At 39.2% G+C, this 72089-nt stretch overlaps 1 protein-coding gene across 1 annotated transcript; it reads left to right on the top strand.

The window, feature by feature from the left end:
• Positions 1-13432: 13432 nt before the first annotated feature.
• On the top strand, positions 13433-68717 carry LOC147643866 (tyrosine-protein kinase-like otk). Its single transcript, XM_086832027.1, has 8 exons — positions 13433-14531; positions 35904-36666; positions 56831-56954; positions 57041-57164; positions 57277-57361; positions 58165-58275; positions 64642-64842; positions 68530-68717. Exons 2-8 carry the CDS (start codon positions 36573-36575, stop codon positions 68715-68717), a joined length of 927 nt encoding a protein of 308 aa, XP_086688153.1. The 5' UTR covers positions 13433-14531; positions 35904-36572.
• Positions 68718-72089: the final 3372 nt, after the last annotated feature.

Raw genomic sequence — 72089 nt, 5'->3', positions numbered from 1 at the left:
TGAATCCTGACCACGCCCCCTCACCCCCCTCCACACTCACATCTCTTGGCCAAAGCGCGGCATTTTTCTTTTGGCTTTTAGTTGTGCCTTGCGCCCATTTTTTGTAAAGCTGGCTGCTTGCTTTTATTTTCTTTGTTTAGCATTTTCATTCATTTTTTCTTCGCCCACAACTAGTATTTTTATTTTTTTAGACGTTTTCCTACTTCGTTTTTTTTCTATGAAATATGCAGTCAAAACCCGGAGAGCATAACAAGAAAAAAATGCTTTTGTACGTTGGCATCTTTTTTATACATATACATACATTCTTACATATATATATTTTGGGTTTCCTTATATTTGTGTGAGTTGTTTTTTTTCAAGGATCCTGCAGGTGCTTGTGGTGCATTTTGTCCCAAAAGTTATGCACATTTTTATTAAGAATATATAAAGTGTGTCGAATAAAAGAAGATGGAAATGTAAATAAATGATGATCAAAGCAGGGACAAAATTATGATTATTATTACTTGTGCTTGTGCTTTGTGATCTTTGAACCTAGAAAAGGATTATGGTGAGATTTAGTTTTATTTAAGATTGTCTTATTAATAATAATCCAAAAATACATTCTTAATATTTAGAATAGCTAATTTACAAGTAACTATTTTAAAGCTAAGAATCAGGACATAATAGAAACAACATTTTACATTTTAAAAACCCCCCCCACATTAGCTGCTTGAAATTATAACAATTTTTGTGGAAAATTTTGAACACGTTTGTATGTAAACATGGGCACGAACATTTTGTCGGGTCATGTCGTCGGAAAATGGCAAATAAAATCAGAAAATAAATGAAAAGCCGGACAATTTGTTGATGGTTTTTCGATGCTGGGTGGTGGCCGAGCTTAGATGAAAATTAATTTCCAATTTTTGGCTCCATCTCTGTCTGCAGTCATGTGTGTATGTGTATGTGTTACCCCGGCTGTTTGTGGGAAAATAAAATAATTTTAATTACGTTTCCGTGCATGGAAAATTGGGAAAATTTTCCCGCATTACGCTGCCGATGTGTGGAGTTGGTCATAATTATGCAATGCAAGGATTTGAAAGCGGCGTTAGCCAAAAACCCGATGCGTATTATGCTCTAAGCCCCGACATTTTAGCAAATTGTTACACGGCCGGCCAAAAAGGGGTGGATGTGAGGGGCGGGGCATGTCAAAGGCGACAAAGCATAACGGAATTAATTGTGCGCATTAAACAGGGATTGCGCAAACATTAAAAAGGGATTTCAGGAAACACACACAAAAAAAAAAAAAAGAAAGAATACATACATTCAAATGCCAGAGCCAAACCAAACCAAATGCGATAATGAGCAATTCACTTGCATAATGCCCGTTTGCGGTTTTGCAATAGCTCATAAAAAATTCAACACAACAATGCGGCTGCACTGTAATACGAGAATATCCGTTTAAATATCTAAATCAATTGAAGGGAAGTGTTATTGATTATCTTTCACTTGCATGCATGTTTGTTATGGTTTTAACATTTTGCGGGTTGCTGCGCGGCTTAAATAAATACAAACCGCTTATTGCTTTAGACAAGCCTTTAAGACTTGATAATTTTATGGGTTTGAGGGATTCGAACTATTGCTTTGCTACTTGGTTAGTAACAATATTTTATATAAATATATCAATGCAATATAATTGGACGTCATTGTTAAATTTAATAACGATTTTCTATTACATATTTTTCATTTTCAGAGTGCTTCTTATGATTTATGTGGATTAAATCAGGCAGATTATGCCTAGCAACTCTAAATCTCTGTAAGTATATAAAAAATGTATTTATTCCTAAATTTGCATGGGGTATTCAAAACCATAATAAACTCTACTAAATTCTACATTTAAAATTCTATTCATAGTTTCAAAGAAAAATTCCCAGAATTGTCCCTTATATGTTTTACTTTAGACCCAAAAAACTTGTTTTAAATTTACCAGGCCTCTTTTGGAATATCTCTCAGATACTTCTTTTCCGTTTTTAACTTTTATAGCCAAGCCCACTCTGGCTTAGACCCAGATTCCATTGCAACTTCCCTAGAGTTGACCAATGCAAACATCTGGGGTTTGACGGCTCAGGTATTTGATTAAGTGTCCATTGAAAATTGAATGATTGTAACCCTACATATATGCGGTCCATTCCGGCTGGAATGTGTTCCGAGTGGCTGGTTGCCCGACGGCTGCTGACAACGTTCGTGGCTTCGTATAATTGCATGTCAGGTCCTTGCGCCTTTGCGTATGCAACAGTTATCTTCCAGTGGCCCCCATCTTTATGCTCTTTCAAAGGGATTGTATAATACCATGAATATTTAGGAATATTATCTGGAAAATATAAATAAATTTGTAATTTAAAGAATTATATTTTCAAACAGTTTTAAGTCTTTATTAAAAGCTAAGAAGATTTCACTCATAAATGTAAAACTTTAGGGGCTCAAATCGGAAATTCCTTGTTTAGTTTTAGTGCTCATTTAATAACTTATCAAGTTCCTTAATTAAAACTTCACTTTCTGATTTGTTAAAATATTTGTTAGACAAATTTTAAGCTTAATAATTTTCTATAGGATTCATAAAATCACATTCATCAAACTTATACCTTCTCTTCCTGGTATTTTGTTATTAAGTTAAGAAGTATATGACTATTTCTGAAAGAGTATTCGCAGTCTTTCATAGTAAGAACTAACAAATGCCTTTCTGTAGTGCTTCTGTATTCTGTCCGTTCGAAGCGACAAGAGGCCAACGATGAATGCGTGGCATTTAAAACAATATAAACGTCGGTCGCGAACGAAGACGCCAGCAGTAAGAGTTGCATGCATGGATGGCAGCTTGGCAGCAGGATGGCTGGATTGCAGAACCGCCTGGATAGTTGCGCCCCGCATCCTGGGAGGGGTGGGAGGTAGGTATCCATATCCCTTCCACGGGCAGGAGCATGACCACCAATTAACGCAAGGCGATGCCTCCTTTCCGCTGGCAGCATAATGTGCGCACACACGTCTACCCCGTCACTTTACCTCTCGCTTGCTCCTCTTTCTCTGGGTCTGCGGAGGCGCATTGTGGTTGTCTCGCTCATATGTGTGCGGGTGTGTGTGGGAGTGTGTGTAGATGGCGGTGCATTGTGTGTTTTCACAGGAGAATGCAATTTAAATTGCATTAAAATTGATTGAATTCATGGAACGCAGTTGCCTGGGCCGATTTTCCCGGCCGCCGATTGCATGCCAGCAGGCCGGGCATCCTGTCAATGGATCTCGGTATCCTTACTCCTTACTCCTGGCTCCCTGCTCCTTAGTCATGCTTCCAAGTATGCTCGGTTGGTGCTTGTTTTGTGCACCGTTAAGTGGGCAGCCTGCCTTAAATGTTGTTTATACTTACCCCCAAAGGATCCAATTAAATTTATTCGAGAAAAGGATATCATTAAAGTCAATTGACTTTAGAAAGTAGATGGTTCAAAGGATTTGATAATGTTTATTTAGCTGAAGAAGACTGAGGATTACTTAAGTGAATTAATGGACATTAGACTTACTTGAAAATCAGAAAAATAATAAAGGCCCTGAGAACAAAATGCAATTGCTTTTGTGCGAAAACAATACTTTGGTATGTTATTGGACAATTGTCCATCACGTTGCCATTTGCGGTCGGTTAAAGTTATTGGCCATGATTCGCATATGTGTGACAATTACAAAATTATTACAATCTGCTCAGCAGGAAGATGGCTCCCAGGACTCGCACAACAGTGCACTTTGAAATATTTATATTCCCACGATTATTGCACCTACCGCGATGGTGTTGCTGCCACTGCTGTTGCTGATTCTTCGGCAGTGGCCTTTCTTTGTGCGGCTTTTAATAAATGCATGTCATGTGCATGGCGGCGGCAACAGTAAAGGCAACAAAAACTGGCCAACAGCAAAAGCAAAAGCAACAGCAACATAAACAGCTCGTTGACCGCAGCACTCAACAAAGGTAGCAATTTAAATGGCCAAAAAGGGGGGGGCTGTCGATCGACTGATGCACTTCGGAATAAAAACGCAATAAATATAAACGAAGTTGGCATAAATGCGCTATTTTAGTCTGATTAAACAAAGGCCGCAATTAATTTGCCTGGCATTGAGGCGATTATAGAGTGCGGCCCGAAGGAAAGGGATAGCGCTTCAGTGCCGGCCAATTAGCATATGCAATTATTTTCAATTTTCCGCGGCAGTTTCAGTTTTCAGTTTACAATTCTCTGTTTTCACGTTTTCCCGTTTTCACGTTTTCCACATTTTCAGTGGCCGCTGCAGCGTAACAATTAATGCGCATTAATGAATTATTAATTTGTGTACGCAATGCCGCGGCGTCGCCCCCGAAAGTATGCAATTAAATTCTATTTGTTAATTTATGGCCGCATCCAAATATGCATTGATTATGCAAATGGAATTGGTCTGGCCCAACGAGTCTGGACACAGGATACTGGCTGTTCTGGCCATGGAACCCACCCAGGTCCTTAATCAGCTCAGATTTCACTTTTTTTTTTGTTTTCCCGCCGCTTTACGCTGCGTTTTATCTCTGTCTCTTTTGTTTAATTCATGATCCCCTTTTTGCAGCGAAACAAATTGTTAATGTTTAATTGCATTTTTGATATTTGCCTTGGCCCCGTTTGAGTCGGCTCTTCATCCCAAAACGACGTCGCATTTAATTTATTATAATTAGAGTTAATCTTACGTTTAATTACATTTAATTGCCTTTGCAGCGAGCGCCCAGGGTGTGGGGGACGTTGGGCCGAGACCGGTGATTTAATGTAATGAATAAACAGGCGGGTCGACATCTAACTGGGCGACAATTGGACAATTTAACAGAAGGTGAAAACCCCGGGGGTGTGGACAGCCCAAAGCAGATAAGATACGAGATTGTAGATGTTATCGATTACTCGGCCGGGGGCCCATTCAAGTAGGGTAGATAAACGCAGGTGAAATCAGGTGGGAGGACTCAATTAGGACGCAAATTGATGGAATGGAATGGAAGTAAAGCGAGAAGCTAGAGCAATCTGAGAGGAAAGTTGCATAGACGGAAGAGCTATGGGACTGTGACTATTTATATGTGCTTTGATAAGACTAAATATGTATAAAATGTGTTTATTAATTATTAACAGAAAGGAGGTGGTAGTAAATTATTCTGAAATCCAATAAGAGTTATGAAATTAATTTCTTGTTCCTAAAATTTGAAATATTAGTTCATTAATAAAGACATTACAAGAATATTGAATGTATCCAAACAATAGTTAAGAGCTATAATTCTGAATTATGATTTGAAGCTACAAATTCATACGGTTATGATTCATTTGTCATAGATTTTATAAAAAGCAAAAAAGTGATTTAAAAATGAAATTATTATTACATAAAAATAGGTATATAATGAGTCAATCAAGATATAAATTATTTATCATAAATTTTAAAGATAAGAATTATTATCTCCTGGTATTATGCATTACTCGACTATTTCACCGCCAGCATCTTTCTCAGATCTTAGCTTTCAGCTTTTAACGCCATTTTTATAATCTTAGCAAGTTGCAAAGTTTTCGTGGTGCGACGTCTTCTAAGCTTGCACCCTCACAAGTGCAACATCGATAAGTTTTCGTTGTAGTTTTGCAAGGGTTTTCCTTTTCCCACCCACCCACCACCAACCACCTGGCCAGCTTCCCGAAACCCAAAGCCATAGCGCCACTGTGCCACCCACTCCACTGCCCACTTCACCACTTCCGCTGTGGCTGCTGTCACCGTAGCGAAGGGGAAGAGTGCTCCGGGAACGGAAGTGTCCATTAAACTCAGCCATTCGCTATCCAAGTTTTTTGGCCAAGTGCTGGCGGTGCTAAAACATCTGTACGATGTGCGCCGTGGCGTGTCCGATGGCCAGGTGAGTTTCCACCGCCGTAGAGATACATGTGTATCTATGCATCCGTAATTCACATGCTCACAATTTGAAATTGTAAATTTTGTGTCTTGTTAGTAGTGCTGTGTAGTAGTAGTGGGGGGTGAGGAACTGAGAGCAACGTGAAGCGAAATAAAATAACGAACAAAATCAACAAACATAAGGTAAAGTGCTGATTTGTTGTTGTTGTTTTTTCGCTCTCTTCTCCGTTCTGTTGCTCGTTGTTTTCATTGTTTGTCGAGTAAAACTGTTACTTGTTTTTTCAGGCTGCCATTTTTGCTTATGTTAGACCACACACATACAAACACATAGTCAAGCACACGTGAAAGCAAGGACTTGTGTCAAAAGCCAAGTCACCCGACCATTGAATACCCGATTCTTACTTTCTAGAAGCAATAAGAAGAAAAAGAAACCTAAAGATTCAGATAGAATTGAACACTTTAAATAACACTATATACTTATTATATTGATGTTATCCTTGACTTAATCATGAACCAATATACCCTTCAAACTCCCCAAAGTCCAGGGTAAAACAAATACAAACACAAACGCACAGAGATACATTTGTAGTGCAGGTAGGAAAAGAATAATGTGGCGAAGATAGCTCCTTGTTGAGCTCTCCCACCCAAGACGATGCTCCTTCTCCGTTTTCCAACTTCAACTTCAACCGGATGCCCGAAATTTATGCCCACTGTATTTGTTTATACAAATTTAATGAATATACACAGTACCCATTGTTGGGTACACACACCCACACCCACAACCCATTCTCGGTACAGGACTTTAGGCATCGTCTATACTTTATGTTCCTGTCCCACCCATGCGTTTTGCATACGGAGAAGGATACGGGTAGGATAATACAGCCTGCAAGGCATTCCTGTAAAATGTTGATACGATGCAGAGGAAAAGGCTGCCGGGCAGTTCCAGGGAACATTTCACAGAGGCTGGGTTTTTCCCCCGAATTTTCGCGCAGCCAACTGAATTGTTTTCCCTACTTAATAGTTTTTCCATATTAGTAGTAAGTAAGTAAGTATTTTACAGCAAAAGGAAGGTTTGTAAATATTTAGAGAAATGGTAGATAATTTTAAGATACTTAAAAAGATTTAAATTATTGATATATTAGTTGAATTTGTTTAATTTAATCATATTTGATATTAATAATGATCTTTAAATAATCATATCGATCTATTCTATGTTTTTTAAACTTTGATTTACCTTTGTTAATAGCAATCATAATTAACCATTTGATGGACTTTATTTTTTATAAATTCTTCTGAAAATATAATACTAATATAGCTTAAATTTTATTCCTGAATTTCTTAAAATGAATTTGGTGTGCTTTCCCAACTACTTTTAATTTTCTAAACACGTTTTCTTCGTGAAAAAAATCCTTTAAAAAATAAAACAAAAATGTGAGAAAACAAATAGAAAGTCGTGGACAGAAAGAGAACAAATTTGTTGTAACTAGTGTAGTTTGTTTATGTTATATGCACAACCCTCGAGTGTGTGTGTGTGTGTGTGGTTGTATCGCAACAGTGTTTGCGAGTGTGTGGGTGTGCCAAAACTTTAGCTTAGCTTAACGCGTGTCCTTGTGCGCTCGTCACAGTTTCTTCTTTTTTTTAGTTGTAGTTGTTACTTTAAACAAAGACCACAGGCCAGGGAAATGGCTAGGGTGAGAATTGTAGAAAAGGAGACTGGAAAACATGAAGCAATCGGAGAGAACGAAGAAAAGCGAATGGAGAGGCGGAGACAGCGTCCTGACTGACAGCATACTGCGAGGAGAAAACTTTGCGTTTTGCCTAAGTGACGACGTGCGACAAGCGGCGGCAGTTGGCACCAACAAAAAAAAAACACAAAGTTTTAACACTGAAAGAAAAAGTTTTGAAAAATTTAAAAATTCATCGTTAAAAGTATGAAATAAAATATAATTTTACTATATAGTTCTAACCATAACTATAGTACTTTATAACTTTATAACTATATAACTTTAGATTCAATTACATACACTTTAATGGAATTATTATGGCAACTCGGTTATCGAGTCTATTACTATATATTTTTCAATCATTATCAACAGACGAGCCTATCTAGAAAGCTCTGTCTTGCCGTCAGCCTTCTTTACAATTTTGAACTAATTTTTAAACTTCAATTAAAAGCAAAGGACTTTATGTCTATGTAAAGTAAAGCTAGATCAAAAATGCAGGTGTATCTGGTTATAACTTTATTTCTGTATTAATATTATAATAATATTTTAATATATTTTAAAAGTAATCTTGCTTATTCCGATAAATGAATTTAGCTGGGTTTCGTTTAGGTTTCCTCTATTCTCTCAGTGATTTCTCTTGCTGCACTTCTGCATCCCCTTGCTTGCAGCTGTAGTTGTCCTTCGGCTGCTTGGACTTTTAATATTTAAGGAAGCCTGGTCCTGGCCAAGAGACGTCCATCGTCTGTGTACCGCTGCTGTTTTTCTTCGCTTCACTTGCTGCTAACAGCAGTAACAACAACAACCAACACACACACACACACACACACACACACACCAAGAGCAATGTGTGTAGAAAGTTTTTGTTGTAAGGACTTGGTTACACCTCTGCGGCTGGCTCTGAATCTGGATTGCAGCAAGAAGGAGTTGCCACCGCCGCTGCTGAAGTTTCCACTGCCGATTCCTTTTTAGTTTCATTTCCCTCTTGCTTTTCCAGCTTTTTTGCAAGTTTCGGTAAACTTGCCACTTGGCCAAAAAGCAGAAGACTTGTCCCCGCCATGCTCCCGATGGAATGTATCTCAATGTGTGGTAAAATAAATTTACAGCTTGACCAAAGGGAAAGCATATCCAAGTGGGTGGAGATGAATGCAGAATCGTTGGATACAACGAATAGGATATATTCTGTTTTAGGTATTTTTTATATCAATTTACAATCGGTTTCTATAATAATTCAATTATATTTCTATCTTGTCTTTCTGACAATTAATATTTAAATATTTTGTTCTTAGGAAACTATAAAATAACTTTCACTTACTTCTAGGAATATATAAAAGGATAAATAAATAATTCTTCTCTGTGTAAATATTAATTAAACTATTACTTCATTTGATGAATAAAAGATGTTTAAATGTATGCAAAAAATTCTTTTTTAGCATAAGCTTGATTATACATATAATATTCAAGATAGTCTTTAAGTAAAAGGACTCCAGCTGATAACACAATTAACATTTTCCGATAATCAATTCAAGTGTGAGTCAGCATTGTTATGCACTTATTCGTTTGAATATCTCTCACCTGATGAATAATTAAATGATAACTTTTTGGCTTGCCAATAGGACAAAGCAATCCTTTTGAGTACCCTTTTGGTCAGTTTGATGTGCGCCACGTTCCAGGCAAGTTCACAGTTCGGTTTCTGTGGTTACCATTTGAAGTTTTGATTAATTAATGAGTAAAAACCATCTGAGGTTGGTGCGCCAGAGGTTGAAAAAGGTCTCAATGTCTGGACGCCAGGAGCCTACAATTTAATGTTGATCCTTGGTATTCATTAGCACACCATCCAGTAACCTTATCCAATTTGTGTCGGGCCCTGCGTTCGATTCGTATTTGGTTTAATTGAGTGTTTGATTTAATTATAGACCATTTAAATGCCGTTGTGCTGCCGCTGATGGTGCTGCATCATTAAGCATTGATTACGAAAGCTGATTAATTAGTTGGAGCACACACACACCTACCTATTTATGACAATGCATCAAAAGTGCGTTATAATTATGTAATTCTAGATAGCAAACCATCGAACCGCATGTAAATTGCTTACATTGTCGAGCTAATTGTGATGGCGGAACCCAGGGCTTCCGGTGGTTCTAGAGTGTGTGTGTGGGTGGAGTGGGTGGTGCGAAAAACCCTGGCTGGGCCACCGCCAAAAGCTTTCCGATGCACCAGCTCAACTTTTAATGACAAAATGTGAAGCGCTTAGCCCTAACTTTCTACCCCAGCTCATTTCAGTTCAGTTCGCTTTAACTCAGTCAGTTAGCCACTACACTGAGCGAAATTGAGCATACATTTTTAGGGTTTATTATATAGAATATGATCATCATAGGCTCCAAATAAGCATACTTCCACGATTAGTTACTTGAAAATTAAATGAATTGTAAAGAACTATATTATATATTTATCTATTAAAGTTATTTATAGATTGAAATGTCTTATATTGTTTGACTCTATATAAATCATCTTCAATTTTAATTGATATTTGTCTATTTTCTACTGTATTTGTTTTTATTCTTAACGATTTCTTATTAGTGCTTATATTTTTAACAATATAGCCTTGATTATCGATCAATCCTTCAGTGTGGCCAAAGTCCCATTGTCTGTCTTATTCCTATTTTTTTTATTATTCTTTTTAAATATAACTTGAAACTATGTAAATTAAACACCTATTACTAAATGATGATTGTGTAATGGTAAATGATAACTGCTCATTCGTTAAGGCTAATTGCCAACACTAAATATATTTTTTAATTTATAAATACCAGCTTAATTTCTTCAGTGTGAGTTCGTCAGTGAGCACTGGCCACAGCAACCGCCGTCTCATGATTTAAATTTAATGCAACTTTTGCTTTATAGCCAAACTGTCACACACACCCACATACCCCCCGCACACTCACACGCATTAATGTAAAAGCTATAAAGTCATGTGCAACACCATTGCCACTTCCTGGCGGTGGCATCAGCACCAGCAGGAGCAGGATGAACAGGAGCCAGAGCAGAAGCAGGATCGGGACTCTCTGGCAGCTATTTGGTCACTGCACTTAGTGCACTTCCTTTAGTCGCATTGCTGGGGTTTTTCCACCAGCCAGGGGGAGAGGGAGGTGAAGGTGGAGGTGGGTAGATGAAACCAAGAGCAACCGGGCAGTAGTGGGTTAAGAGTTTTTTAAACCTGCTACTCATCACTGCTGAAAGTGGCTGGGAATGCGAGGGAAGCTACTAATAAAAAAAAAACTGGGGAAAATAATTTGGTTTCAAACAAGTGTGGCAAGGAAAATCCGGGGAAACGTAGCATGAAAGCAAAGACAAATAAATCTAGTTTAATATTTGAGTTAAGTGGAAATATTTATTTATTTAATAAATAATTATAAAAATTACAAGTTTTATAAATAAAACTTATACATTTTAAGGACGTGTCTGTTCAGAACTTTTCAAATAAAATAAAAATAATAAATAAGTAATAATACAAATTTAATAAATCTAAATAATATAAAAATAATTTAAAACCAAAAAACTTCTAGTCACAGAGTACAAGTTCAATTTCAGTTAATGCAAATGAGTTTGAACCTAATGGTTCCAAATTTGGTTAAGAAAAATGTACTGAATTTAATGAATATTTTTTTAAGGTATACAATCATAGAAATCCTCAAGGATCGATCCGTTTCCAGAGATAATGCATACTGCAATTATTCTACAGGGTATTAAATGCGTTGCAATCAAAACCGCAGTGCTTAGTTTTTGGACTGGCGGCTGCTGCTCCTGTTGCTGCCTCCTGATGAAATGCCATGCTTGGCGGCTAAGCGCTGAGATTTTCCAACAGGAAAAGCTGAAGACCGAAAGTCCACACACATGTAAGCCAGAGTGTCTGTGTGATGGAATTTTGCAGTTTTAGTTAATGTTTAGCCAGAGCAATTTTGGCCCACAGAATGCCATGTTGAGGAGTCAAAATACTTTGACAACATCACTTGTAGCAACATTTACAATTTATTTATATATATATAAAAAAATGAGGATAGAGCTCAAGTATATGTGGAAAGTGGCTTGTTGATATTTTCATTTCGGCATTGGATTTTGCCATTAGAGTTTGTCCAAGCGTGTAAATGAAATTTGATAAGATTAGCCTCTGCAATTGTTGCAGTTGAACCCGTGGCCTTTTCTTGGCATCCTTTTTTTCATGTCTTTCGACCTTATACTTGATGAGCTTTCTTTGAGTGATATAAGAGTCAAATCGTGGGAAAATTTATAAAGAAGAAATTTCTAGCTTGCCAATCGAAAGTTTTTACGTTCCACACAATTTTCTCGTTTCTATGTTGCTTTCGGAGCGCATGAGCAGCGAAGGTGCGAATTCGAACTCGAATTAGAAAAGAGAGCCAGTTAAGGGAATCCTTTGGGTTCTTCCGAGCTAGAAAGGGAGAGAGATAGAGATGTGGGAGAGAGCAACTCTCGGGTCTCGTGGTTCCATGTAAAGGTTACACGCTTACACCCCATTGTAGTAGAGTTGTTTCTGAGCGGCGGCAAGTGTGTGACTTTGATGCTGCAACTCGGCCAAACCATCGAGCGAATCTTGATGCAAGAATTGGTAGTTAATATCTGTGGCATTATTAAAAATATTTACATTTCCCTATCCCTTTTTCTGTATACACTTGTATAATAATCTAATATTCATTTTATTTGAGATCCTTGACTGGTCTAACTTGAGAAGAGATGCTGCAGTAATGCTCTGGGAACCCGATTTCGGCAGCTCTCATTCATCCTATGGAGAGGCGTCAATAAAGAGACAGGTGGAAATTAGAAATGAGAAATTTAAAGAGAGAGCGTGCGAACGAAAAGGTTCCACAGAAATGCGTGGTGGAACTTGTTTGTGTGAGGGTTTGGGAGAAGGGTGTTGGGGTAGGACTCAGTAAATATGGAATCCAAATATGAAGAATACATGAGTTAGGTATTGGGAGTGTATTAACAATGTGATATTTATTTATTTATTTAATATTTATTTAGTTATTTATTATTTCAAAATGTTATCTTTTTCAAGATGCGAAGACATTATTTGTAGATAACATATGTAGAATTTTTAAGCAAAGTAAAAGAAAGTAAAAATATAGGCAGGGAATTGTTCAAAAATGTTATATACATAGATAAATTAATATCTGACATATGTATATAATTTATATGTATTATATTGTTTATAAATAACATATACCAAAAATATTAGTTTGTAAATAAAAATGAAAGGCTTAATTTAAATTAACTTAAAGTAGTGACAATAAATAAATTCGGTTTATAAAGCTTTAAAATTTGTTTATATTAAATAAAATCTTTTTTATATTTATAAGTATCATAACGATACTATGATTCTATGATATATGGATCCTACAAGAATGTATACTACTAGCTAGGTATAACTGTAATACAGTTTCTTAACAAAGTCTAATGTTAGGGATTATTATACTAATATTTTTCCAAATTAATAATATTAATCATTAATATTTTTATTTATTATTTATTATTTCTCATTCAATCTTATACATCACTTTGAGACTCTATTTATTTTTGCTGACAATTTTATTAATTCAAGTTCATGTAGCATCTGACACTTGATAGAGCTTACCCACCACACGCCTTCCACAATCCACTTCTTAACTCAGGCCTTGTGAATTTTGGTTTTTCGATTACCCAACTTCCCGAACCGAGCTCTTATAATTTCGATATCGAACCTTTGGGCCGACGCTGCTGGCCCACTTACAGGGCCGCCGTGGACTCAATGGAGTCGCTTAGAACGCTCGGGCAATTCGAAAATGCGCGAGCCGAGCGTAAAAAAGCCGAAGGTCCTCAAATCGTGGTTGAGAAGCAGAAGCCACGAATGAATGGCCTGGCGCCTTTAGTACTAAAAAGGTCGTGAATTTGTGTAGTTGTCGTGCTCCGTTGTCGCCGTTTGTCGCTATTTTTGCTAACGCTGTCGCTGTCGTGTCGTATGAGCGACGCATTCGCATCGGAATCGCATCGCAATCGCCTCGCAATCGCCTCACATCGCGTAGCCGCAGTGTTGACCGTCCGCATCCGCAAAACTGGCGAACGACAGAGGGCCAAAAGGCTAGAAAGAAGTCAAGAAACAAGTACCAGTGCGGAAAGGAGTATATATTAAGTCAATTGTTTAATGTAATTGTTGAATGCCACTATGCTACTATACTAAACGAGTGAAACGAGAGTGATGATGCACGTGCTAGGAGCAACTCAAACGCCTGCGTTAAGTTTCTCGATGTGTTGTTATGCAAATCGCGTCGCTTTTGGCTTGAGGCAACAATAATAATAAAGTGGGTTGTGTGTGTGTAAGAGTGAGTGTGAGTGAGTGTATGCCCGTGCCCCTGTGTGTGTGAGTGTGTGCGTTACGGTGTATGTGCGCTGCTTGGTGTACGCGCGCCCACAATGCATAAATCAAAATACACATTATTGAGTCATAAATAAAGTTCGCATCGGCATCGGCTGCTACTTTAAATATTTGGCCCCAAGCTACAAAAGACGAGTATAGCAGGCAAGGCCGCCGAAATCGAAATTTATGCCTCGCACCCGCCAAATACTTTGCCATATTTTTCGCTCAATTGCCTGCCGCTCCTGCCACAGCTCCTTGAGGTCCTTGAGCTAACGCTTCCTGCTCTCCTTCCCCGAATTGATATGATGTGTGCGTCTCGCTGGCTGCATAAAACTTTGCTCAATGCCAACACGCCCTCAACAAAAGCAGCGAACAGCAACTCTGAGAACAAACGCTAAACCCTGCGGGCTGCTTTTATTACAAGGGCCGTAAAAACGCCAAAACAAAAAAGCGGAGTAAACGCCAAACCAAAAGGGATACAAATACGGCGGAAAACAGGGGTAAGTGCATGTGGGAAAATAAATATATGCATATAAAAAAAAAATAAACAAACCTAAACTCTAGCCAAAATTAAATGCTCAAAAGTATGCTACGAATAACAATAGTAAGGCGTCATGTGTTCACAGAATGTTGGAATGGGAAATAGTGAATAGTATTTTGAAAAACTCAATACTACAATAAGCTCAGCTGATTAGAATGTTAATAAAATGCAAACAACACAATCTGTACTATAAAATAAAATGAATTTTTGGCTACGGAAATCCAATCAGGATTTGTCTATAAAAATAAACAGGAATTCTGATTCCTGTTGTTACCTAAAACAATGTCAGAATTCTTTTATATTTATTTGGAGTAATTCAAATTATAATATTTCCAGTTCAAACATTTAATTGTATATACATTATATATATTTAATGCTTGATGTAGTATAAATTAACTTAACTTTACTTCAATTGTTTTTAAGTTATCTAAATCCTAACAAACCTTGATGTAAATAAAGTATTTCAGCTTACAAATAGTTAAACTATTTTTCCACTAAGCCAATGCAACCAGAACATTCAATTTTTTCAAAATCCTAAACCGATTTAACAAATGCCACATAAAACTACGTTTGCATGCAATAGAAATTCCTCAAAAAAATATGCTAACCAAAAATATTTACAACTAACCGGTTTCCTACAGATTTGTGAGGGCTTTTCCGAGCATACGTTTAAGTGGAAACACGCGCAAATAAAGCCAAATAAAGTAACAAACTTATCTGAAAATCCCCTGACTCGTTTGAAAATCACAGCTGATATATATATATATATTTTAAGCCATACACTCAGTCACGGCCACAAAACTGAAGTGGGTCAGGCAACAACAAACGAGTGAGTCTCACTCACAAATTTGTCTGCTGCGACTGTGTCACTGATAATATTTCCCATTGCCTTTGATCATTCCGTTGATGCTGGGGTGTCAGTCAGTTAGTCAGTGCGTTAGTCTATCTCGGGGACAAGTAAGCGCCATGGAAATCATATTAAAATTCTGTCTGTGCATAACCTACTTTTTATTTTTTTTTTATATATATGTACATATGTACATGTATAGTATGCCATGTGGTATGCAACTCTGTGGCTCACACACCCGCTCGCATTCTCCTCCATATACTACACTCGTATATTGTTGCCATTTCACTTTTGCTGAGCACGTCTTTGCAAAAAACACACACACTCGTCCGGGGTGTGTGTGTGGTGTGTATATTTGGTGCTTGCATTGCTGCAGGCGCTTGCCAAATGCGCTTTGTTGCCGCCATTGTCAACGTGGCGGAGTGCGAAGGAGCACAGGAGCTGGATATTTTTGCATTTTTCGGCTCAGTCAGCGCAACGTGGCTTGGCAGTTGGCCAGAGGCTGGGGCTGGCTTTAGCTATCTGGTCTCTGATTTTCTGCATTTTGCGAGCTTAAATTATTAAAAGCCTTGGTCCAAGAACTTAAGGAACCTCGCATAAATCACACTGGCCAAGGGACAACCTGGCGTATGCGCAACTTTAATAACATGAGCAGCAGCTGCAAAAGTTTCGCCTGTCAGAGGGGGAAGCAAGTTTAATGCAGCATGTAAATATTGTCATGACACACGAAAACTTTCACTGGCCCTTTGTTGACAGGCTCTCGAGGACAACGGCTCAAAGGACATGTGTGTGTGTAGACAGCCGAGATTTATGAGCCCACGACGAAGAAGAAGACGAAGCGTGTGACTCGCATCAAACTCGGGATGCAAAGTTTCGCAATTAATTTTAATAGTTCATAGCCAAAACTATCTTCAAGCAGCTCGTGGCACATCCTCCCAAATCGGCACTTTTGCTCAAACTAATCCAAAACAAAATGTAGTTTAAGATTTTTCAAATTAATTTTCTCTATGAAATATTTATGTTTTTTTTAGCAAAGGGAAAAGTGGAAACTTGCATCTTAGCTGGAGAAAAAATAAGACAAACTGTTTATAGTTGTTTTTTAGTAGCCTTTAATATTCAATGAAATTGAAAAAAAGCCAAAATGTATTATGTTAAATGAAAGAATACTTCTCCGGCTTAGAAATTTGTAATTTTCATTTTATTTTCCCCTTAATTCAAACATTCTCACGCTTCCAAGTTCAAATGCTTTAAAAATGTATCACATTACAAAGGAAAGAGGAACAGAAATCAAAGCTTTTCGTTGTACAAAGCCAAATAATCCATCAAGTGGCATTAACTTGAAACAATAAATTTCACACACAGAACGCCAGAGGTAAGCCCTGGCCTGCGTAGATGGCAAACAACTCGAGCCGGCACTTGAAGTGCTTGGCAACTAATCAGGTTTCAAATGCCAGAGCACACACACACTGAACACACACACACTGAACACACACACACTGAACACACACCCCCACACACAACAAAAAAAGGTAAAAGCAAGCCGGGCAAGGGGAAAACAATCCCATGGCTGAGTGTTGTTGGTAATCAACGCTGCTTAGAGGCCTGCCCTACGTTTGTACTTTGTGAGAAAATGTAGGGGTTTTGGGGCAGCGACTTTGATTTTTTTTTTTTAATGCATTCGATTTCAGTCTAGACGTGACTAAGCTCTGTTTGTGATATAAAATATCCACTAAAAACTTCACAGGAGACAACATACAAATGCTTTGAATCTAAATAATTAATTGATGAAATAATTTGTACCTGAATGGCTTTTTGTTTTCCTTTTTTTTAATTTGATATTTGGTTAACATTTAATTACAGGGAACTAAAACCAAACAAAACTAGAACTTTCAAATGTCATGTAGTAATTAGAAAAACTGTATATTGCCCTTCGACTGTTGCCCCAATTATGTCTAATCAAAACTGTAGTACAGGTTTTATGGTTTTTTCTTACTCTCCTCGGAAGGAGGGGCAATTTCCGTTTCCTTTGTCGCTTCTTAGATTTCACAGTCGTCAAGGCACATGGAATTAGCAAAAATTGTTTTTGAAATGTGAAGCCATGCGTTGGGTCCAGCCAACGCTAATAAAAAATCTGGCATCAGACTGTGTGCTCCAGATTCTGTACCCAATTCCTTGCCAGTCGCTTTACAAAATTAAATGAAAAGGCTAATGTACCTCCAAATGTTGACCCATGCACAACAAAACTAAAAGAGAAGTAAAGCCAGGGAAACAGATTTACCCGGGAAAATAGGTAAGACCAGAATATGAACCCATTCAAAAGCTCGACCTAAATTCGCAGGACCAAGAAAATGAAGAAATGCAACAGCATATAAAAAGTGAAAGAGCAACATGAGGTGGAAACCACCAACAGGCAAGTGCAGGCATATTGCCTTAAACAGGGAATATACTTGAGTTTTTATTAGTCAGCCGAAAAGGAGAGTATTGGTAGTGAATTTGGTGAAAGTTTAGGGTTCTAGAGATATATAAGTTAATGAAAATTTAGAAGAAACTCTTAAGTTTCGCTTAATTTCTATTGAAATTAAAAAATAGTGTTATAAAACACATAAAACTATACTAGAATATAAAAAATTTAATTACAGTTTTATTGTTATTAGCTTAATTTATAGCTAATTTAAAATATAACTAAATTTCGCTACATCAGATACTAAGAAGTTTCGAGGTATACCTTTATATAGTAACAATTTGTTCTTATGACTCTCGGTTATATACATTTAAGTGCTCGTTGCATCAAAAGGTAATTCCATCATATCGTAAAACTCTAAAAGTGCTGACCGTTAGCTATGCAAAGTGTATTAAAACCATCGTCGTGCTGAGGGGAACCTTTATTTTTTTCGCCCGGATAGCTGTCTTTTACTCCTTTTCGCCGCTTCGGGGCCTTTACTATTCCTTTAGTTTCTTTTTGCATTTACCGCTGGCATTGTGTGCGCATAATAGCCTGAAATTAAATCAGCAAGCGCGTGGGTAACTTAAAATAATAGCCATTGCTTATGTTTAAGTAAAATATGTACTTTATGTACGAAATAAGTGACCAGAGAGCAGCTGCTGCTGCTTCTTTTTGTGATTTTCGAGCTGCTTACTTATTTCCGTTTCCGCTTGGCCTGCTGCCTGCCTCTGGCTGCTGCATTTTTTATTACCAACTCACCGTTCTGGCACATTATTTAGGCATCTCCTGATCCTGTTCCAGCGGCTACTTTTTCTTCTGCTCTTATTTTTGGATTTTTTATATTATGTTTTGTACTTTCGCTCTCATAGCATTTCGCTTTATTGCCGCATTTCTGATGCACACTTTAGCGGAAGCCGCTTAAGAGCTTTGCTTAATTTTTAGCTGCAGTTTGTTTGGGATTATAGGCGACTAAGAAGGAACAGAAATCGGCTACACTATAATTTATGTGTGCTCTATTGACACTGTCTAATGTCTGTAATTCAGTGTTTACTCGGCTTCTGGTATTTGAGTGTCAGGGCGACAGTAGCGCAGATATATTTCAATAATAATAATTAATAAAACGAAACTGAGACTCCAACTGCTTTGCCCTATTGATTTATGGCCCTTGGTAAATTGTGGCACTTAGTGTAATTGTTTATGTACTATATGCCAAAGGTTCAACGAAGGTCCTTTAGGTTTGAGGTGGTCACTAGATTAGCCCCCACACCCACCCATTAGGGCCAGGGAAATCGGACACCTAGTATTTCTGACAGGCAGTACACTTACATATTACTTATACACATTTTCTACAAGTTTTATGATAATTTCAAATGAATTATTGATTTTATATTGGATAAATCAAGATGTACTTTTATTTATTATTGAGCTTGAGAGTTCTTTAAAATAGTTATAGAAGCTTTTCATCACTAAATACTTGATGTAAATTTCCAAAACTGGTTTTTTTGCCTTAGATATTTATTCAATTTAGAATCAAATAAACTAACTAGTTCCCTGTATAAAACTCCAATATATTATTTATCTACTTTATCTTGGTCTGACCAAATACAATCACTCTTCATTGAGCATGCAACTTTTCCCGGCTTGGATTTAAAAACATTTACTTATTCAAAAGTACGAACCACAGCAGGGTAAACATTTAGAGTGAGGCGGAGGTGGAAAACTTGTGGCATATGAAATGAGCAAATAAAAGAGACATTCAATTATCTAAAAAGGAAAACAAATATGAAAATTAATTTGACATGTTTGACATTTTGGGCAAACACAAGCATGAACATCACATCAAAGGAGGAGGAGGCGGTCTGTGGGGGCTGAGAGTGACGGAAAATGCCAGAAAAACATTTGATTAGCCCAGATAAAAGGGCAGCGAAGGAGCGAAAGGTCCTGGGGGCGGGAAATGGCGTGACAAACGCTTAACTCTTTAATCAGGGATTCCTTTATGTTGGCCTCTAGATCAGCTAATTTCCAGGCTGAATGTGAGCATTTTCCATTGCTTTTATTTCGAATTTTTCTGCTTCCGCTTTTCGGATTTTCTTTTTGGTTTTTATTTCTGCCATATTTTCTATGCAAGAGTCACGCAAACTTGTGTGTGAGTGTGTTTGTCACGCATGAAGCGCTGACAGCCAAGCAAACAGTAAACAGCAAACAGCAAACAGGACAAACACAGGACGAGAGGACTATTAAAAGCAAACACGCGCTCACTCACACAGACACATATGCACGTGAAAAACTAAAACTGAGCCTAAAAAGTGTGCGAAAGCAAGGACACAGCGAAAGGATTTCTTTTTTATTTTGCAAGCACGCAAAAAATAAACAGCAGAAGCCACAATGTTTTCACTTGACGATGATGTTGGCGACCAAGAAAAAGAAATATTTCCTGTCTGCTCTTAAAGATTTCCCAGACACACACACAAACGCATATGTATACAGCCCGAAGCCCTGAAATTGAAAGCGCGTTGCATGTCAGCGACCCTCTATCCCGCTTTTCCGACCCCGACGCCGCCCCCTTCTTTCCATTCGAAAGGGCCACGCCCACATCCGTCTGCTTAGGCTCGACTTTGCTTGCAAAAAACTTTTCCGACGCGTATGAAAATGATGCCAGCACACGCATGTGTGTGCGTTGGTAAGCACATCATTTTTGCCTTTGCTGCTGTCTTTTGATATTATTTTTTTTGTATATTTGTATATATTTTCATATGCCCTTTCAAAGGGTAGATTATATTTCAAGAAACTATGGGTATATAATAGGGTATTTAATATATTATTTTGGAATTAAAAGATCATAAATTGAGGAGTAAGGAATTTACATCCTTCAAAACATCATATTTAACTATTGGTTAATTACAATAATTTTAAATGTGAAAATTATACAAATAGTTTAATGTAATTACTATAATTTACAACTAAAACTAAAAAGAAGGACTAACTGTTTCCAACTTACTCGACTTTCTCCTAATGCTTCTGCTTTGTTAGAGTATTTTCAGCTTCATTTAGCTCGCCTTTCCTGCCAGGATAACACATATACATATACATATTTTTTCCGCAATTTACCGCGCCATCAAAATAAAGTTGAAGTTGACTGTTGCCTGTTTTTGCCAATGGCAAAAAAAAAGAGATGAACCCAGGGAGCTGAAGCTTGAGCTTCTGTTTATTTTTTCTTGTCTGCCGTGCACATCATCAGTATTTGCCTTGCCATTTGAGTGTCTGAAAAAATTTAAACTTTTCACGTTTGAAATTTCCCTGAGATGGGTGAATAGGATGAGCATTTTTGCATTTAAATTAATCCAAAACCAAGTGAAATATACAAACATTTTCGGGCCACATAACTAAGCTCTAATACCAATAGACCGTCACACACATTTTCCCCTTTTTTCTTGTTTGGTTGGCTTTCACTTCATATTTCCATAATACACATAAATAAAGTCATTTTTCCATACTAATACTAATACTTCCCCAACGAGTGAAAGTTGGCCAAAAAAAGGAATGTGAAGAGAAAAGTTTTGGTAAAAGTTTTCTTTTTTTTTACCTAGCTTTCGAATCGAAGCGTAATCAAAGCAGCCGAATACAAACAAATGCTAATGCCAGGACTTAGTTTTCGGGTAATGATGTAGACGCATGTGTGTGTGTGTGTGTAGGGACTCTCTGTGTGTGTGTTGGGTGTGTGCAGGACCTGCTGATGGTGTGGGTGAAGCGCGTGTGCGACGCTAAAGGAAACGACAGCCAGTTACGTGACTTTTATATTCTCAACGCATTTTTGCCCTGCTTTTGGCTGTGGAAAGGATTTGCCAGCGGGTTGGGAAATAGAGTGTTTTATCCTGATATGCTAGTGCTGCTGCTACTGCTGCTGCTAGTGCTACCCTGACCGTAAGCTAAGTTTATATCAGCCATTTTCCGATGTGGACCCTGTCAAAGGCAAAGGTCAAGTTCGCCGCTTGAGTGCTTCGCCTGCTTATGCGGTGACATGTTCCTAGCCAAAGGGAACGTGACCGGGATGAGGAGCAGCTTGGATCGAGCTCAGTGCTCAGCATGGTGTCAGAGAGCTAAACCAGTCTAGGCAAATCAATGTAAATGCCATTGGTTCTGGCTCCTGGCTTCTGGCTCCTGGCTTCCCTAGCTCCCCAACTAATTAAAAACTCACCTGCGCAACACCTTCTGTCTCAATTAGACCAATTCGCCTCAGTCATTAATGTCAATTGAGAGAGCACAACGCAAAGTGTGGCAAATGACAATGAATAGACAAAAAGGCCAAGGAGAAGAGGATGAGAGGACGAGAAAATTAGCGCATGACTTTCAGGCGTAAAATTGAAAATCATTGCAGCAACACCTGACGCCTCAAGTGGGGCACACGCATTACGTGATTTTCGTTTATGATTTCTGCTCACTTTAACTGCTTGCCCGTTTCCGTTTCCGCTTCACGAATTTGTCCTTGTCTTTGGCCATAAAAATGGATATTTATGCGCTCAGCCATAAGTATAAATATGTTTATATACACACAGGGAAAATATGTAATCGGATATATACTGTGTATTAGTTTATGGCAAATCTATATGAACTTTAGCATTGAACCTTTTAATAGAGAATGGGTAAATTAAGGTAGAGAATATATATCCATTTTAAAGGGTTCATTTCCCCTTTTGATATTGATATAATTTGGTTCTGTGTAGTCATAATATAAACGATATATTGCATATACATACGCACACGAGCATTTGGCATTCATCAAATCGCATCGATTATTGTATATGGAACATGGCAGCAGGTCCCTCTGTCTCTCTCTTTCCCTCTGTTTCTTTCTCTCTCTCTCTCTTTCCATCTCGTCATTTGTCATGGACGGGGAAAAACACTGGAGCAATGGTGATTTATCATATTTACCTGGGCTATGCACACACACACACCACAACACACACTATAGCATGCTGCACATGACCAGGTGCAAGGGTTCAGGACCCTAATGCAATTTGTTTCGCGCTCTGACTGTCGAGCATTTTATGGCCCGAACTAGAAGCACCACCATAGAGCCACAGATCCTGGCTAAGAGCACTTTGCATCCGGACAAGTGTGTGTGTGCCGGCATCCATCTGTTCCATTTGTACATATGTATATGTGTGTGCATTCATTTAAGTGCTATGCATAATATTTAAAAGAAAACGGATGTGGAGGGAGATATGGACAGGTTTCACGGCTATCATTGGAGATACAATAGCAGATGCATAACTAAAAAATCGTATTTTAATACTGAATACGATGGTATACAAAGTTCAAGGTTTTTAATTCAATGTATGAAGTCAAAGACGATGAAAGGAAACTAGTTTTTGGGAAGGTGAAGTTTATAAACCCTTGCAGTTATAATTGAATTATAGGATCCTATTGGATATCGATTATAACGATGTTTTAAATATGCGCATTCTTTGAATCGATATTTATCGATATTTTTATACGACAATTTGTTCGATAAATCAAAGTTTTAAAAACTATAACTAAGTCTAAAAAGAATTCATTTGAATTCGGAAAGTTTTTCTAGGTTTTGTTTCTAAGGATTGATATTTTCGAAATTCAGTGACGCTTGAAGAATTATAAAATTGGAAGTATAATAAAAATTAACTAATAAAATATTACTCACAAACCATACCAAATACGGATGGTACTTTCTTCTCACAATCCGATTTAACAGTGGCTATAATTCTCGATATTCTGGTAGTGAGGAAAACGCTGCTTAATAGCCATCGCTGGCTGCTGCCCTCCGTGAAAGAGACGAAGTATTTCCAAGAAGCTTTCTCCAGAACACAGCTACATTATTGTTCCCCTTAGAGGGGATATAAAAAAAAAAAAAACGGAAATGCCGCAGAAATAAGAAGGAAAATCATGAATAAGTGAGTGCAATCAATGCCCGAATGTTTGTGGGGCAGAAGGAATGCGAGAATGTGTGTGTTTTCGTAGGGACTGAGAATGCCTTGAATGTATTCCTGTGTGTTTGCATATGTGAAGAGCTTAAAACGATTTGTAGCCTTTAATGCACCCCGTGGCCTGACATAAGCGACCGGTGTAAGAGACACACGTGGAGCACACTGTCCTCTCACTTTGATTTCACGAAGATTACACAGGGAGAAATTATGAAGCATACGTATGAAATTAAGAAAGTTGTTAAATTATTGGTAAATTCCTATATTAACTAGAAGAATTCTGTACTTCAAGATTTAAAAAGAGTAGCTTAAAGACTTATTTTTAATGTAATATATTCAATCATATTTGAATTTGTTACTTTATCTCAACATCAATTTAATAATATTTTCTTAACTGAACTTTTAATCATTAATTTCATAGTAAATCATATAAAATTAATGCTTAAAAGATCGATTTTTCTCTTCAGTGTCCTGTTTTTATTTGCTTTGTATTTTATGCGACACGTTTGGTAATTCGATATCCTGGCATACACATTTAAATGGCAAGCTTACACAATTTAACCAAAAAAAAAAAAAAAAAAAAATACTTCCCATACCCTTGTATCCACTTTGTTTGCGCTGCTTGGCCCGGGGAATCGATTATTCAATTTTGGGCATACTTTGGCGATTGATTTTGATTGATTCGCTCACATATCGAATGACGGTGCTTTGTTAATTTGCATCAATTTCGGACGTCTAATTTGATTTGATTAATGTGATTAATGTGGCCACTCTTTGAATTTCCCCACTCTGAGCAGAAGGGTTGGTTGACCCAGCTCCATCAGGTGAATTTAAGGCAAAGATATGTGCTGCTGGGGAAGAAAAAAAATGGGAAAAATCGAGTGATGGGTTTGTCAGTTGGCATCAAAGCGCATTAGTTTGTATGGCGCCCAAATTGGTAGGGCGGCAGGCACTTTGCAAACACACCTCTCTCTCTTTCTCTCGTTCTCTCAAACATATCAGCGCCCAAATCTGCCAGGTGCTCCATTTTTGGCCAACACAAATACACACACACACATAGAGAGAGGGAGATAGGGAACGCGTGCAAAAGGCGAGAGCCAAACAATACAAAATGGGCCAAAAGTGGGCTAACTCAGAGTGCAAAGCTGCCAAAAAAAAGGAAAACAACGCAAAACCAGAGAAAACAAGGTGGAAAAACAGAGAAAACTCAGGTGAACGAAAGAGAGAGAGAGAAAGTGAGGGAGAGTGAGCCTTGCAGCCTTTAGGCCCTGTCAGCCTTTCGAGGGCAGAAGAGGGGGGGCAAGAGGACCGGAACGAGGTGCGGATTGGATGGGGGCACTTATGTGATAGCTCCCGCTTTGACGGCGGCACCTTTTGTCTATCCATGTGTTTGGGCCCAATCACAGCACAAAAGGCCGGAAGAGAAAGCCAAGTCTTTTTGGGCCTCCACAGAGAGAAAAATGTATTTAACTTGAATGGGATTGAATACACTAAAAAAGAAAAAAAACATATGTTTTAAGAAAGCCCTTTGACTTCATATGTATATTTCACAAAGAAAATAAAATATATTATATATAAAAAATTTAAGTAATTGAAAAATGATAGAGTAGAAACAAAATTCCTTAGTGGATGCTGCATCTACATGTTACGTTCTCTTCTTTTATTTACTGTTTGACGCTGCTGTTATCTTCTGCCTTCAGCCACAGGCGACGGCATCTCAACCTTTGACATATGACAAGAGGAATCTCCAGCGGCGAGAAAAACCTTCGTGGGGTGGGAGTTCTTTTGGGAAAAGTGGAAATCCTTGGAGTTTTGCCACAGCCCACGACTTCTAATCACTGCCAGTGGCCTCATTAGGCCGGCAAAGGAGTCGGCTTAATTACAGTTCCTAGAATACCTCAATTTAAGATGTTGCCAGGACAGCTGCCAGTGGCCACTTTCCAATGCCTAATTGGGATTTAAGGGGGTGCTGGCAAAATAATTTCCATTTAATCGCAGCGCGAAACTTTAACCTAATTGTTAAATCAATGAAAACCGAAATTCAAATACAATGCACTAATTACAAAAGTTGAGCGCGGCGCTAATTAGAGGACAAGGAAATCGATAGGGAAACTTAGTTCCCAATAGCAGCCAGTGGGGAAGGCAACACATGCCCGGGCATTAAGTGTGCAAATTCCCCGACTCTGTCGAGGACTTTTCAATCACAAGCCCAGTCTCAGACGGGGTCTTAGTCGCAGACTTCGTTTGTATTTCAGACAAATCAAGGCGATATCCTTTCGCAAACAGGAGAAGCAAAACAAAAGCCAAACGCAAATACAAGTGCAAAATAAAATCGATTCAGCAGAAGAGTGCTGGCAACAAATAAAATAAACGACACATGACAGGGAAACGGAAAATGCAAAATGCGAAATACGAGCTGGGAAACAAACAGACACAAATAGATAGACAGACGCGCCAGAGACAGACGAGGCCAATAAAAAATACAAACAGCTGCAGAAAGGGATTTGCGAGGGGAGTGCGGGGAGTGAGGAAAAACTAGAAACACGTTAAGTTGCAGGATATTCAGGCCAAGACAGGCGAAAGAGTCAAAGTCACTGCTTGATATTGTGTTAAGACGACACCTCACTTTCACATTCCATTCTACTTTCTCTTATTTTTTGTAAACAGAGAAAAATTTATTGAGTTTCAGTTTGAAAAATAATTTAAAAATCAGTACAAAGCTTTTAATATATTTTAGATTTTTTATGAATTACATTCAAGGTTTGATTTAAATAAATAAATAGATATATTGATTTTGATTATACTTAGAGCTAATATTTTGTAAAATACACGAAATGAGATGAAAAACTAGTAAACAAATGCTAATTTAGTACTAGAAATAATTAAAACACTTAATTCTTTATTTTATTAATCAAAAGTAAACAATATTTATTTACTTTAATAGCCAATAAAGCCAAAAGTAAACAATATTTATTTACTTTAATAACCAATAAGTTACTTTAACAATTCCTGTTTAGTTCCTCAGTGTATCTTTTTTTCGTTTCCCCTGGCCAAAAGTAGAAATAAAACGTCATGTAATTTATTTATTACCGATTGCAGATAAGCGAGCCAAGGCTACTTACAGAATGTATTAACTAATTGCTTCCCGTCAAGGTCGTTTCGTGTTGGCTGCCGAAATCCTCCTCCAACCCCCCCAAAATAACCTCCTTCCGAGTCAGACCCTGAAAAATCAGATTCTCGAGGGCATCGCCTGGCAGTTCGCTGGCTCTGTCTGCGTTTCTGATAAATGAGCATATTTCCCTTTTACTAGAAAAGAAAAAAGGACAACAGACTTGGCCAAAACCAAATTCATTCTAGGACTTTTGTGGGTGATTATCTGTCGACTGAACGGGGACTAATGACCATGAAAAGTGTGAGGGACTGAGTGATGAACTTAAATATTAATTTATTGTTCTTGCATTAGTCTTTAATGGTTAATTTTGTGCCAATATTTGGATTTATAAGACTAGAAAGTGATGTGAGATAATTAGTATGACATTAAGTGAAAGGTTTTTATAATCTATTTCCTATTATTATATCTTTTAGTGGATTTAAATATGTAGAAATCTTTGTGCATTCGAATATTTATGCAACATATTTTCAAGAGTGCAAAAACTGTGTACAGCATTGTTTCCGGCTGTGTTAAAAGCCAGTAAGATATATGCTCCTGTCCCCCAGGACAACCATCAAAGTACAGGGACATATTGAAATTTGATGGCGGCAGTGCACCGTTGGCAGTGTCCCTGGTGGCATTAATTTTATCAAAGTCTTTGGCTGACTCGTTGTTAGGGTGTATGTGTGTGGCAAGGAAAATTTGATCCGTTGCAACAAGACCGTGTTACAAAGGCTACGCTGTGTGTGTGCCTGTGCGTATGTGTTAGCCCAAAGGTAAACAGCGGAGCATGAGCCTGCGTCTGAGCTGAACTCGACGGCAGGGAGCTGAGCTCAACGGGTATTATAAATCAAAGGCAGGTGGCTGCCAGGACCTGCGCCACGCCCACAAAACAAGGCAGGCAGGCAAGCAGCATCCTTTTAATTTTGCCTACGTGAAATTAGTTGCGTAAATCCCAACACGAGAACGCACTCGACAGCAACAAATTAGGCAAAAAGCTTATGTAAGAGGGGAATAAAAATGAAGGCAGCTGGTAAACTATGCGCTTAATAGTGAGAAGCGTGTGCAATAAAGCCACGGCGCGGTAGGGGAGCCAGGAACAGGAACAGGACGAGGGACAACAAAGACAGGCACACCACTCACTCACACTCGCACCCACGCTGGCACACATGTGCGGGCTTCGAGGGGGTCCTGTCTTTGGGGAAATTAAAGCGTGGCAAAAAGTGCCAGGCTTCATGTTAATTTTCATTAAAATTATATTAACTTGTAACGTGGCTGCTGCCTCATGAAAGAGATAGCCTGTGCACATGGCAAGCGAGACAGGCATACATACACATGGGCGAGTGCGACCAAGCGACTAATTTTTAGTGTCCTTGCAAGTATATCAAGGGAATGGGGCTTAAAAAAAAAAGATAGAGCGAGGGAGAAAACAGGGGACATAAGGCGAGTTCAGGTCCTGCGGGACACTTAAAATATTTAAATGCGCAAAATAATAAATTAGAACATTTTTGTGGCCCACTCTCTTTTACCTAAAAATATAAAAACACGAAACAATGTGCTGGCTCCTGGCTGCTGAGGGGGTTGAGGATTCGGGTTTGGGACTGGAGCCTTCTCTCCGATGGTCTTTCAGGGGTAAGGCCGAAAGATCTGGCGGCTGCAGAGTTGCCCCAAGACCTTGCCCATGTCCATGTCCGTGTCCGTGTCCGGGGTCTGACACTCAACATGACAGCAAGGTGCAAGGTGGGCAAGGATCCCTGGTCTGAACTGGGTCACTGTTGCAAAAAGGGAGTAAAAAACTAGGCTAAGCGAAGGCTAAAAGTAGCTGAATAATAAAAGATTCAGACCGAAATAGTAAAAGTAATTATAAGTAGAAATGCAAATGGTATACAGCTTTTTACAATTGTAAATAAATAATAAACCATTACATTTCAATGACATCAAATACAAGAAAAGATTGCTTGGGGAAAATCATTTACTTGCAATTAATGCTTACATATTTACAAGTAAAATGAATACAAATAGGTTATTCATTCAAAAGATTTCACGTTTAAGAGAATTCTTTTATACTTTATTCTTAAACAACTTAAATACTATTTAAAGAAGTAAGGCTGTTTATTTGACAGTAAAATAAACTCATTATTTCTGTGCATTTATTTTCATATGTATTTCACATTTTGCATCATAATAAACTCGTCAATTATGAAATCGTTTTTTCATTAAATATCGATGATAAATTATGAAAAATTGTTTTTACTTCTTTATAAATGCCAGAAAATGGATAAAATTTCGTTTAATTGCGGTAAAGTTAATGGAAAATATTAATAAAATTATACATTGTTATACAGCAAGAGAAAATTATATATTCCACATTGAAACATTGTAGCTTCATTTTATTTACATTGAGTTTTAAAGAAGTAGTACTTCAAGATCTTAAATTTCAAATATGAAACTATAAAGAAAAATTCGTACTAAAACGACTGCGAAACACCACCAATCGCTGGCAATAACTTATACAATTTCGATTCCCACACCTTGATGGCTATAACCTCTTTGTCGCTCTTTGGCCAACACAAACATTCGTCTAAACATTTATTTACACTTGAAGTGGGCCAAAACTTTGGCCCAGCACGTCGGCCACATCTGTCATTATTGTAATTGTCAAGTGTGTCAACTCACACACACAGGATACTAGGATATTCGGAGGAGTCCTATTGACGCTGAGATATATAAACCATTATGAGTTGCTCTCGGCCATAATAATGTCGATGTGAATGGGAACGAGAATGTGAATGTGAATGCGAATGGGAATGCGAGTGCGGAGCGGGAAATGTCTAGGTGTGTGCTTTACGAGTCGGTTGGCGGCAGTTGGCCATTTATTATGTTGCCACATAAACAATATTTTATTTAACATCATTACCAGGGCGGGTATACGCGTGGGATGTGTGTGTATGTGCTGGCGGGACTATAAAAATTGTCAGCTGCCGCGTCTCGGTCTTTTACTTGGCCAGGACCACATAGCGATGTGAATTATTTCACGCTTTGCTTTATTATAAAGCACTTTTATGTCTTCATATAACCCAAACATTTTGAGTGCCGCACTCACACACACACACACACACGCTAGAAGACATCCCGTTTCCGTTTCCGATTGGCATTGTTTCGTGGCGAGCTTTTCATTGCACATCCCACTTGTGCTGTAAACATAAATTTGACGCCGCTACGAAATATCAAAAGTATTTCGAGAGTCTCACATTCCCGCCTCGCGTGAAAATAAAGCGCATCATAATAACAATAAGTGAAGGCTCTGTTTTAAAGGACCTTTTCCGCCGAAGGCCTATAAGTCACACAAACACTCTTTCCACACACACACGCATGTCAGCTGTAAAAATTCGCTTCAGTTAATTAAAACAAAACATTTTCAATTACAAACGCGGGGGCAGAGGGTAGGGGAAATAGCTGGCGGCAATTGCAGCTGTTGTTGCATAGATACACACACACACACACACACCTATAAAGCCGTTCTGCTACAAGGCGCTTGCAAAAAAGTGCAGCATACTTATGTGGGCAACATCAGTGGCTGTTTTCATAGGTGTGAGTGTGTGATGGGGATGTGCATGTGCAACGCCAAGAGTTATTGTCATTGCAGCTGTTGCTCTTACTGCCGCATTTTATTATTATTGTTGCTCTTGCCGCTGCTGCTGCTGCTGCTGCCAGTGTTGTTCCTCTTCTTGTCAACAGGAAGCGAAGCATCATGAATATATTAAAAATAAAAATGTATTTTTCGCCATGTGAGCACTGGCATTCACGGGGTGATATCTTTAAGGACTCGTCTTGATGTTCGAAAGATGTTAAGTGTAGCTATGATTTATTGCAAAATTAAATATTTCTTTATATATAAAATCAAAATCAAATTTAAAGTAAGATCGTATAAATAATAGAGGTTTGAAGCTCATTTTTAATTTAAAATTTAAATTTTAAATGTATAGTTTTGCTCAGAAATCAAGCCTAAATTATATATATTAATATCCAATTTTAGAAACCTGCAACTAACTATACATTGATTTCGAAACCACTTCATTCCAATTTCCCTAACGTGTTAAGAGAGTTTCGCATTTCATGTGCCGGACATGCAATCAATCAATCAATCAATCAGTGGTCACACAATCAACATGATTAGACTCCGTCCCGTTTAATTAGTCCCGTGCCCAGTGAGAGCCGTGAAAAAGTTGTTAACACCGAGGCAACACGGCAATTGTTTGTGCCGTGTCCAAAATGGTTTAGATTAATGGTTAGCCGCAGCTTTAAGTGGAGAGAGTTGGCTAAGTAGGTCATTTTCACGTGTGCATGTCGCTTATCACACTCCAAATGGTGGTCTCTAACCCCTCTTGATACACTTAAAGAAAAAAAGTCATGCCAAGCGTTAACTATCTAAAGGTCAAGGTAGAAAGCAATATTGATTTCTATAAAGACAGATATCAATATAAATAGTGACATTTTTTAAGTTAAAATAAATTAAAATATAAAAATATGAATGGAAGTTAATTAATTGTTTCTTCCCAGTGTATTGCCTATTTCATTCTCACCCGATTTCTCTATTAAAAATTGACTCCGTTTCATAATTTACATTCCCCCCTCCATAGCTAAAATAAAATTTTCCGAGGGTGAATAGAGCCCCAGAAGAGGACATAAATAGCTTTCCAGTGGGGCCATAGATAAACTCTCAGACGCGGGGGTTCCCACATCCCAACCCCCTCTTTCGCAAGACGCAGACAAATTATGGACAAATTATGTCGACCTGGAAATGAACAGCGGGCGAATGCGAGCCTGGTTTCAGCCTCATTATATAGCTGGCTGCTTCCTTCGTTGGCCTTTCCCCCTCGTACACCTCTCTGACCCACACCTCCTCCCACTCCCTCCCACCCACCTCCTCTTCTGTTTGCATGCGTTGTCGTCTGTTTGGCTTTTGGCTTTGGTGCTGCGGCTTGGCCATATTTAAATCGCAGGAAGTCAGCGCCAGGTTAGCTACGGGCTACGGACTATATCCCATATCCCATGTTCTGCTCTGTGTGTGTGTGTGTGTGTGCTATTTGTGCAAATGTATGTAGTTTTTGCCCAGCGTGCGTGTGTGAGTGAGGGAGCTTTCTGTGATGGTGGCTACTTCCGGTCGTTTGTCGCCATTTTCATAATGTCTACCTTTGGTTTGTTGATTTAGTTGTGCCTTTTATTTCTCGCACTACCCATCGTGCTGACTCTGGTTTTATTCGTTCTCTTTTAATTTAACAGCATGGCAAATATTTAGGTCGACATCATCCCCTCACGCACCCCTCCTCACCTAGCTCAATATTAAAAATGCAAGTTGCAAAATATATATATCGCACAGTTTTACGAAAATGTTTTAAATTTTTTTGCGTTGAGGGTGCTTGGAGTTGGCCCCACTGCACAATTTGTTGTATTATTTAGCGAAGTTCACTTGAGCGTGTAGTTGAAATGAAAGTGGGCATGGTCCAGGCCCGCGGGGCGAGCAAAGTGAGTGGTGCGCCAGAAGGGAGACGAGGGATAAGCCGTGTCGGCAGTTTGCCGGAAATTGAGGCAGCAAAAAGTAAAAAACAAAATATATATAAATATCTACGAAAAAATACCGGAAAAAACAGAAACAACGAGGGCCAGAAGAAATTGTTGCAGTTGCAGGTGCAAAAGTGGAGCTCTACCACTCAACCCCTCCTCCTTGCTGTAAATATAAGGTATAAAATATGCAACGAACGGTAGACAGGCTTTTAAAATATTGCTTAAATTTTTATGCCCAGCTGAAGGCGGGATTTAATTGGAGTGCAGCCTGTGGACAGAGTGAGGGAGTTCCTTTGCAGCTTTGCTTAAATTAATTTCCATTCAGCCAATCAATTTGGCTTTTCCCAGCTGTCAAATAATGCCAAATACCCTGACAAAAGCAGATGGATATAGATGGACACACACTATCACTATCTATCTATCTATCTGTTGGGTTGGAGAACGGAGTGGAGGAAATGCAAATCAAATGCAATGCTGTAACAAGAAGTGCAGTGAAATCTCGAAAAGAGTAGGGGAAAAGCGGGGGAAAGCGCACTGAAATGAAATGAAAAAACGTTTGGCAGTTGGAAAAGCATGTCAAGCGACTAAATTACCTTTATGCCCGATGCCACTCACTCAACCCGATCGCTCAAGTTTCTCTCATGTTTATCGATTTCACTTGGCGACAGTTTTTCTATATTTTGCTGGTGCGGGAGGCAAAGGGTTTCCCAGCGATTCTTCCTGTTTCTTTTCCTGATTTCCATTGCTGACTTTGCTTTGTTCGCCGGCTCCTTCTTAACCGCAATTCATTTCATTTCAATTGCCCCACAGAAAAAGGCAACACAGTTGGTGTGTGTGAGTGTGAGTGTGCTGCACTTCCGGTTCCTGCCGTGGCTGTCATTCGTACTGGCTGCTTTTTGCTTGGCCTCCTCTGGCCTGGCCTGCATTATGCATGTTGCTCGCAAATTTAATGTGATTTACCATTTAGACGATGTGCAGACATAAACGACATACAACACAACGACTGCTCGAGGGTCATGAACTAAGTTTATTGTGCACATTTAAATGAAATTGCTGCGCTCAATTTATACGCTAAGCGCTCGAAGGCAATGCCAGGTAACTTGCAATGAAAATAAAAAGTGGACAATAGCAAAAATAATAATGGAAAAGTGTATATTAATCTGGCCGAAGTTTTAAATACCCTAATCCTAAGAGTTGAATATTGTCAGCCTCTGTTTTGAAGGGTTTTCTCTTCTAAAGTGGTATTTAACTAACAAAAATTAATAGATTAAAATGTATATATATATTATATTTCATATAATTTTATACGTTTAACTTCCTAGAAGTGTAAAACCAAGCCAGAGCTAGTGAAAAATAAAATGAAAACTATTGCCACAGGGCGAAAAAAAAAAATGCAACCAACTTCACACTGACTCTATATTCGTTTTTCCCTTGATTTTCCCTCCTCACCATCAACTATTCACTTGGTTTGGGTGGGCTTGGTTAGATTTTTGTTCATTCGTTTTTTCCCCACCCTTTTTTTGTGTTATTGTTTAGCATTGCCAGAGAGCTTTATGGTATATCCGTGTTGTCCTTGCCGTGTTTGTTGTTGAGGCTCTCGCTCCTGGTCGGTCTGGCATCGTTTTTGAAATGTGTGCATATTGTTGGCATAATTGACTGGGTTTTTGTCAATGGTTTTTGTTTGCCACCGTCCTGCTGTTTTTTCAGCCGCTGCCATCGGTTGCAGTGTCTAATGTGCCATTTGTTGACTCTTTCCATGGGCACATGGGCAAATGGGTTCACTGACTAGCCAAGTGACTTGGAATTTGTCGAGCCATTTGGGGGGAAAAGCAGTGCAGAAATTATTACTGCCTAGATATATATCTCAAGGGTTTATGTTAAATGTAGGAAAATTGAATGGAAGATGGGAAAAAATACAGTCTTTACAATCATACTCATTAGAAAGAATTACTATTTAAAATATATATATAAGTTACCCAAAAAAAAAAAACTCATTTACTTAAAAAGCTAAGTGTGAATGTCCTTATAATGAGGCTTTTATAAAAATAATCTCCCTTCCTGAAGATGTCTTAAAAAATAATAATATATATATAAATGAAGATGTTATCCCATGCTCGCTAATCGTTTTTATAAGACAAAGTTTTTCCCTAGTTTTTCCTCGTGGTCTGCTTGGCTTGAAAAACTAAACTTTTTCGCCCCCTAAGGACCCCCACAGCCTCTCCCACATAAGTAGAGACACTCTCCGCCGACAATCTCTCAATAAACACTAGCACAGCTCTTAATTACCCAATGCAAACTTGCTCAAGTAACACAACTTGTCCCTGGGCTGAGCTCTGCGAGGGTGTGACTACTGACATTACCTGCTACTGCCGCTGCTCAGGTGGTCCTGTTCCCCTGACCCATCGCACCTGCACCCACATCCTGTTGCGTTCCTCTCTCCCTCTTAGTCCTTTTGGCTCCCACCAAGTACCAGGTTTTTCCCAGGCGCTGGAGAACTTCGCTTGACTGCCTGTCATACAAGTTTGTCAGCTTGTTTGGCTGCGTGTTAAACAAAAACGTGGCAACAACTTTCGAGTCAAAGTTTTCATGACTCTTTTGTCAATTACCGTTAGTTAGCAAGGGGTGGAAGGGGTGGGCGAAGGGATGTCCTGGAGTCCTCCGGTTGCTTAACTCTGCGGCCACACACACACATTAGGCCATTGACAAGGCGATTGGGAATGTCATGTAAGGTGTATGTTGCTCTGGGTCACGGTATTTGAATTCCAACCATATCTCCCGTGAAAATGCACTGCAGAAAATTATGATGATGGATAATAAAATATATAGAAGGAGTTTTATATATAACTGAACTCAAAGCTGTGATTGTATATATAATAATTCAGAAATAATACCATTCTTTAGTAATTATGTAAAAATTAAAAAAAGGAAACTGAGATTAACTTCCCAACAAACTTTTCCCTCAGTGCTCTTTGTTTTTCCTTCTTCCTCAATTAATTTCCATCTAAGCTAAACTTGGACTATTTGTTTGCTTAACCCACCGTCGAACCGATAGATGGAACTTCTCCTGTGTAAGCTTCTCCCCAGCTAATCCATCATTATTGATTGGCATTAAGTTGTTCCCTGTGTGTGTAAGTGTGTATTGTGAATGTCTATCTGTCCTGGCATTATGTAATGGACTTCGAATTAATGAGCATTTATTTATGGCAGAGCAGTGCCATGAAATCCCCTAAAAGCGGTGCCCAGAACGAACTGGCTTAGTGGGCAAATATGCGAGAATTTTAATTAAAACCCAACTAACCACATGAAACGTCCGCTGACATTACGAGCTAAATCTCTAATTTGATCCATCTCTTTATGTTTAATTGCAGTTATCACTCGGCGAGGAAAAGGACATGGCCATGGCAACGGCTTAGCCTCAGGATGCGAGGAAAAAGGATTTTGAAATTACATTTTTAATGCAGGACGGGCAAAGAAAACGAGCGCGAAATGAGCAACACGTGCGCGTTTTATTTTAAATATTTATAAACAAGAGCGCGCACACACACAGCGTACACACACTTTTATATACAAATTTATATATATAAATGTTTGCATACATATATACATATATTTATATATATATATATATAGGTGACCAAAGTTGAGCCTCGTCAAATTCTATTAAAAATTCATCTTAACGGTTATGCGTTTTGTACAAACACCAGCGTAGGCAGAAAAGGAGCCGTGCAAAGAAAAAAAGAAAAATGTTTGTAAATATTAAAATGAATTTATGTGCAGCCCAAAAAGTTTTTAATTAAGTGAAATACAAAAAAACACGAGTGAAGAGCAAACGAAACGATAAAACGCCGCCAACAAATCACCGAGAAAAGCGAATTAGAGCAACGAGCTTAAATATTTGAAGCGATGTTCGACCGGAGCGAGCCCCATTTATTAGCATATTCAATGCTCGTGCAGTGAGCTCCGGCATCCAAGCCACGCCTAGAATACTAACTAAGCCGCTATCACAGCCAATCCGGATCGGTTGCAGAGCCATAACCATGTCCAGGACCATCTCATTAGTCGTTTGCCTGATCATGGGAGCCATCATATCCTGTGCTAATACGCACGAGCATGCCGATGGCTTCAAGCCGGGTGAGTTTCAGAATTTACTTCTAAGCGATAGACTCTTTTATAAATATTCAAATGATTTCAGCTATGAAATCAAGTCAAAAGTTGGATAAAGGGTTTAGAAAGGGTATTTTTTATATCAAAGACCTTTGTTTCTTTTTATTTTAGGAGGGTTTCTTTACTCTACTTTTCCTTAATTAAAATCATTGCAATTTCGACCAATTAAAATGTATATTTCATCTATAGAGACAATATTTAATCGCGATTATTTCTGTTAAATTAAAAAAATATTTATTGAAAAGATCGAAATTTATTTATTCGGTTGGCATTTTTTGTTTCCATTTTCGTTTTATATTTTATTGGCCATCATTTGCTTTTCAATTTGGTGTATTTGCTCAGTGTCCGTTTCATTTGCAATTGCAATTTTTCACGCCCGCATTTGTTTACCCAAAATGTTTTCCCACTTTTTTTTTGGGGACTTTAAAATGTGGCACTGTTTTTCTTTTTTCTTAACTTTCTGTTCAGTCGCTTACAAGAAATAAAATTTAATTATGCATCAAAAGTTATACATTTTTAATTAGCCATTTTTGAGTTTTCTTTCAAAGGCTCGTTTATGTGTGTCAAGTCAAGAAAAGGGAGATAAGATTAATTTGGGTAATTATGTAGAAAAATACAGTTTTTAAATTCTTAAAATTTAAATGGGAAATATTGTTTTATACAATTAAATGTGTTAAGTTGTTACTACTTCAATTCTTGTGAAATGTGCAATGTACCTGGCCAATTTAAGTCTCCTTTTGGCCATTTATTCGTTTCCCAGAACGCGTCCCTTAATTGAACATTTAAATCCATTGTTTGAAGTTCAGTACATATTTTTTCTGACCAAACATTTAAAAGTGTGGTCAACCAATTTATATATATTCATTTTTTTTTTTGTGTCGTTTGCATAAACGAACAAAACTTTTGCCCAGCGAGAGGTAAAAATGTTTAAATTAATACGAAAAAGAACGAAATAAAATTATGCAATTTTTACAACTTCATTATGGACATTTTGTTGCCATAGCGTTTTTCCACAGCGACATGTGCGCACTTCCTTTCCCCTTCGACCCCCGCTAGTTATAAACGCCAATGTTGGCCACAAATCCACAAAAGCGTCACCTGTGTCACCTCTGCCGGTGCTCCTGGTTCCAGGATCCCGGATCCTGTCCTGTCCTGGCAGGCTGTTGTTCGTCCTGCTCCTGCTCCCTGCGGTGGCTACTTTGGCTGACTGTTTTCTGCCCCACCGGTCTGAGCCTCGAAAAAATGCATAAATTCTCATTTTTATGTGTCTGTGTTGGACTTTACATTAGCTTTGCTACCGATGCTGCCCCCAATCTCTCTCTCTTCCGCTGATTATCCCCGGAGAGCTATAAAAAAATATACATACTACTATATATAGTAAGGTAAAATATATATATGTATATAGTGTGCATGTTGTTATTTCACTGGATATGTGTGTAAAAATTTATTTTGCTGTCCACCTTGGGCCACCACGGGGAATATCGCCCGGCGTTGGCATCTGAAATTGAGTTAAAACCGGAACATTATCATATTGCACAGCGGGGTCCAGGGGGTGGAGCTTTCTCTCAGCAAGGTTAACTTTATTTTATGGGTATAAATTATCGATCATTTGCGTTATGCTACATTTTAAAACGTGTTAGACACAGCTGGCACATAAATTACAATACGGAGCGATGGGCGTGGCGTGGCGCACTTTAAAAGCGCTTTAATTTCATTAACCAACACTTGCGCTGGAAGCTTCAAAGCGCCGCCGCTTACATAATAATTAGTAAAATAAATTTAACCTAAAATATACACAACGAGAGAGAAAAGAGAGAGTAGAGGAGAAAACAAACCATCCCACGGCACCCGCCATTCTCCATTTCTATCTCTGGTGAGGTGCGCCAAATGGCCACATCAAACGCACGTTCACGACCCACTTACTCCTGGTCTTTCGGTCTGGCAAAAGAGGACCAAGGACAGCATCGTTGGCAAATTATTTCCCATCATTTTTCACGCAAAAAGCGCAAAAATTTTGCGCTGACAAGCACTGGGCGAGATGGAGCTCTATATGCAAAGTGGCAATGAGGAAGGGGAACTGGAACGCAACGCAGTTGTCAGCGGGCGTCGATGTCCTGCGACAAGGATTCGGACAGGAGGCAGGGAACTATGAATGCTGGCGTACAATGAAAAGACAACGATGTCGACGGACGACGGTCGAATGAAATCTAATTAAAGGCCGCCAAACGTGCAGCATTCGGGCGAAGTGCAGTTGAATGGAGATCCTTGCTGTGTGCCATTAAAATGCAGACAATGCGAATATTTGGTAAGCAAAGCGGTCAATCTTGGCCAAGATAACGTGGCCATTGAAATTCATGGAAAGGGTTAAATGCTGCCATTAAGGGGGCCTGTTTTGATTGCAGAATAGATCGGGGAATTTCTGACAATTAAACTACAGTGTTTTGCATTTAAATGTTATTTTATCTGAAATGGATATATGTATATATCTTTGCATATAAGTGCAGAAAATATTTATATTTTATTCAAATAAAGACTAGTTTCTTTTATAAGATTTTTATAGTTTTAAAGCCTCATTGGAATGTTTCTTTTGATTACAACCTGAGGTTTAAATGCAATTTTCTGCTTTAAACAAAGTTAATAAGCTTTGATTTTATACAAAAATTATAAAAAAAAACTTTTATGAATCAGAAAGCTCTTTAAAAGTAATTGTATTTCTGGGCACTACCAAGTAATAAGCTTTAATATTTAAACCAAGGAACTTTAGTTCTTGAACAACCTGTGACTTACTTTTTTAGATACTTAAACACGTTGTGCGAATCCTCTTTCATCACAACTTCACAGAGTTAAGATCCATTTCGACCTCTGGTTTGGCTGCCAGCACAAGCGATTTCTAATTCAATTTCGGTGACAGCACATAAATAAAAGAAACATTTTTTGAGCGGCAGCAGTCAAAAGCAAAGCAAACCCAGGAAAAAAAAAAGAAAACTCTAAAAGCAATTTCTTGGCAAAAAAAAAAATATGTACAAGAAAATACTGAAGAAGGAAGGAAAGGAGCACAAATGTCAGTTTTCCCAGGACTCGACCAGCCGCAACTACAAAACTGCCACTACAAAAATATATGTATATATATCCCTCCTTCGTGTTTGTGTGTAGTTCTCCGCAACGTTTCGACGAATCGCTTACCAATTTTTCTGACTGCTGCAAATCAAAAGCAAGGAACGAACGACAGGAATTTCTCTGCTTGTACAGGAGGTCGACAAAAAGAAAAAAATCAACTTTTTAAATTAACTAAAAAACGGCAAGCACAAAGAAACTGGCTGGGCAGCACAAGAGAGGGAGAGAGCGGGGCCTGAGGTTTTAGGGACACGTTGTCGCTGGTGTTGGCATTCGGTTAGAGTATTTTAGAGCAAAGTGGAAAACTTTTAGTGGCATGTTTACAAAATAAACTTCAGCTTGCAAAACGGGCCAGAAATAAAGAAAAATGCTGATTGCCTCCAACAACACAGTATGGCCGAAAAAAATCCAAAATGATTATGATGCGTGGGTGGTGGTGGGGTGGCTCTTATGCATCAGCTGACATACATTTTCGGGGCAAGGTAAGAACGGAACTCTCTGGCTCTTTGATTTTATTTTGTGATTTTGTTTCATTTTTTTTTTTCGTGTGTTGTTGTTGGCCAACTTTTGTTTGGTTTGTTGTCACTGTCACTGTGTATAGGCCAGAAAAGTTTTTTACACCAGTTGTTCATTTTTTTTTTGTATTTGCCTCGTTTTTTTGGGGGGTTTTCCATGTCGACGGTGTTGCTCGTGCTTTTTCTGCTGACAGTTGGGCAAACAAAGCATAATTTTTAATCTGGCCAGGCAAACATTGTTACATATGCGACACACACACACACCACCACATACACAACAAGGGGCAAACTTCACCTGAACGTGGCTTTTAGCTTGATTGTTGATGGGACAGCAAAAGCAGAAGATACAGAGTAACACCAGCCACACACACCCACAAAAAAAAGGAGAAAATTATGTTTATTTGGCTTTGGTCCCGATTTGTTGCGCATACGCAGCGTATAACGCCGTACGTGACAATATCATCAAGTGGAGGTCGGAAAATCTGTTGATTTAGCGTTTTTCAACTCCCCGCATTTTATAAAATGATTTATTCAACATAGAAGAAACCAATTAACGATTAGGCATAGGAGTCCCTACCATCTAACTCTTCCTAAAAATATTTATGTTAATTTCCCTTAAAATCGATTTATTACAAATGCCATAAGGTAAAATTAGATGCGGAAAGACTGTCAAATTTGACAGTTATTGGACGTCATTTAGTCGAAGAGAAGTTCTGGCTTATTAATGCGTAATATGCGGTGGTTTGTGTTTGATTTTTTCCCGTCTGCCGCTGACATTTACTGACCACAGGCTACATGGCCCGCATCCGTCTGCACACATGTTATTTGCGGTTCGGGCCATTTAAAATTCAAGTTCAGGCCAGGCTGACAGACAGACAGACAGAGAGAAGGACGAGCAGCTGCCTTTGACAGGCTGCGTCATGCGAGTGTACGGACCCTTGTCTAGACTGGCATTGCGACTGCGACTGTTTGGCAGTGTGCTCCTTTGAAAACACCCATTCAACCGTGACAAATGGACAGGCTAAGGAGCAGGACGAGGAGCACCTTCGGGGCCAGGCCGGATTGTTTGCAAATTTCTTAACACGAAATTAGTCGCCATAAACAAATGGCAAACAAACTGCAGCAGACGAGACAGTTAGTCGGGTCTAATCGAAAGCAAATAAAATGCATGCCATACCTGCATGCCATAAACTGTCACTTGCATTGTGCCAGAGACACTCAGAAACTGGCAGGAGAGTCAGTCACTGAGAGAAATATATATGGAGTAGAGCTAAAGTATATTAATATTAACAAGAAATCACAACCTTCACAACTCTCTTTTACATATGACCCTTTAAAGTGATTGATTAGCTTTCAGGGAATTATTATTTACCGTTACCCAAATGATTTCATCAATAGTTGCACTTACTTTCAACAGTAATAATTAATAAGCAAAGGGATTTAATTAATTTGTTTGATACTTGCTAGATTGTATCTTAAAGTGTGGTATCTCCAGAGGACATGCAAGGCTCGCCTATGCCCCGTTCCTGTCCTGTCTGTCTCCATTCTCCTGATCCCTTTTTGCATTGACATGGCTCGGCGCTTGCATGCCAAGTCCTCGTTTCATATGCCACCTCCTCCTAGGGCCACGCCCCCTGTATGTTTTACCATAATTCGCCCCCCCCCCAGGTTCGTGTGCCTCACAGTAACCCCCTCTCGCACGGCTTGTCGCCTCTTATCGAATGCGAATGCGAATGGAAATGCAAAACTTGCAGCAGTTGGAGGCAAGGAATTAAAATTGTTTACGCAAAAAGACATTAATGGCGGGGCCCATAGTCACATAGAAAATAGTTACAACGAATTGCTTTTAGGCGCTAACAGGCCACGAACACTTGCCATGTAATGAGTGCAGCCAGAGTGACGGGATCCCCTCCTAATGTCAACAACAATGATAATTGCACGCGAATGTGGGGCAATTGTCAAGGGAAAGTTGTGGAGGGGAATGGAGATACATATATGCAACATATATGTTTGAATATATGTGCTTGTTAGTCAGCCAATGATGAATGGCCTTCGCTAATGGCAAATCAATCAGTGTCGGTGCTGTATTATAAGCATAAGTAATTAGACCGAATAAATTGCACAAGATGATATTCAAAATTAAATATTCCGAAATTTACACACATTACTCATCGTTACTTATTAAAGAGAATGATTTTAATTGATTTGAACTTTACCAAATGTGAATAGAGTGAATGGAGCGTAATTAAATATATAAATAGCTTAAGAATCCTTGCAACAATCGGTAATTTTTAAACATTTGATAGGGTTAAGTGGCTTCTACTTTGGGGATACAGAAATTACGGGATTTGAAAAGTTTCGAGTTCGCCAGAGCCAAAGCAAACACACCTAAATCTGGGGGAAAACCTAAAACCAAACCCCCAAAACCAGGCAACCACACGGAGAAATAATTGAAAAGGATTCCCGGTGTGTATGTGCGCTCTGTTCTCCCGTGTGGGTGTCCGCCTGTGTGTGTGAGTGTTTCGTGGGGGGATCTATGCTCGTTTTTTATGGGGCACACACACATAAATAACCAAAGAATCTGGTGTGCTAATCCAGGGAGGGGAAAAAGGAAAAGCCAGGGGCGGCGCAGAAGAGCTACGAGTGGAATCCTGTCAGAGGCAGAGTCGTCGCAGCGTTGGTGTCGTTTACATTGTCAGCGCATGTCGCGCTTTGAATGCTTTGATTTCATTTTTCATTTGGCTTGTCACACACACACACACACACACACACACACACACACACACACACACACACACACACACACACACACAGAGACACACTCAGCCACACACTCGAGCAAGCCAGCCAGCTAACAATTGCCAGGTGAGCGAAAGGTAAAAGATTTCAGTCCTGCGGGGCAAGGAAGGACTGGCGGCTCAATTCAATCACAAGCTACTTACAGACAAAGCCATTATTCGATGTTGCCGCTGTAATGAATTTGTGTTCGTTTGTGCCGCGCATGTGAAGATGTGTAGCTTTCCACTTTGCAAAGGCGAGGCCTGAGAATACCCTTGAATGCCCCAAACAGTGGTTGTTCCCATAAATAATCCAATTGAAATTTAGACTCAAAGCGCGGCAAAATAGGAAATGTTTCCTTATTGAGATCCCATGTCAGGGTATAAATAATGAGAGCTTCAGGTTGCTGGCTCCCTGTGCTGCGGTGGAAATAAGCAGGATTAAGGATGCTTAAACGCAACTCTATGAGATTCTCATATGCGAAATGCTTGCTCTTATTAAAGGTCACTGAGAAAAATGTTATATCTTTGGATATTCCTTTGAAATTTTCAAAAAGAAGTATAGGAACCTACAGACAGTTGCCATCGAAAACAAAACATATTATTAGAAGTACTATCAATATTTTTGATCGGTTTCCTTTAATTTTAATAACAAATAATTAGTCCAAATGTATTTTTCCTGTGTATTCTCAAGTGCTTCCTGGATAGCTGCCCTCGTCAAGGACTTGTTTCTATAATTACATAAATGAAACGACCCTTAACCATTCCTGAATCTCGCCAGATATTTGTGCGAGTAGAAATTAACCTTGACTCTTGTTTCGGCCGGGTCATCATTAAAGGTTCACAATTTGAATGGCAAAGCACCTTCGCCACTTCAGGTGCGTGGCCCAGACGTGGGCGTGGCGTTGGAGTAAGTGCAAAATAAACTAACAAACTCTAAACATGCAATCCTCGACCAGGTGCGCTTGTCTATGCTTTAAGGTGAATCAACACCCATGGCGGGAAAAAGGGGGCCTGTGAAAGTCGTTTATTTAGTTAGGCGGCCAAGTGATTTTCCTCGGCCTGCTTACCGCCACTAATGCGTAAAGGAAAACCCAGTGAGGGGGGCACAAGTGGTGGCGAGGAACAAACAACAAGCGCAAATTGTCGTTTCGCGCTTCAGTTGAGCAGCTTAAAGCCAGAGTCAACACACACAACGAGTAAGCCCCGGAATTCCTTGAAGCCTTTGTAAGCAGCCGAAGAAAAAAACACATTAAATTGTGTAAATTTTTTTCATGCCTGAGCGGCCGAAAAAAAAAGCTGAAAGAAACCAAAAATACTAAGCATCTTAGGCATTTTCGTGCCGGCCTTTTAAAGATGCTCAGGCTTCCCTTACTCGCCATCCTCCTTTTTGGCTACCTTCTGAAATTGTTTTCGGGTTTTTATTTTATTTATTTACTTTCGCATGAAGCCTGGGAAACTGCAAAAGGAAGAGGAGGAGTTCCAAGGAGCGCCGGAAAGGTGTCCTTCCTCCTTAGTCCGCTGGCTGATTGAATTTTCCAAGCGAGTAATTTTTAAATTGTGCTCCGGTCAGGGCAGATAATTCAATTTTAGTGTTTAGGTTTCTATTACTAAACTCGACAGCCCCTCCACGAAAAATTGAGCTTGCGGTTTCCTTCTTTATTTATATGCAACTTTATGAGGTGATGAAAAAATATTCCGGAATATTTATGGAGAATATTTTATTTTTCGGGGTCTTATGGGACTCTCAAATAAGAATGGAAGCTTACAAACTTTCAATAGTTTGTTCAGTTAATCAAATAAATAAAAAGCTTTAATTACAGATGTATTCATATTTTAGAATAAATTTATCAATAACAAATATATATATAGTTCGATTATGCTTAGAGTAAAAGAATCTGTTAAGCAAATTATTATATAAATAAATACACATACGTTTCATATATCCAAATTTATAATAATTAAAGGAAGTACCAAGATAAGTTACTTGAATTATTTTCCTTATATTTCCAAGCCGCTTTCTGCGCCTTTATTTTAATGTTAAGTCAGGGGAAAAAGTATAATGTTCTTAGAATTACTAATCCCTTTATAAAATACCTGATAATTATCTCTTAATGAATTCATATATGCAATAAATCTTTGGCTTAAACCTGGCCATGAATATTTACTTTCACATTCAGAAACCAAAGTAAAAAATTGTTGATATCCTCGCACACCTGCTCCTTGAGGATACACCCCAATTTCCCTCTATCAAATGCTGAAGTGCACTTTGTTTCAGAGGGAAAGTCCCGCCCTTATCAATGGGCAATCGTTAAATGTCATGTTCAATGCCCTCGGAAGCTCGGTAAATGCCAGGGACCGCAGCAGCGGCGGCTCTTGTATGAAGCAGTTGAGCTGGCTTGGAAAATACCACAATTTGTATGCATTATGCTTGCTACGAGTAACAGATACTGCCAGAGATATGGCCAAGGCTTCATGGCGCTTGCCGCTTGCTGGTCGCCGCTTGGAACGCTCCAGAACTAAGCCAAAAATGCCACAAAACATTTACCATATATCATGCATTTTTACGTACACTTTTAGCCACTTTTCCAGGGCAGCTTTTTCTCTCTCTCTCTCACCTCCGACACTATCGCTGTCTGTCTCCCTCTGGAGCAGACCACCCCCCCCTCACCCGCTTCGTCGTAATTTACACATGTAGTCGGCGGGACTCGTGCAACTCTTGTGGCTGCTGCAGTCCATGGTCCGTTTATCTGGGAAAAGCTCTGAGGGGTAAGCCGGCTTGAACTCGCTATATCTTCGTTTATAGGCCATCTCCCTCTCACTCTGATTCTCTCTCTCTTTCTCTTTCATCCTCTGTCTCTCTCTTCCCACAACCCTGGCAGACGCACACGCTGCGAATACGTAATATTTGATGCTTTAAAGTCCTCTTGCTGAGCGCCTGTTGTATTTACTTTCGCCCGGTTTCGACCTGGCCTAAACAAAACGATTTTTAAGATTTATCGATTTATTCTGCTGTTGTCGAAGGTTCTTTGTGCTGCTTTTTTGTGTTGGTTAAGCTTTTTATGGTCTCGTTGTTATTGTCGCCGAGAAAAAAAAAGTATGCTCTAAACAATTTACTGCTAAATTGATGAAATAAATTTTCCAGCGCACTTATTTTGGTGTATTTGTGCCTCCAGGTTTACTTTTCTTCTTTTTCTGGTTGTGGTTTTTCTGGCAAAAACAGAGCCCCCTGGCAAACGGATTTAAGTTTGGTTCTATCAAGGAAAATGTATATAAATAATCCCTGAACTATTATTGTTATTTTTTGTAGACTCTTAGGTCCAAGTTTTCCTCCGGCTTAATTGCAGCAACCAAATTAATTTTCTTTCCCGCACAATAAAAGCCACTTGCGGCTCTCGACAAATGCAAACTTACAAGGTCTGGGAACCTTTTGCCACACTTTATTGCGATTACCAGGATTTTATTCCAGCCTCATTCCCCCCGCAAGCACACAATCCGCTCCTGTCTGGATAGTAGTTTTTTTCTAGTGCTTGTAAATAACACTTGAGTGACATTTAGTCGTCATCAGGCAGCAGAGAGGCAAAGTGCAATTCAGGACAGGAATAGATTATATTCCTTTTAGGTGCCTTCCACATTTTGGTCGTTAGCTGTGCACTGGAAACAATTTAACAATTTGAGCAAAGATATCTTGAAAAGTAAATTAAGGAAGCAGTAATACAACTTAATAGTTCTGCAGTGAAATATTTAAATAATTCATTATATTAATAAATTTTAAATATTCTTTCCCTTGCTCCTTTATTTTCAGTTCTTTAGTTTTTTTCTGCTATGTTTTATTTCTTATGGACTAATGCCATTCATTTCTGCATCACACCCTCTGACAATTGTGCCGGCCATACATCTCTCCCTCTAGGGTGTCCTGGCCTGTCTGGCCCGTTTTCGTCCTGGCAGACATATCAATTTGACCTCGGCTAAATACTCAGCATGCGATGAGAGTCTAGGGCCAGGTATATTGGCCTCTAGCCCAACTCAATGTCTCTGCCCAGGGAATTTTTAATGATTTTCTCACAACTTCTTTGGGGGGCTTTCTTTCGTTCGTTTCCTTTGCCGGGTCCTTTGTTGGCAAACATTTTTCTTGTCCTACACTTTAAGCTGGCCATTATTAAAATGGCTGATAACAGTTTTGGCTGCAAGCCCAAAGTCAAACACAGGACCCACGCACACAGCCACACGTAGAGAGACTCACTCACATGGATACGGATATGCCCTGGAGCTGTCTGGACCTGTCCTTTTGGTGCGATGAACTTGTCCTTTCCCCAGCCTAGGATCCTGGTCTCTTTTTGCATATATAGACTTGACTTGACTTTGCTGCGCCGGCAACTTTCGACATGCGAATAGCTTTGACTGTCTGAAGAGCCTTTTGCAAGGTCAGCTACATTTTGTTTTTGACCCTTAGCCACACCTCCCACTTTGGACGACCGCAATACGTGATAAAGTCAATAACTAAACCAATTTTTCGTTGAATTTCTACATTTCAAACAAAATAAATGTAGTAAACATTTCGGCCACTGCTCAAATTGGCGGTCAATTAAAATGGTGGCCTGATTGAAATTCCTTTTAGCCGGCAGGCCAACGCGGCGTATCAGTAATATGCTTATTGCTTTTGATACACATCAGCGCGGGCTTTGCTTTGTTCAGTATTGGTTTCTGATTTTCGTGCTTTGTTTTTCTTTGGTTGTGTTTTTTGTATTTCCGTGCGACCACAACAAAGTGTTGGAGGAACAGGTTAATTGATACACAGACACCACAGACTCAACATCTACGCTAACCCCAAAACATTCCCGCCAGCACTTCCCAGTCCTCGTCGCGTGTGCGTGAAACCTTTTGAAATATTCATGAAATCAATTTTGAGGCGTGCCCGGCAGCTCACTAATCTTGCATGGATCGGTCTTATATATATATGTATATGGGCTCTAGTAAGTGTGCCTTGGCGATTATATCAAAATATGGCTATGGTTATGGGTCGAACCAGAGGACGGGTAACATTTCCAGCTAAGCTCTAATGGAACCAGGCAGTCCTGGATGTATCAGGTCTCGTATTGAATGGATGTGGTCTAAATTTAAGGTTAATTAAAGTTAGTTTTTGTATTGAAAAATGTACAATCAATATTTAAACCGAAAAGTAGCTATTTTCCAACACCTTCTACTACATATAATTAATCAAAGTCCTCACTCATGGCACACATTTCACTCAACACAAAAATATATATACATACATGAAAAAAAAAACACTGGAATTCCCAAACATCTGTTGCCACATTAGCCACAAGCTGAGAATGGTAGCGAATGGATTTTCTGTCTGTCCCCTCCACAGTTCCCTTCGACCCTGTCACTCGACATTATCCTTTCGCTTTCAAAGTAGCCTTTGCCAGCTGCTGCGGCTAAGCGCAAAATTAAGCAAATTAAAAGCCGCACCAAGAGCAGCTGCATAACTCACATGTGTGTGCCTTTTCTATAGCCGGGCAACGTGCAGGTCCGACCAGGACCACTAAAAAAAAGCAAAAAAAAATGGAAAACCGCAGCCGCAACCCTCCGCCCAGCTCAGGGTCACCTACAGAAAAATTTTACCCGAGCAAACAAAACAAATACAAAACAAAAAATAAAAGCGTTGAAAAAATTTACTCAGGGGTAAAAAAGAAAATGCCATTGAAAAATGTTCGCTTTGCCGGCCATTTTCAGATTTTCATCAAGCTCAGCTTTCGCCCACTCACTCGCCCTTTTCTACCGAAAACCCCACTTCGTCCTTCCCTCTTAAAATACATACAACATCAGCGCATAAAAGCCGCGTATTTATACAGTAAAAGAAAAATAATTCTCGCTTTTAATTTGCACTACTTTAAAAAGTATCCATTAAAAAAGAGGTAAAAAGAAAGTTAATATTTTACTTTTTAAAAATTAAATAACAGAAAAGAAAGTTAAGAATTTAGGAATTTGTCAGGAATTAATATATCTTAATATATCTTAACACTTAAGCACTTTAAAAATTTAAGTGGATATCTAAGTAACTTAATCCGCCATAATATTTAACTTAAAGAGAAGAATTAGTTTGGAAAGCTTAAAGAAATTTTTGAAAGACTTAAGACTATTATTTTCTTTCGGTGTTTATAAAAGCGAGTATCGGTGAGCAACCAAAAGGCTGCCAAAAACATTTAAATTAAAATTTCTCTATATACATACATTGGTTTTATATGTACTACATACAATATATACAACAAAAGCGGGTGAAAAAAATTTCATGGCCTCCTCTGGCATTAACTGTTATGGGATTGGGCTATATGGCTACCGGGCAGTGGGCGGTGGGCGTGTTTGACGGCGTAGGCGTGGCCATGTAAGCCGTTTAGCGCTCTTTGATGGCGGCAGCAAAAAATTTATAGCATGCTTTTAGGCGAACCATCAACGAACCGAATCGCAATCGGAGCCGGACAATTGGGCAATAACCAGAAATGCAGTCCAAGCGCAAGACCAGAAATACACAGCCACAGGCAGCAAAACAGATGACAATTTAAAATGCCTCCGTTAACTATTACCAAACAACACAGCAACACTAACCCAACTCCATCGTTTCACAAGGGAGCGAAAGGGTTTGGTAGCTAGGCACTTTGGGTGCATGTTTAATAGCATTTGTTGCTAATCAATGAATAATTTATGTGCCAAGAACGCGAGTGTGTGCCATGTGAGTTTGTTGCCCTTACAAAGGGAGTACCTAGAATGATTATTCACTTTGTACATTACTCTTTGAGATATACAGACTTTATTTATTAAAGATCAGTAACTTATACATCATTAAATATACATTCTTTTATTCAATTCTGAGAATTCTAAAATTTAACCAAGCTTAAATATTTCCTAAGCCCCTATTCAATTTTAAAGTGAATTCCAACTTTCGGTTCTCACTTCTCTTAACCCTTTTAGAGGTCTGTTTTGTGGCAAGGCCGATATATTGTTGGGCGTTAGCGTTACACATTCCCGCCACTTGTTTTTGGCCCAAGTGTGTGGCACGTTGCAAGTTGGACGTTGCTGGTCGCTAGTATTAGATGTAGTAATCGTGTTGCATTTAATATGCGACTTTTAATAGCGCAATTATTATTTGCATGTTGTAATAGGTTCTGTACCAAACCGAACCGGGGGTTGGTTTAAAGAGTTCCATCCAGAAGAAATTGAAAATGATTTCAAAGGAACTACTAGGAAACTCCAACATCAACCCTCTGGAGACAGCTTCAAGCCCACAACTTGGGTTTTCATTGGAATAATGTGGCCTATGGAGCGTGTAGGGATATCGATCGATTCGGGTAAACTATTTAGCCATTCAAGTATTCAACATGCTGGTAAATATTTAACTGGCACAACAACAAATACAACATCGGCCCAAGAAGCAAAGACATTAGGCTAAAAGTGTCGCTGGGGCATAACAATTTTCCAGCAATTAATCTTGATAAAGGCTTTTCAGCCAGTGCCATAAACACGGTCATAATCATAGCTAACGCCAGGCTCGCCAACTACCAAACACAAGTAAATTGGCAGGGAAAAACTTTTAGACAAAAGTGAGCCAACCACAGAGACAACAAAAGACACAAAGAAACAATTATTGGATAAATTCACCAAAGCTCATATCAACCTACATATCTGTGACTATATTTGGTGTATTGTCTTGTACTAAGATAAAGAGCGTGAACAATAGGTTTATAAATATCTAGAAATGTTCTGGTGGAAATTGAAACAACTAAAACAATTAAATTCTTTGTAATAACACCACTCTTAAAAGAGTCTTGATGAATACATAAAGAATTGCCAGTAACAATATCAAAAGTTTTCCTTATAAGACAGTTAAAGAACCTCCAAATTACCACCTTGCTAATTTTTTTTCTGTGCACAATATATGACTGTGTGTGCTACTGTGTGTGAGTGTGTGTGTCTGGCATTTAACTGTTAGATAAATGTTGACGAGGTCAATGGGCGCCAAGCGGAAGTTATAGTCGGGCGCAAGTCGTTCGACGACACGTACAAATAAACTGGAGGCATCCACATCCCGAAAAGGGATGCCCCTAAGCCCCCCTCAGGCCACCAGTCAACTTTGGCCCATTAGCAAGAGGCAAATGGCCCAAAGGGCGGAGAGCCGAAGTACGGGGAGCGACAGAGGAGGCTTTAGCTGCATTACGTGCCCGGACCAATAATCTCTGTCAACATCAATTTGCCGGCCGAACAACTGAAACTAATTAAATGGTGTCCCATAAATTGCACATTAAAGCAAATTTATTGCAATCCCGAGCCAGCGCCAAAATCGAAGTTATTGCCAAAGTCGCGAGACGTTTAATAAACTTTGTGGCAGCGCGAACGTGTCGCGATCGTTGCCCAAATACCAATTGTGATTTATCGTAAAAGGGAGATGTGACCAGGAGTCAATGGGGAAAGATATAAAAAGCTAGAAGGAAATTAGGAAGAGTTAGGACTGGAGCTAGAAAATTTAATCAGCCATCTTTTTATATCCGAAACACGTAGACACGTAGCAGACAAAAATGTAATTCTTTATTATTAAGAACTATCTTTAATTCCCCTGCCATTACATCGGAAGCTTTTTGATTTATTCATTAAGATTTTATAAAAAAATCCTGGATGAGTTATCCTTTAAGGAATAAAATCAAATCTTTCTTGACTCTTACCTTCTTCACGTTTGATTGTAGGTTGCCTTTGATTTGAAGTCTTAACATTAGCTCAGCATTTGTTACCTCCTTCTGCTTCCGCTTTGCCACAACAATTTGCGCTAACGATGTCCGTGAGCAATGAAAGAAAAATGTTTTCCCTCACACGTGTCTGCAGTGATCCATAAAGTTTGGTTATGTTTGACTTTCGGTTCGGGCTTATATTTCACTCAAATGTCGCTGCAGGCTTTTCATTCTAGATTCCTTTTTTACTCCTTGTGATTTATACATTTGAGCTGGGGCTTTTTCCTATTGAATTATTAAACAACCCGTTGGTTATACTACATGTTAAGGCCAATGAAAGTTGTCCGGATGTGAGCTGTAGTAAAATCAGTTTGACATAATCATTGCAACTGCAGGCAGGAGTTCCTTGACTCTGTTCCTCTGAGCGACTCCTGTCAATTACCCTCGGATGACAGCATTCTCCTTCTGACTCTCAGCCTGCCTATGCTTGTTATTGCCCCATCCACCATTGCTTCGGGGAAAAACAGCAACCCCCTTTTTTTGTATTTATTTTCCTTTTTTTGGGGGGAAGGGAAACCCTGTCTAACTGTCTCTGTTGATTGTGTGTTATTTTAGTTTGCTGCTGTTGCGGGAGATGTCTGTCTTGTTATTGGATTTAACGAAGTGCAATGCATAACGCGCATACGCCATGTGCGCCCATTCTCAGGCAATATTATTGTAAAGTCATGCAATTCACTTTTTTTGGTTAGCTTAGTTAGTTTTAGCCAGCTAGTCGGAGTTTAAAGAAGAGTCTCCCAATTAAGCGATATTTTAAAATCAGCTAAAAATAAATCTTCTACGATGTATATTAAACGTATTTCCAGATACCAATTTCAAGAATGAAACAATCTAGAATCAAGCCCGCAGGTATCTCTCTCTGCTCAACGCCTGCAGAGTTGCCTTTAACAACCACACATCACGCATACGCCCAGTTATCCATTTTCAGGACGTTCGCCGTCTGCTTTCAGCTGGCTGCTCTTCACAGCTTGATGCATTCCCCGTGCGGTTTGGTTTGGTTTTTCTTTCTGCGAATGCGACACAAAGTTGCTGCTGCCGGCTGCTGCTAGATACTATACACAGATACATCCAACTCTGCCGCACCACTGAAATGTCTGCTATTCAGGGAGAACTCGTCATCATCTCCTCCATCATTGGGGTCCCTCCACCGAATGAAGAGGGAAAACATTGTCACGTGGTTTTTGTATTTAGTTGTGCCCTCCTGCTGTTTTTACCTGCCGCCGCAGCAACTCTGGCAGCTTTTTCTTTGCGGTGACTGCATCCACTCCTCCAACTTCCCATTCACAGTCACACTCACACTAGCACTAACACTTACATTCACATTCACACTAGTGCAATAAATTCGCCGGCCCGAGTAACGGCTTGTGTGTGCCATTGTGGAGGCTTTCCATTGTGGCAGAAGCACACAGCACACACAGATAGACAAGTCGCCTTGGTTTGACTGTGTGGGTGTAGTTATCCTGCATTGTTTGCTGTGTTCTGTTGCCTCGCTGTCTTTGTTGTGCAGGGAAATTGAAATAAATGTATGTGTAAATGCGTCAAAATTAAGTTTATTTCTTTTTCGCTGTTGCTTTTTAAATGTCTTTGCCAGTGACAAGTGTCAATTAGAAAAAAGTTCAATTACATTAAGCCGAGAAGGGAGCCAGCAGTGGCGGCACAGCTACAACAAGTAGCAGCATTGTTATAGTCACTGCCATGAAGGAATATCCAGAGAGAGAGTCATTTTCAGTGTCGTTGTTTGTGTTGTTTGTTGTGTCGTTTGTGCTTTTGTGCCGGAGACAAAGCCGCCCAAGAGATGTATGTATGCGAGTGTGTGGTTGTAATTGGGATAACTCGGGCGTAGTTTTGAGCACATAATGAACGCAAACAACTTGGATACGAAACTACATGCCTGAAATATCCGACCATGCTTACAAAAATATTCTATGGTTTGTAAAACAAAAATATGTGAAATGCTTTCCTAAGATAACAAAGATGGTTGCATTTAATTAAAATATGTATAGCATTGGTAAATGAATAAATTGGTTAGAGTTTTAAAAAGAAGTAAGCTAAAGCAATAGACCGAAAAATATATGTTTAAAGAGGAGTCATGAGTGAAACAAACTGAATATATTAAGTACCTCAAGCAAACCTAATTAGTTTTATTCTCACTCTCTGAATGGCCTATTCGCATCTCTTCAACAGCATTTCTGTCCTGTCCACATGAAATTTTACCCACCACAGCCATTGACAAGGCCCATTAACTGAACAGTTTCCAACAGTTTTGCAAATGTTTAGCTGCACAACTAATTTGGCCCATTTAACCCCCCAAAATCCTAATCAAATGTGCTTTAAACTTTGACATTTCTCGGTGACGACACACGTCGTGTCATGACCAATCTGCTAATGAAATAAAATATTAATTAAGAAACTCCAGACAGCAGACACTGTCTGATATGGGGATAGTATATACATACGAGTGGCGAGCCAGGCTAGAATATCGTTTCCTCAGTGGACACTTGGAGCTGTCGTTTGGGTAATTGTAATGTTTGGCATGCAATTAAGCAAATGATGAATGAATCATTCAGTTCGGGCGAGATGCGGCTGGATGCCAGACACAGACCCAGACAAGTTTTCCCAGTGCCAACTTGAGTCGTCCAAGTGCCGCAACATGGCGTATGCGCAATAATTTAGCGTATAACAAACAATTCCCTGGAAGAAGCGACATGTCCAGGCCGCAGACAGCGGACACTCTCCAACGTTTATAATTTGATCATTATTTATATTTAAATAGGTCCTTCCCCTCCCACGCACCAAAAACACATCTGTTCGCTGCTTTTTCTGTGCGGACCGTTTGCTTTGTTGTTTGCTGGCCTGGCTAACAACAAATTGAAGGGAAATGATTCCATTTCATGCTAGATTAAACATGTGTCCACATAATTTATCGATTATTTATCATGTGGTCTGCTACGGGTGTGCTCCGTGTGGCCAATTTGAAGTGAAGCCGTAGGCCCCAGGCCACCAGCATGTCCCTGCGACTGTGGGAGGAACTTTGTGTGTGTTAAGCTGAGGTAGTGTGCTTCCCTTCCCCTGCCCCTTGTGTAGGCCTTTTGCGGCCACATTGCGCACACAAGTGCAAAATTAGAAACAAAAGCTGTGCCAAAGGCGTTTACCCTCTGCAGGAGCAAGTGAAGTTCGATGTCGAAGTCGATGTCAGAAGTACGTTTCCATGCCTTTGCCATTCGAGCCACTTGTCGCTCCAATCCGCCCAAATACCCTAGGGATGTGCTGGAGTATGATGGCCATAGAAGTCACTGGCAACTCGTTTCCCTCAGCCCTTTATATAGGGATATGTGACATATCTAAATATACCAGAAATTGGGTCAATGCATCCATTACAATAATGTTTGTTTTAAGGAGAGGACCCTAAGGAGCATCTGTCTGAACTCAGTTTGATTGTGCAGCAGCCGAATTTGGGTTAGAAAACCAGAGTGTTCTCTATACTACTTAATCCTTATATGAGAGCTTTATAAGCCCACCAGGTCTATTGTTTATAGATTTTATTTTATTGTGAGTTCTAGCTCATTAATACTCTGTTAATATATAAGAGTGGAGTCTCTCTTTACAATGTACCCATCTTGTTGATTATTTTGTTGCCTTATTTGCAAGGATAATTGAGAAATGGTTGATTACCCGCCAGGGTAATTGAATCTTCGTTCACTACAGCAACAATTTTTTCACTTTTATCCCCGTTTGATTTTTTTCCCATGCTCTTTTTACGCGCCAGACGCATTTGCCATTGCATTTTTACCGCATAAACACACACTCGTACTCACACACACACATACACACACAGGGTAGGGGGCCGTGGACAGCACAACAGGAAAATGGCGGCCATTTTGTAATCCGCATGTGGCTGGGTAATCACCCCTAAGCTCCGCTTTTCCACTATCCCCTAGCCGCAATCTCCCTTCTCACACGTGCGGCGGCTTTTTCCGGGTTTGCCGTAATGTTTTTTTTTTTCTGTGTGCTTTGTTTTGCGGCATTATGTGGTCGCTTGTCGCTGCATTTCCCGGCTATATCTAGTTTTCCCATCGCCCTTGCCCAGTATCTCCATCGCCGCATGAATGTTGTGATTTTGTTTGGCGATTTTTGGCTATTTTTGGTTTTCATTTTCCACAGATCGATCGATATTTTAAAGCTTAGCCAAATGGTGCGAATACAGTGAGATTTGATCAGATTTAGAGGTAATTAAAAAGGGGAGTAGATGGAAAAATACCTAAGAGCCACACCTTGCTAACTATAGAATAAAATATATACGATTTGAATAAAAAATGTCATTAATGATATAAATAATAATCTGAGATTGTTAAGGGGTTACATTTGATAATTTTGAAAAGTTCTGTAATAAGTAATTCCCTTAAGGAATTTTAAATTGTATCCATATTACTGTGAGATACGAGTGAGGGGTCAAGGCTTAACAATATACATATACGATTACCTTCATATTTCTCATATTTATCGAACACAACATAATTCCTTTCAATTAACCTAATATTCATTTATATTTACACAAATATCTTTTGGGTAATTAGAGAATTGGCTGTGCGTTCTTCTCTCGACAGGCTGGCCAAAATGAATCACTTGATAAATTCTTTGAATCGCTGCCAGAAAATATGAAATATTTTCCTAGTTTGGCACAAACAACTTTATCGAAATGAGTGCAACTTCATAATGCTTCATTTGCTCTTGCCACGCATGAGTGTGCCAGCTCTGCTATGCAATTGTTGAACACTTTTTGACAAATCGTTGCCGCAGCCACTTGAAAATCAATTTGCCAACTCAATTGACTTTCATTCTTGGCTAAAAGATTTTCCCAGCTCAGCGGATAACTTAAAAATATAAAACTTGCAAACTTGCCTCAACTTCCACTCCATTCTTATGTTATTTTGCTTTCAATCTCTCCTTTTAGATGGCGAAATCCTGCGCGTGCTGGTGAACAGCTCGGCCGAAATCAAATGCGATGTGGGCTCCAGTCTGCCCGACGACAAAGTCCTGCTGGTCGTTTGGTACAAGAATAATTTACCCATTTACAGGTAGGTCAATCTGCGCCCTACGAGCGCGTGTATCCGCCTCCGCGTCCGCGTCCGTATCTGTATCTGTATCTCAATCCCTTTGACAGCTACGACACACGTGGCGCCCATGCTGGGACCCCGTCGCACTGGCGGGACGAGGAGGTCCTCGAGGATCGGGCCATCTTCCGGACGCACAAGGAGCCGGCGGAATTGCTTATAAATCCGGTTAAGGTAACGTCCATCCCCAACCCCATCCGCATCCCCATTCGCATTCCCATCCGCGTCGGAATCGCGAGTGTCAACATCGCAGCGCTTTATAATTGGAATTTCATTTCATTTTCAGGAAAAGGATGCGGGCAACTTTCGCTGTCGCGTGGACTTTAAGCTATCGCAGACCCGCAACAGCAATGTAAATTTGGAAGTTGTTGGTGCGTATACCCAGAACTGACTGATGTCAGGGATTCAATCAATTTCGTGTGCCACTTACTGGCATAAATATTTTACAAAATTGCGAGCAATATCCTAATTAATTTGGAACAGTAAACACTTGATTTTATAAATCAACAACAAAGTATACTTGTCAAAAAGTAATTTGGCAAAATGTGATATTTTTCAATAATCTACGTAAGGGTTACTAGGTACAAAACATATTAAATTATAATTTTTACATATAGAAAGGACTGAAATTAATAGAGAATTTTAATTAATAATACAAGTGGCTTTTAAATGTAGTTAGTTAGTTATTATGTATTTTTGGAGATTGAAAGCCCGCAAAGCCCAACCCATTCTAAAACGTTTCTGTTTGTTCTGCTAAAATCTCAATTAAAACTTTCCACTTCAACCAGTTTGAAAAACGGAGAGAAAAAGCAATATTTTTGTTCATTGTACACAAATATGTAGGAATAAAATCAACATTCGCATAAATAAATAAATATGCCCAGCCAGAAACGATTATAAAAGCAATTAATATTTGTTTCGCTCGCACACACAGGGAGAGAGAGTCAAACATAAATTAGCTGAAATGATTTCTCGGTTAGCCGCAAAACTTACAATTTATTATTTGAGGGATATGCATGAATATGCGTAAATAAATATATACCTTTTACATTGCTTTTGACAATGCCAAATTGTTTCTGATTTGCGGCTGTCGAAAGAGCTGTCAGGATATAACCGGAATTTAACAGATTACATAATTTAATAAGTTCCATTTTCTTTGTTTTTTACTTCACAGTGCCCCCAATGCAGCCGAATATCTTCAACGAACGACGAATGCGAATCGATTCCAGGGCAGGTCCTTATGAAGAGGGCGGCAGCCTGGAAGTCACTTGCGTTGTCTATGGCGGTAAGTCACGGAAATGCTAATCAAAAAGTTACCGAATTCGATGCGAGGCAGTGGACTTCCACTGAAATAAAATATTAATTGTGCCCTCTATAAAATGCAATCAATAATTAAACTTTACAAGTGGCTGTATAATCATAAACGTATCCAGCACGAACACAATCACAAAATTAAAAATGCGCTATCGAGGGGACAGAGAGAGAGGGAGTAACTAGGCTTTGTTGGCATGCAAACAAAGGGGCCAGAGTATAAACAACAAACAATAAATAAGGTGGAGAACTTTAATGTAAAGTTCAATCCAAAGAGCGAAAGAGCAAAGCGAAATACAAGCCAATTGTGAGGGAAAAAGGATGGAATAATGGAGCCAAGTTAATTTCGAAAATGTGTCGCCTTAACAAAAGGATTAAAAAACAGTCAAGTAGCAACTAAAGAGGAAGGCCAGAAAATCCGGGAGCAGTCAGCAGGATTTGTTATCGATGATTCCCAGGGCGAAAAGTTAACACTGGGTACACAGAAATAACTTTTGGTATTGAAGTAAATTCAAATATTTTATTTATTGCTTCAGAAACTATCATAAGTATGTTAACAGCATTCATAGAGAAATGAGAAACATAGTTATAGCTTTTATTTTCGGTTAGGTTATGCTACTGAGGAATGAGGAATATAAAATCTAGTAATATATACTGCTTCCTTCAGTGTAAACTTCTCCCTCCCATTTATCTCTGTGCACACACAACCCATAAGTCAATTGTTGTTAATGAAAACCAATATAAGAATTGTTTGTACGAAATAAAGTTGCCGCGAAAGGCGAGACTGCAAGCGGACTGAGAGGACAATTGCGAGTTGTGAGTGGAAATGGCTCGTATTTTCCTCTCAAAAGTCGTCACAGTGTCGGACATAAGTATGTCGACTGGTGGCGTTCGCAGTGGCATTCCCATTCGCTTTCCCTGTCGCGTGCTTTATCGCTGTGGAGTCCCCTTTTGTTTCTGGGTCTGGGCGGAAGCGAAACCACTTTGAATGGTTTGACATGTCAACGTTGACATAAAATAAATCACCAAGCCAGCAAACTGCACTTGAAACTGCTCCGGCAACTGTTAACTGGTCAGTAGTTTTCCGGGAGGAGAGAGCGCAGTGGAGGAGAGTGGAGGAAAAAAAGAAGAAAATCACCAGAATTGGGCACTCAAAATGTTGTATGTGCCAATTAAATGGGGGCAAGGAAAATGTTGCCAATGTACAAATGTGAATACATACGAGGGGGAGGTGGTTGTGACCAAGTTGTTGACAAGGGAAAAAGGAAGTCAGTTGATGTTGGCAAATGAGTGGGGCGGCGGAGGCAAGCAATTGGAGTAGTTGAAACTTGTCCAAAAAGAGGGGGAGAAAGTGAATTGGGTTTATGTACGACTCTGTGTGTATATGTGTGCTTTTTGGTCAGGCTCGTTGACAGTTGAAAGGAACAAATTGATCCTAGTTGTAAGGAAAATTGCTACACTTGGGAAAATGTATAAAATAATTGTTCAATTAAGGAATAATTACAGAAATGGTCATATACAAAATGTTTAGTTTCTTTGAAATTATGGATAATTTTCTTCTTCTTTAAACCATTTAGAATTTGTATATTTATTTCTAAGTGACCATAACTTTTGTCTTTCAAATGGACAGTACCTTTTGCAAACCACTGAACATCTCTGTGATGTTGCCATGCCGTGGTAATGGTGTGAAATTGAAAATAGTAGCCTGTGCTGCTTGTTCTGCCCTGCTGAAATCTTAAACAGCGGGCGGAAATAAATTGCAAGCAAATGCTGACATTATGCTCAGCCCGGCACCATCTCCGTCTCAGTCTGCGACTCCATGGCCATTTCCATTTCCATTCTTAGCTGCTTTTGGCTGGGGCTCTGGTGTGGTCAGGTCTTTGGCATTCAACATGCAATGTCCATTACAGAAATTGCAATTCTGTGGCAAAAACAAAAAGCCAGGAGGGAGGAGGCGAGTCTAAGAGCATAAAGTGCTGAAAAAGTTGCCACTTAAACAAGTGCAATCAGGAGAAGTAAGTCAAAAGCGGCAGCGGCGATGAGAAAGGAGTGTACCGCTCCGGGTTGCAGATGAAGGTAGCCGAAATATATAGGGAATGAGGCGGAGTAGCTGCCTGTTTCGGCTTAAGAGTGTGCGAAATCGACAAAGGGGCAGTAAATTTTATTGCAACCTAGGAGGAGGCCACCATTGCAAATGAGCGCGACACGCCAGCCCCGAAAAATGCCGGCGAAACGGGGAGCGAAATGAAGTTATAAACCAGCACAGCACAGTCAGTGTGGGTTGTAAAAATTACCAATCTACTTCCAGTTTCCCCTTCTTCAAGCTTCCCCAAGTCCGCCGAATCATAAAGAATATATACATTGCAACTGGGGGGCAGCCATTGTGAGCTGGCATTTGCCGAGCAATGGGGAAAATCGGTGGGAAAACTCTGGGTTTATGTGGCCACTAATGCATAATATTCAACGTTGCCTTCTTTGGCACGCCATGAATTTTACACACGGTGGTTTCTGTCCCATTTTCCTTCTACTCCTCCTGACTTCAGTTTTCCCCCCGCTTCCAAGCCTCCAGAAACTCTCAGGAGCATATAGGAAAACAGGGGGGATTTCAACTGAATACTGATAAACATTTCAATACCCTGTTTTGTTTTATTTTCTTTTCAAAAGTCTGCTCTAGGTTTTTTAATGAGTTAAATATATTAGTTTTCTTTCTAGACTTTGCTTTATTTTTGTAAATATGAAATAGTAATGGATAGTCCTTCTCATTAAACTATTCCATACAACCCTTAATACCTTGAAAGTACCCAGCATGGGAAAAGTGTGCCAGAAATGGCTTTCTACCCTTCGCATTTTCTTCTTTTCTTTCTCTCGGTGTGTCAAACGGAAGTGCAGGCGTTTTCCGCTTTTGCCAAAGTGAGCGTTGCCCATATTGTTATTGTGTTTACCATTGTTGTTGCTCTAGGCAGGTTGCCCGCTACAAAATAGTGTGCATTTTTATAAAAATTTTCTTTCCTTTTTTTTAGTTATTATTATTACTATTACTATTACTGCCACACTGGCTGGTTGTGTTTTTGTGGCACATTTCGGAGCAGGGAAGTGCAGCAATACGGGCCATGCAACAACACAAGTTATTTACCAAACAGCGCGAAAATAGAAACAGCCGAAGGTTGGAAAAAGTCGAAGGAGATGAAGAAGTCCTACCAGGCAACTTGACATTACTTTTTAATAAGTTAATATTAAATGTAGAGCTTTAAATTTTAGCTGCTCTTTTAAATTTTAAATGGACATTACTTTGTTTGGGATTTCAGAGATTATATATTTATTAATGGGTTAAAATGTCTATCTAATTTGATTAGTACATTATTTTAAAATTTGTTCTGCCTGAAACTAATAGCTTGTTTGGCTTATTAATAATCTTGTGAACAAAAACTTGGTGCAATATTTGGTTATACTTTAAACAGGGACCCTTAAAGTCAGAGAAGCTTTAAATTTATTTTACAGCTTCCTCGCTGGACAAAAGGTCAAATGGCAACGAGGAAACGGGGGCAGAGAGATACACAGAATGCGAACTGAATAAACAGAAAGTGTAGGAAAGACAACAACATAAAATATATTTATGTGGCATGGCAGAGTTTCCTCCTTTTACTTTTTCTGCTCCTACTGTTTTTTTTCTGTTCTTTTTTGTGTTACTATCAAGAGTCCTAAATTTTTGTTGTTGGTGCTTCTATTTCTTGAGTGCTTTGTTTGCAAAGACCCTGCCCCACCATCCTGGTATCCGGGAGTGTATCTGTTTCACCCGAGACAAATCCAAAGCAGATGCAGCAGGAGATGCAAAAGATATGCAAAACTAAACAAGCAAATATTTCAGCATTGCATAACTGAGGGGCTCCTTCCAACCCTTCATAGTGCTTCTCGTCGCATTCAGTGCACTCAGAGAAAATTAAAATCAGTTTGGGTTTATGATAAAATATTACTATCTGAGGGGGGTTCAATTATAAACGTTGCTTAAGGGAATGATAATTTTAGTACAAATATAAAAGCCAGTACAAAGGCTTTTATAAATATTATTGTATTATAATATTCAATCCTCATTTCATAAAGCTATGACAAGCACTCCTAACATATTGATATATTTATCAACTGTTATCCTCCAATAGTATATATTCCAAAAAGTTTAAATCAAAGTTGGTCATAGATTTTCCCCTGTGTAATGCTTAATAATGTGAGTAAACAGAACAATAGGCAACCAGAAAGAGAGACTCTCGCCCTCTGAGCCCTGGTAACGTGTGTGCAAAAGTGCATAAGTGAGTCGGACTTGGCAGGCAGCGGCTTTAAGTCTTCGCCGAAAGGAAACGCTAAAAACTGGCACGCATTTGAATGCTGGCTGCTCATTAGGAAGTGGGTGGTGGTGGATCCACCTGGCGAACGTGGACCTGGTGGGTGCCAGGTGGACATGGCAAAGAAATGCTAATGTCGCTTTTGCCTCATGCTGCTGCTGCTGCTGCTTTTCAGCTGCCTGGCACAAAAACCCGTTTTTGGATGCCTGTACTAAAAATGGCAAAGCACTTGGCAAAAAAGTAAAAAGAAATAAAAGAGAGAAGCCTGCTTTTGGGGGACGAAAGCCAAAATACTCTTGGAAAATGGATGGGTTCTATGGAATATGTTTTAAGCAATAGTTATGCAACGATATTTTTATGCACTTTATAAAAAAAGTAAAACAAAACAAATTTACAATTTTAGGTCTTAAAATTAACCCAAAAACACAACAGAAACAAAGAGAAAATATATTAAATTGAACTTAGCTTTTGGTTGGGGTTTCTTTACCCTTAAAGTAAAAATAAAATATATAAACCGTGAGTATTTTTTATTTATACATTTTAAAATTGTTTATGTATAGTAGTAGCTTCTTTATGGTCAACTCTTAAACTCATATTCTTGAGAGTGTATAAAAATGCTGGTTAGAAGAAAGAAAAGCCGAGAGAGAAAAAAACTAGTACAAACTTTGAGTGCGTTTTGTGTATAGAGTAAAGGCAAGTCAGCTGTGTTTGTATGGCTGTGGCACCTTATGTTGACATTAAAAAACAGGCAGATACCACACATGGCTTGGAAGGAAACCTAGCCAGTGGCTTTAAAGTGAAAACATGAGTCTCTGTGAGAACTCCTTCTTTAAAACGACAGCCACAACTGCATTGCCAAATCAAACTTTTCGTTCCGCTTTTCTGTGGCTCTTTTCTTTCCTATTTCAGTCAATCACTGGGAACCATTAAGCCGCCTTGCTACACATGCGCTAATCTACTCTGGCACAAAACACACTCAAACACTAACCCACACAGAGACACTCAAATGTACACATCCACAAGAGTATGTGAAATATTTTCATAAACAACATAAAACTCGACCAAATGGCAGTTATTAATCAAAGTAATGTGCGTTCACCTCTCCGCATATCCTGCTCCATGCATATATATGTGTATGAAAATCTATATATGTGTCCGTGTCACACATTTTTCAAACATATCAAGTGCAGTTTTCGGGCCATCCGTGGCTTAGTTTTAGTGAATTTCCAGGTGGATTTAATGGCACTTGTTCAGTCGCATTGCTTTTTATGGCTACTCATCAAGCATTTTGCGTAATAACTATGTAATATTAGAAAAATATACAAGCATATCGCTGAATTTATTTGTGTCAGCGTTTCACACTGGCAGAAAAAGTTGTGCAGACTTAAGAAATAAAAGTAGACTAAGAGAATATCAGGAGAGATGCCAAAAAGCACCCCTCTTACCAATGTGATCCATTATTTCTCAGTGTATTATTTGCCTTCCTTTTGAATGAGTGACCGACCACCCGTTGCTATTAAATTAATGTGCGCTCATATACGCACACAAAAGCTAATTTCAGCGCTTGATTAAGTTGAAGTCGTTAAAAGCGGCCAAGTGCCACACGCTGCGTATGAGTAATGTGGCTGAGCGTTCTGTGTGCCGGCTTAAGTGGACCACACTCCGCAGCGATTGCACCACAGCGGTGGCTAGTTAACAAGCTCCACACAGCTAACCAAATTAGGGGTTCTAAGGATAGACTATAACAGCCACTTTATTCCAGGTAATGGATAATTTTCGATAATAACGAGTCAAGTCAATCTTACTTCGTTTGCCCTTTTAGAAAATTATGAATGATTTGTATGACATTAAAATGATTTGTAGTACAAAATGCCAAGTTCTGGGTAATTCGGGAGCATTGAACTCGGTATGATGTTGATTTTTATTGAAACAACCAAAACATCTAATGAACTTGGTTATATTTTAAATCCTCCTTTAAAACCTCTCCTTTTTCTACAATTTTTCAGGCTCTCCGCCACCAACTGTCACCTGGCTGATGAATGGGCAGCTGCAGAACAGCGTTGTCGATTACACCTACGACGGGACCATCAACAGCAAGCTGGTGGTTCGCAACCTATCACGCATCCACCAGCATGCGGTCTACACCTGCCAGGCGAGCAACTTCCACAAGAAATATGTGGCCACCAACATAACCATTGAGCTATACCGTGAGTACTCTTTAAAAAGATATATATAAATATATACGAAATGAATACTACAAGAGAGAGTTGTTATTAATATTTACGCTTTACCAAAAAGCAAACTCAACTTTAAAGTCTACAGATAAATAAACTCCACAGAGTTCACAATATGACCAGACTTAATATAATATGTTGTTTGTTTTTATTTGTCGGTTTTTAATTAAAAAACTGTAAGCCTTATTTTTATCTCAACTTTAAAAAAGCCTTGTATATTTCGGTTTTCGGTTTCATTAAATGTCCTCCCTTTCTTTTTATAATAAATTGAAAATTTGTCTGCATTGAAGCGAGCTTAAACGACCCAAATATGGTGCTAAAAGCGTTTTGCCAAACAATTTATTTATTTATTGTATTTATTTCACTTTTTCTGATTCTGATTGTGCGGTCTTGCTTTTGTTGTTTGGTTTTAAGCGTTGCGATAAAAGTTTTAACAAATAGCTGCGCAGATAAAAACCATCCAGGCACCCGGCAACAAACAAAAAAAGAAACCCCTGTAGAAGAGCCCAGGGAGGCTGGGTGGGCAAAAAATAGATAATAAAATGGCTTATGCAAATATAACAAAATGCAAACGGCCCGAGCAGCAACATTGCATGCGATACCCGAACACGAAAAAAGTATACTATATAACCAGAAATTCCTGTGCGTAACTTATCCTACCTACCATGACCTGTGACCCGGCGCATATTGTACGACCCAACATGGTATCGAACTATGTATTTTCCCCTTTGTGGATGTATGTATAGAAGTTGCGTTCAGGTTAGTGGAGTGTGCATGACCCCAATGGATTTATTATTTTGTGCAAATTTTTTAAATGCCCCTTTTTCAACACTCTGCTCGGGAACGGGCACGGTCAGTGGCAATGCAAATTGTTAAATTGAATTAAATTTGTTGCCAATTTCATGTGTGCTTCGTTGCGAGTGTGAGTGGTTAAAAGATTTGTGCTTGGGCAAGCACTTTCCACCAAGTTTATTTGTCATGGCAACAATGAAAATAGGAATTCAGTCAACTTTATTAGTTGCGGAATCAAATTTTAAAGAGGGAATGGAGGGCATTTCTAGTGTATTTCGAATTGTGAAATACTTTATATATTATAAATAAATATACACTGCTAACTCTAGGCTGAAATTTACTCTGAAAAGCAACAATTTTCATATTAAATCAGGTAGCAGAATTATCTTCAAGTTCAGACCACTCTACCTCTTCGTATTCTTGGCCTATTGCCGCATAATATTTGTGTTGTATACTTGGTTATTAGGCCCCTGGCATTGCGCTAAGAGCCAAAGATTGGCCATAGAATTTTATGGCACTTTGGCGCGTCTGTCATGGCTCTCAAAACGCCAAAGCAATTGGACGTCAATTCCTACTTAGGCTTCCAGTAACCGACAAAAAATAATGTAAAAATGTTCCACTGACAGCAGCTGGTGATGCGCATATTTGATATTATTGCCCCGAGTTCGGGACACAAGGAATATGTCGCACAGGCGAAGACATAAAAGTTAACACGCCAATAAGGAATGCCTTGGATGAGGCGGCGGAATGTCGCTAACTTGGTCAATTAATGTGGCCACAGTTTCGTAATATGTTTAGCAAATGACCTTGAAATGCAGAGGATAGGGTGGTGGGTGGGTGGTCCTAACCAGGTTTCGCCACTCAGTGCTAACAGACTTTTGCGATGTTTTTTCTGTGTGTGTTCAAGTTCGCGTGTAATGACAGAACGGGCGACCGGGAAACAGGGCAGTTGAATAATAAGTACGACCTTAATTAGTTAATTTTATGGCCACTAACAATTAGATTACGCCCGGCACGACACCCACTCCCTCCCTAGCAACAACAATTATGAGTGTTCCTCATTAGCACACAATTTAAGTCCCCAAAAGGGCTGGCCAAAGCCGATGTGCAGCATTTAATTGAATTAAAATTTTCCCCATGCATCATTTGGTATGCAAGTCTGCCCGAATTTTCCTTGGGGGCTGTTTTCCCTTATTTAAATCTGAATTGCATTCGAGAGACAAGCTTTTAAAGGAAGAATTATTTATTTTCCTCCGATTTTGGCAAACAGAAATGTTTTGTTTTTCAAGCCTTAAACAATTTAATCGCTGTTTGGGACGATTTTGGTGTCGTCCTTTGGGCCTGGTCTTCTATGCTCGCCTGAGCGGTGCGTTAAATTAAATATTTAAATGATTTTTCAATGCAAATGTGCATAATTAATTTAATTACAGTAAAGCGCTGCAGTAGAAGCAGCTGCAAGAACAACAACCGCATGAAACCTGTTCAGTGCCTATGAAAACATTAAAAAATGTGGAATAATACTGTAATATATGCAGGAGAAGAAAAACAACAACAGAAAAGCTGGAATTGATATAAATAAAATTGTAGATTGTTGCATTACACCTCGCTGCAATGCTATTGCTTTTTTTCCTTTTTATTATCGCATTTGGTTTTAACTGAAATGTCACGGCTTTAAATTAACGCACAAAATGCGCGGCCAACCGCAGCAAATGTAACAACTGAAAAAATAACAACGGTTAAGTCCTTTAATTTGCTGGAAATATATAAATAAATATATTCTTAAAGGTATCATGTGAATTGATACCCTCTAATGGGTTTATTTGCAACCTTGAATAACAATTTAAAAACTCGATTATTTCAGTAATAATTTAAACAACCTGTCAAATACTATTCTATCTGAATTATTCGCAAAACACATGATATTTTTTAATATTTATAATCATTTTCCAATTGAAACCCAATGTGCGTAATTTATAATTTGCAATGAATTCAGCAAAGCGCAAAATAAAAATAGAGACGGGAAGCGCGGAAAAACAATCACAGTCCCGATAACGATGGGAAATTGTGTAATACCGATAATGAACCCGGGACTCGAAGCGTTACGTGACCATGTTTGGGTAGAGCAAAAAATATGTTTGTTATTGTCTATTTGTTTGGGCAATTTTCAATTTTGTGGGTAAACAAATTGCTGTCACCATGAATATTAACAAAATATTCAAATTACATAAATATAATTGCATGAATATTTATTGGCTGAAATTTAATGCATTGTTTGTGATCTGCGAATCCGACAATAGCCAATGCCAATTGGCCATATGCCAATTATTTATTAAATGACCAGCCGCGGTGCCAGTCGGAATTTATTTTTTGTTTTTGTCTTTTGGCTTTTTAAAGATTCAAGAGTTCAAGAGCACAAGTTGCGAGTGAACGGAGGAATCTTTAATGAGATTTTCATTGTGAATTATTATTGTTACCCAAAAACGATAAACTTTTCATCAATTTGTTGCTGTATTCCTGCAAGTATTTTTCCGCCTGACATTTATCATTTTATATTATGTGCCCGTCCCTTCACGGAAAAGCAGAAATATCTGGGTGCCCTATGCTCGACATTGTTGCCAATGCAGTTGCCATTGCTAGTGGCTATCGTAATTTGTTGCAATTAATTTTAATTGCATTGCCTGTCATTTCCATTTCGATTTCGATTTTTCACACACAATTTGAATAAATCAACAAAATGCTGCTGTCGCAACAGGCAGAAACAATAACAGAAAAAAGAGGGAATGAAAACCAACCTTAAATGGCAATTTAAGCAAATAAATTAACGATGAAAATTAATGCGTTTTTATAAACAAACTGTGTGTGTTGCAGTGCGCCCTCTCCTCGTGGAAATCAGTTTCAACAACCAACCAATGTCGGCGGATCGAAAATATGAGATCGAGTGCCAGGCAATCGGCTCGAGACCACCTGCAAAAATCACCTGGTGGATGGGGAACCTAGAACTGCATGGACATAGCCAAAAGGTACGAGTATACCTAGTTTCAAATAAGAATTTGTAATTGTTGAGGAATTAATCGGTCGTTAATTATTACTTCTTTACTTGTTATTATTTTGCATATTATCGTACCTAGTTTACTGAACATAATTGTCTTGTTTACAACATAAAGCTTTAAGCTCACACTCATAGCCAAAATGCAGTATATGTGCATGAGTATTGGGACATCACGCGATCTTTATTTTTCTTCTGCACGTTTCTATATTTTCGCCAGTCAGATCTAGTTGGAATTTACCCGCAACCGCTCGCTTATCGCACCCGCTTATAAAACTTATTCTAAGACGCTACATGAATTAATAAACATAAAACACCTAAGACAAAAATAATACAGTCCACTGCATTTATAAACATAACAAATTTTGGTCCGTTCGAGTAGCCGGATAACCGCGATTGCTTTTGTGTTTATTTTCGTGAATAATAAGCCACAGATAAAGACTTTTCTTCGTAATGAACCCAATAATGCATCGGACGATTCAACAACGTGGTGCCTGCAAGGGGCAAATAACTCGCACCCTTAACAGCGCTACAGAGTTTTCACAGAGATGTGATAATGTGGAAACATTGCAGGTGAAGCTGAATCGTTTAGTAGCAACTTTCGACCACTTTATGGAGCTCTCCGAGGATTTAGTAGCATTCAACATGGAGGAGGGATATGAAGACCCTGGCTTGGATATACCCGAATATGAAGACAAGTTCTACAGCGCGCACGCTATTTTTAGTAAAGCCATAAAGGAGATGGGAGGGCAAGATTATGGCCAAGACCAGTCTAACATTTTGCTCTCAAGTACAGTGGAACGTCTATTCGAGGGACAAAACCAACTATTGGAACAAATTCATTCCTCATCGGGAGCAACTGACTTAAGGTTTGAGAAAATTCGGATTCCCACATTTTCTGGAAAATACGAGGATTGGAGCCAGTTTAGTGATCTGTTTCTAAGCTCAGTAGACAATAACAACAAGCTTTCCAAGTGCCAAAAGTTTCATTATCTGAAATCATATTTGGATGGTGAAGCTCTGTCCCTAATTAAACATATTGCCGTTTGTAATGATAATTACCAAGACGCATGGGAGAAATTGGAAAATCCTTATAACAAGAAAACGCTCATCGCTCGAACTTTTGTTCAGAAGTTTCTGTCGTTGCCTACCGCTAACAATTCGAATATCGCTGAGTTACGTAATGTAATTGACTCTGCCGACGAATGTATTCGTGGCCTACACGCGCTGAACTGCGACAGCCGCGATGTATGGCTAATTCATATTTTGCTCTCAAAATTAAGTTCTGAAATCAAACAGGCTTGGGCCAACTGTAATACGTCGGTCAAAGAAGAGGTCACCATAAATGATTTATTTAGTTTCCTTTTTGCTCATTGTGATACTTTGGAGTCTTGTCAGGAGTTACACGTAATACAACCGTCAAGACCAGTCCAGAGTAAACGCCACCAAGTCGCCTATCATGCAAGTGGATGAAATCAGCAGTCCCGCGAATGTATTTATTGTCAAGGTCAGCACAATATATATGCATGTGCTGAATTCAAAGTTTTAGATGTACTAGACCGCCGCACCTTCGCCAGGGATACTAAGCTATGTTTCAATTGCCTGAGTCGATCTCATCAAGTCAGGGATTGTAACTCATCGAACACTTGTCGTCAGTGCAATGCTAAGCACCACACGTTAGTTCATCCGGTTGATTCAAGATCGGTTCCTTTGGCTCCTGCTCATCTGTCAACTGCTGAATTCAATACGATTGATAAAGTTGCTGATACTGCCGCTGTTAGTCATCACACTCTGGAGAGGGCTAACAATCAAACCATACTGCCAACTATTCTGGCCAATGTAATCGACACATGGGGCAACAGGATCACATGTCGGTTATTGCTCGATACTGGATCGACAATAACTATGGTAGCCGAGTCGTTCATCCAAAGGATAGGAATTTCACGCACGCATGCTCGCATCTCAGTGGCTGGATTAGGTGCTAACCCGGCTGGTGTTAGCCGAGGACGTGCCAGCTTTACCCTGCTCTCAAGAACCACTACTGCAACCCTGGAGATCTCTGGTCTAATTATGAGTTCTCTGACTTCTTTGATTCCAGGTCAACAGGTCAAGTCCAGCTCTCCTATCTGGAAAACGATTTGCAGTCTTCCATTGGCTGATCCAACGTTTGGAGCTCCGGGAAAAATCGACGTTATTCTGGGCGCTGATCAACTGTGGAGCATATATACTGGAAATCGTCGAGAGTTTGGTATTGAATACCCCATCGCACTACAAACTAATTTTGGTTGGGTTATTACAGGCAGCTTCAACGATTGCAACGAAGATTTGGATTCGTTAGTTCGATCATTCATGGATATGGAACAAGTTCATCCAAGTAAAGCAACGATAGACTCCAGTGATCCTGCAGAACAACACTTTCTGGCAACGCATGCTCGCAGAGATGATGGTGTATACATTGTTCAGTACCCATTTAAGGAGCCCATTACGCCAATTGGATCAACGTTGCCACAGGCTTTAAACCGCTTCGCCGCTTTAGAGCGGAAATTTCGGAAATTCCCTGGACTCAAACAACAATACGTAGATTTTATGGATGACTATTTGAAAAGAGGACACATGGAATTGATACCTGCAGCTGCAGCGGCTGAGGATTCAGCACATTGCAACTATTTGGCGCACCACGCAGTGTTTAAACCAGATAGTACTACCACACGTTGCCGAGTGGTATTTGACGGCTCAGGAAAGGATTCCACGGGTCAATCGCTCAATTCGCGGCTTCACATAGGCCCACCTATTCAAAGGGATTTAATTGGAGTATGTCTTCGTTTCCGTCAGCATCTTTATGTATTTTGCGCTGACATCGAAAATATGTTCAGAGGAATTTTGGTCTCAGACGAGCATACGCAATACCAACGTATAGTTTGGAGAAAGGAGGAGAACGCACCACTGGATCACTATCGATTGCTGACCGTCACATACGGATTAGCTTCATCGCCGTTCTTAGCCGTCAGGGTTCTTAAGCAGCTTGCGATCGACTATGCAGATTTGTATCCGAACGCTGCAGTCATTCTTAACAGAGACGCTTACGTTGATGATATTCCTACTGGATGCGATAAAATTAAGGATCTCATTGCACTCAAAGATGAACTAATTCTACTTCTGAGCGAAGCTCAATTCAAACTTCGAAAGTGGAGCTCAAACTGCTACGCACTCTTAAAGTCATTACCACAGGAGAATTGTGAGTATCCTCCTGACGCTTTCGAGCAGGAAACTTCTGATCGAGTTATTAAAGTTTTGGGACTATGCTGGAAACCAAGAACTGACTATATCTCCTTCAAGTTAGAAACCCCTAGAATCACAACAACTTTAACCAAACGCACTTTGC

Source organism: Drosophila serrata, unplaced genomic scaffold (assembly GCF_035046125.1).
Source record: "Drosophila serrata isolate PLE 108 unplaced genomic scaffold, ASM3504612v1 contig_241, whole genome shotgun sequence".
In the NCBI taxonomy this organism is placed as follows: domain Eukaryota; kingdom Metazoa; phylum Arthropoda; class Insecta; order Diptera; family Drosophilidae; genus Drosophila; species Drosophila serrata.
The sequence above is the reverse complement of the archived record's forward strand: the minus strand, read 5'-3'. Positions and strand labels throughout refer to the sequence as shown.

What these genes read in the sequence shown, in the direction of transcription:
- LOC147643866 (XM_086832027.1), top strand. Translation starts at nt 36,573, where the DNA reads ATGTCCAGGACCATCTCATTAGTCGTTTGCCTGATCATGGGAGCCATC. An exon ending in AATAATTTACCCATTTACAG is followed by an intron (nt 56,955 to 57,040) that starts GTAGGTCAATCT and finishes TCCCTTTGACAG; the next exon opens with CTACGACACACGTGGCGCCC. An exon ending in CATAACCATTGAGCTATACC is followed by an intron (nt 64,843 to 68,529) that starts GTGAGTACTCTT and finishes TGTGTGTTGCAG; the next exon opens with TGCGCCCTCTCCTCGTGGAA.